This window comes from Anomalospiza imberbis, chromosome 8 (genome assembly GCF_031753505.1).
Source record: "Anomalospiza imberbis isolate Cuckoo-Finch-1a 21T00152 chromosome 8, ASM3175350v1, whole genome shotgun sequence".
In the NCBI taxonomy this organism is placed as follows: domain Eukaryota; kingdom Metazoa; phylum Chordata; class Aves; order Passeriformes; family Viduidae; genus Anomalospiza; species Anomalospiza imberbis.
The window spans coordinates 10607861-10677849 of NC_089688.1; the positions used below are offsets into that span (position 1 = coordinate 10607861).

The window sequence follows — 69989 nt, forward strand, 5'->3', positions numbered from 1 at the left end:
ACTCATTCTCAGAATTTGAGAGTTCTCAGATATATATGTATTATATATACTGAATATATATATACTGAATACATATGTATATATGTATTCAGTATTATGGGTCTTCCCTGTTAACTTGTACATCACAGAATCATTATCATTAACCAAAATAGATCAGATTTTTTGTAATCTACACTCTTTTTTATTTTAAATAAATTAGAAGATACTATGTAATGAAAAATTATGTTCATGAGAGCCTGTCTGAAGGTACTGAGTGCTCCCATTTTTTCTTTAGTTGTAGGTCATACAAAATCAATGCCCAAAAATTCAAACCATATTAATACATTAATACTGGGCATGTTTGTTTTATCACCTGAAAGTAAATGCACATTCATACTGTCAAGTAATAGAATGAGCAGAGAAGGTTGCCATTTGGTTCTTGTTTATTAATCTTTTTTGAGTTACCTATTTCAAAGGCTGTGTTGACATTTCTGTACTGCTACAGAAATACATGCTTCACTAAGAATTCCAAATTTTCCCCCATTACTTTCATCCTTCACAATTTAAAAATTCAGTGTACTTTAAATGATAATGTGAAGCACAGATTTGATTTAGAAATAAAAATTGGTATTTGGGTGTATCACACCAAAGTTATCTGAATAATCTGAGCATTTCTAAGGGCATGTAAAAGGTGTAAGAATTTTTAATGAACTCCCCAAGGGAATTCTGCCACTTTCTCCATGTAGTTACTCATGGATCTCAATAGAAGTTGATATAATAAAAGTTTGGGGGTTTTCTTCCAAAAAATCTTGGGAAAGTACTCATGAAAAATGTGACTTTAGTTTGATGCAAGAACCAACTGGTGTTTGAGTTCAGCAAGTTATTTTATTCAGTGGTTTCTCCATAGTTTAGATGTTGCCTAGCAGATGCCAGATAAAGAAATTGGCTGTTCCTGGTAGAGGAGGTAGATGTATGTTTGAACTTGATCAGTATTTTGGTTAGTCTGTTTTTCTTAATGAACTGAGTCATATTTTCAGCTCCATTATAGAGCTGATTTGTTGTTATTTTGTTTCAAAAAGAACCAAGGCAAACCCTTTTTTGGCGCAGTGAAGATGCATTCCAAGGATCTCAGTCTTGGTCTCATTGAAGTTACTTAAAAAGTTGTGGTTGAAATCGTAAGAGGATTGAGCTCTCAACTAACATGGAGTTATACCCCTGAGAAGCCATCTCCTAGTTATAAAACTTTTAATATACTTAATATTAAAAGAGGAGAGAACTGATTGTTTCAAACTGTATGCAAGGCAGATACCACAGAAATAAAAAGGGCTTAATTGTGGGGAGGGTTGGAGAGAGGAAACATTCAGATAATAAATAATTTCCATTTCAGCAGAGGGGCACTGCAGCTCTTTTGCTCTGTTTCAAGTCACATTCCTGGGAGTGTGTTAGGCTTCTCCAATCATTCTGCCTAATTTCTACTCCACCTCTTGGATGTACTTTCTTGCAGAAATGACTGGCTACATACAGACACACCTGTATTTGGTTCATTATCGTAAGCAATTGCGGTTTTGCCACTGATGTGTTTAGTAGATAAGTTAAAAAAATTCTATTTATTTAGCTGATAATTGTAACCCTGGAAACAGGATCTGTTTGTTTCATTGTAAGCCAGGCTGCACTGAAAAGTTACCCTTAGGCTCTGACAGCTGAAAATTTCTTGGGCTGGGACTGTGGTGCAGTTCTGAGACAGCTGTTCTTCAACATTTTTTCTGTGGGCATATGTATCTAAGTGGAGCCTATAGAAAAAAATGCACCAGTATTTTGGTTCTCATTTGAACTGGGGTTGTTATTGTATTTTAAACTATTGAGTAGGATTTATTGGTAAGAAGTATGAACCCTATAAAAACTACCACTGATGTTACATTAAAGCAGTGTACTGAAACACTATTCTCTTATTTCAAAAGTTTGTGTTTATAGGCACCTGCCTCTCAGTATCTTCAGGATAAATGGTTTTGCCACTGCTCACATGTAGGTTGCTGTTAACTGTACCATGTTTTCCCCTTACTCTCCTTATGTGACTTTTCTAGGTTGTTTTTTTTAGCTATCACTTAAAAGCTCAGCATAGTTAGTGTGTGAATCTGTCTGTGAATTTGCCCAAGCTATGCATGGCAAAAAAAAAAAAAAATCAGGAAATACAGCCAGACCTATATATTTGCATTTCTATACATTTGGCTTGTCTCTTGACAGAGTAAAGGCAGGCTTCTTTATTTTGATGCAGTTTCTTCACAAGTCTCTCCAGCAGCTACAACTCTTTCATTACTCTGTGACTTCAAGAAAGTCACAACTTTTGTGTGTGGTGAGCTCATGCAGCTAGCATCAATACACTGATATTCTTTTCCATACTTCTTTAAATCAGAGGACCATCTAACCTTCAGAGAAAGGTCCATTGACTTCTCTCAATTTTACTTTGTTTGGTAGGATAAGTAAATTCCTAGTTTTAAGTAAAAAAAATTACTTATAGTATTTCATTGTTATAAGCACCATAAAAATGAAACCTGCAGCTTTGATTAGGTTCACATATTTGTGAACTCAAAATCTGGAAATGAATTTCATATTTTAGTTTCTAAGGAGATCGGGTCTGTGCTTACTGAATTTGCTGGCAGGAATCCAACTTGAGTCCTAGTAAAACACTCATGCCAACTGTGTGGGAATATCTGTATGTGTCTTAAAAATAATTACACATTGAAATAACCTTGCTGACCTTGCCTCTAAAGACTTACAAATCCCAGTGACATGTTTTATGGTACTGCAGAGGGGGAGAAGGAACAAACCAGAACTGATTACCCAAAACCTCTGACTCTTGTTCTTAGGATTCTCAGCCATTGGTAGCAATTGGGAAGAATTTAACAATAAGCTGCCCAATAAAATTGCCATTAGTTTTCTCATTAGCCAAGATTTCTAAAAACACAGAAAAGAGGATACCTGAGAGGAGTTGGCTTATGCTAGGTGCTGATTTCAATACCAATTTTCAAAAGCAGAAAATGAGAGGCTTCACTTTACGGGCTAAACCTTCTAATATGTGTGACTCAAATGTTTTTCTTCTCAGAGTCAATAGGAGTAGTTGATAGGTTTTGATTGTGGCAGGTCTGCTCTGATCTCTGTTTTCTGGCTGACTTACCAAACTGTTGAGAGGCCAAAGGCAACCACTGGTGTTTAATTACAAGCAACACAGATTGTGGACATAAAAAAGAAGCAGCAGCAGGAAACTTATAAGCTGTCAACCTCCTGTCAAGAAACAGGAAAGAATCCTCTGCATAGGAATTGAATCAGTGATTGGTATGAATGTAGGAAGTTTAGGTGCTCCTTAAATTGATTAGTAGGCAAACCTGGAAGAGGGGAAAAAAGAAGAATCAAGGGGTAAGAAAATATTGGAGAAGAAACATAGAGACATACCTTAAGATCACCTCTTCCACATGTTTAGCTATGAGCTGTTACCCTTGTGGGTAGCCTGTTTACCTATGTAGGGTAGGGTTTAAGATGGTAAAGAGAATAGGTTTGTCCTTCTCTTTCCCTGCCTAGTAGAGCTGCAGGTTTCAGTTTCAACTTAAAGGACTAAAACTTCTTCTTCCTTGAGATGATCTAGTGTTGCTGATCTAGTGTTTTCTGGAGTACTGAGATTTGTGCAGAACGTGAATACTTTCCATTGCAAAAATTAAAAGGTTATTGATCTTAAACCTTAAGAATAAACTTTTGAAGTTTATAGTCTTAATTTTCATTGCAAATGCTGATCATATTCAGGAGGTTTTTTGGGGGCCTTTTTTGTTAATTTGAATAATTTTTCATATTTTAGTACAACGGGTAAGACATAACATTCCAGGTACTGATATTTCTCTTTGCTACAAGTGTTCTTGTTGCTAAGGATCAAAGCAAGATTGTAACACATCATAATTCTTGAGCTTTTTAGTTTGTTTCAGGGTGAAGGACTTGGAAGGGAAAAAAAAGAGTATCATAATGAAACTCTGAGAAGGCAACTATGTCTGTAAGCCTAAAGATCTTTTGGTGAGATCCATTTTCCATTCGATATTCTGTTAACAGGAATCTAGAAATATTGATGTGTTGTGATTGCTGTATGATTTTTTGTGTAGTACTGTTTATATACTTGTGTTAGGTGATCCTACATACCCTTCATCCATTACTTAATATCCCCTGTTTAGACAGATAGCTAATAATATTTTTTGTCTGTGTTTTAGTTCAGACCTGCTTATCTGAAATTGCTAAATGACTAACTGCAGTGAAATCTTTCAAGCACAGATAAAAGATAATAATCTTTTCTGCTTGCTAATATATTTGCCTAGGTGAAGTATGTGAAATTGCTACTTTAGTGGCAGCCTTCCCAGTCTGGATCAACTGTAGTAACAAGGTCAGGTTGGAGGATTTCTGAAAGATGTCACCAATCAGTTGATTTAGTGAAGAGTTTCCTGCAGACCTAACAGCACTAGTAGAGTATTTGAGCTGTGTAGCAGTGACAGTGGGAGTATTTCTGAAAAGGCTGTGAATAACAATAGATAGGAATCATAGCTAAAATGGATGTTGGATGCGTGCAGTATCTTTTTCTCCTGATAGCCATAGAAGCCTAATTCTTGAGCTCCCAGCATTGTGTAATTATTTTCAGTCATGCAAAATGCATGTAAAATTATGCTCTACATTATTTACTAGATTAGTACTGAGTGTTTGAATAAATGTTTGCCTGTATCAAGCAGTTCAAGTATGTAAATACCTTTGTTGCAAGCATAGAAGAGTAGGAAAACATACACTAGTAGTGTAGGAAATGTACACTACTTCCATATTTGTAGTGTATGTTTCACATACCCTACACTTAGGGAAGACTTGTAGAGGGTTTTGGTTCAGAGAAGTAACTACAGTTTTATACCAGATGAAGAAGTATATTCTGGCATTGTATCTCAAAAAAGTCAAATGTTTCTGAATTTAACCTGATGTTCCTTGTTTGGAAGCCAGAATTAACGAATTCCACAACTGTTCTTGCAGATAGGTTTCTGAAACCTGACTTCATGTACTAAAGTCAATATTTGTTTCAAAGTCCAAAGACCACCTGTACTGTAAACATCTGTGAAACACTGCTGCAAAAACTCTTGGGTAATAGCTGTTTAAATGCAGCAGTCTCTTTCCTAAGGTACTGAGGAAATCCTAATGGTTTACACTGATAATGTCACAAGACATGGGAAAGCAGAAGATTGTTCAGAGCCCAAGCTGCTGGAAGCCAAATTGAGATACAGATCTTTAGCTGTAATGGGGTTTAGTCTGGGCAGGTGATCAGACCTGTCATTCACAGCAAAGAGCTCTAACTGCTCCCACAGAAAGAAACTGTGGCTGCGTGTGGATCTCATGTGTGGTCACACCCCATGCAATTGAAGTTTAGGGTTGTGCTTTGTTACATGTCAGATGACAGTCTTTCCTAGCCAAGCAACTGATCATAGCAGCTGGAAAAAACATCCAGTAAAATACATAGATGGCTTTTCGTAAGGTTTAAAGGAGATCATTTCTAATTGAAGACTTTCTCATACCTGTCTAAGGCATAATTTTAACAATGAATGGGTCAATTTACTATGGTGGCTTATGAGTAAAATGCTAAATATGTATGTTGTACACTGCTACATTTGCAAACTGAAACTTTTAATTGTGTGAGGTGAGTATGGAACAGGGCTCTATTTTTTCCCTTCTACCCTCTCATTGTTTGTGAAGGATATAAAGAACTTGTGATTCTGTTGTAATAGGCCTTCACATAAGCATGTAATGCAAACAAAAGCTTGTGCATTGCTCTACAGAGCTTAGAACTTAAACAGGAAAACTGCCAAAGACTAAAGGCAGACCTGATTATATACCAGTGTAGTTTAGTGCTGTTTAAATGAGGCAATAGTAACCAATCAGCAAATAGAAAACTTTAAACTCTAACTAATCTAGCTATTTTTGTACTATTTCTGGTACATCAAGGGTCATTTATGAAAAATTATTAGGAAAAACTTCTTAATTTATTTTCATCTTGTGATTGAGACATGAACTGCTAGTACTTTTATCAGATGAATAAATAGAAAATTAATTTGTATTCATTTCTGCTAATTTTAAAGAAATAACGCTCCCAGTGAAATTAACACCTATAAGATATATTTTAACGAAAGCCCAATTTAGCCCCAGTGTAGCTTTAATTATTTCCTAAGAAACTAAAAGTTGCCACTTCATGTATAAAGGCTTGGCACATACTACTTTATAACATGGTCATGAACAACCTGTTCAAATTGGTCCTGCTTTCAGCAGAAGGTTGGAGAAGACTGTCCAGCTTTAAACATTATGATTGAGTGAGGTATTGGAACAGAAAATTTGAGGTTAAACAGATGCAAAAATGGCAAGCATAGGGGAGGGAAGTAAAATTAATTATTTTCTCTGATATTGGTAATAGAAGAACCTGGAAACACGTCTTAGGAAATGGCAGGCATGGCAGTTGGGAGATGCAACAGAGGACCTCTCTGAAGCTGAAGTTACTGTGGAGTGAGTTACATAGAATTCACACAAAGAAATTGCTCTGACTGGAATTGGTATTTACTCAAAAAGTCATAAAAGCCCTCCAGAATGAAAGAGCTGAATTGCTCATGGTCATGTGCAGGAGGTCCCCTAGTCCAGTCTGGAGAAGGAGGAAGGTGAGATGAAAGAAGAAATGCTGGGTGATAGACACCCATCTCAGGGCACACACAACCTTCTTTCTTTCTATAATCACAGCCATTTTTTTCTGCTCTGCAGTATTTATTTTACCCTGAATGTTTATGGGCCAGTGAAATGTACACCTGCACATTTGAGAGGCCTTGAGCCTCTCAAGTTTTTTCAGATAATACCAGATAGAGGCAAGAGTTTTGAAGCAGGTGGGAAGCGAGTTTGGATTCTCCATGTTCAAACTCTATTCCTTTGAGCAGGTTTGTCATTCTTCATGCAAAGGAAATAAATACATCTTAACAAACTTTCCTTATGTTAACTCTAAAAATAAACCAAAACCACTACCTCCCCCTAACCAAAATGTACAGGCTAAGTCAAGGCTTTTCACCAACCAACCAAAAAGCCTTAGAGGATATTCCCATGAGGCTTGCAAAATTTATTGCTCATTTCTAATAGGAAAAAAAAGATGGACTGCTGTAACTCCTTGAAAACACATTATTTATGTAATATAAACTACAATTGTAAACAGCAAAAATGAAACTAGTATTAAAGTTGTTTCTGTAAGCACCTGAAAAACTATTTTCACAGGCATTAATTAGGAGTAAATTCCTTACATGAAGTGAGAATAAAATAGCCAAGTAAGAAATTTAAACTATTAGCCTGTTAAACAGTTAACTTGGTAAAATCATATCTGAAGATAAGAGAACAAAACAGAAGCATTTAGGAAAGCACTTTGCTGCATGTTATTTGTATCCATGAAGTATTCCTGTATATTGCTACACTTAAACATGTTTTGTTTTTTTAATGAAGTGGAATTGTAATTTTAACTTGCTGTAGTAAAAAATGTGTGATCTCTACATATCAAGTCATTATCCTTAACATTTGAAAGCTGTGATAAGAGAAATTACACAGCCTAAAAAATGGTCTCCCATAACCGATTCTAGTACTGCAGAGTTTTTCCAAGCTCTTGATACAATCCTCACTCAAAAGAAGTCACCAAAAAGTTACCATGGTGGTGAAACCACAGGAGTGAAGGAACCTGTACTTGCCAGGAAAACTTGATTCTTCTGCAGCTGAAGTGAGGATGCCTAAGCCTTAGAGATACCTGCTTTCTTCTTTGCCTTTCAGCTGTCCTAATGTTTGTCTGTAATTTATAAGCTCAAACTTGTTTCTCACTTCTACAGATATCATTCACCCATGTAGGCTCCATTTTCAGTGGTTTGTAACTTGAATGGGATATCAGTAGTGACAAGAAGGGAAGATGGAAACACACAAGTTAAAGGAGAGAAACAAGAAGAAAGGGAAAATGTGTTTTAACTAAATGGATATACGCAAGACAAAATGAGGGAACAGGAGAAAGGCAAATAAATGTAAAAGAGGAGAAAATGAGCAAGTAAAAATCTGATGAGAATGAGAGGTCTAGGGTGAAGACAATTTATCATCTTTCTAGAGAATCAGCACCATCAGTAGCAATCATTCATAAAAGTTTGTCTGTGAGATCTTGTTCACTGATTTCCAGGGCTTTCCCAAAGCTGTGATAAATCTCTGCCTTCTTGTTGGTCTTTGTTATATGAACTAGAAGAGGGATGGTCTTGCAGAGCTGCTGTGAGTAAAAGCAGCAAAACTATAGGATGGTGCCAAATATGAAGACTCTTAATGTCAATAGAAAGATTTACATTGTTATTCCAATTGAAATGGTGGTTTCAATTGACATTATAGACAATACAGAGAAATAGAGGGGCAGTGTTGTTTTTACATCAAGTTTTTTCCTGTCTCTTGCCTCATTTCAAAGCACTGATTTGGAAGATTTGGAAGATTTTATCAGTAGGTATCTTCTGAGTAAAGATCATAGAATATGGACAATGATGGGCAATATATGAATTATAAAGAAATTTACAGAGAAACTTTATTAGGGCTCAGTCCAGGTGAGTATGGCAATAAAGTTAATAGAAAATTTGGAATCCTGTTATATTGAGTGATGGTCATTATTAATAAAATGGAATAAGGAAAATGCTGTTATCACTCTCTTAGTGTCATCTTTTTTTTTTTTTTTTTTTTTCATAGACAGGAGTGCTATGCCAAAAAGACATGATGGTGAAGCACTATCTTACCTTTTTACAAATATTTAAAAAGTCAAATTGTCTGGGAAGAGAAGCCAAATTAAACATTACATAATCCTACAATGCTTTAGCATTGGTCATAGATGTCCTAGAAGAGAGCATGCTGAGGTGCTTCATGGCCATAAAGCAAATGTATTGCTCTTGATAATAAAAGCACGGCTGGAAGAAGCTCATATTGGAGGTTTTACACAAGTTAATGTGAAATGCAGCTGGGCAACTTTTCTGGAGTGCTAGTAGCAGAGAGGCTTTTTAATGAAGGGTGACCCTCCAAAGGTCACAAGGACCAATGCATTTACCTAGACAGAAGCAAGTGCAAAAAGAACTATGATAGCAAAATAAACAATGGTCCTGCAAACTCATTCCTCATGTATGTCAATACTTATGCTCTTCAGCATTTTGAGAGCTTGTGATTTTTTTTTCTTTACATGTGATAAGAGAATTGTGTGAATGCCCTGCATTCTCCTGAAGTGTTATCTTAAAACCATGAATGCTGATTCCCAAACTACACTTTCTCTCCTTAAGTGGCATTGAAAACCAAGGAAAAGCAAAACCAGAAGCAAGAGAGGGTGGAACTCAAAGGCTAATGATAATCAGTCTTGTTTGCTTTTGTTGGATGATTGTTTGTAGAATCAGAAAGAAAACTTTTAATACACACAAAATAATTTTTTGCTTCATCCATTCCCATTGTGTCTTTTGGTCCTTTCTTAAGGAAGAAGAAAGCATTTGCATTTAAGAATGAGTGCTTATCAATGATGTTATTTTACTTTAAAAGTTAATAGAGTTTTTGAATGTTACAGATTAACTAGGTTAAATATGGTTAGTTACTATTTGGGTTTTTTTTTTTTTTTTTTTTTTTTTTTTTTACAAATTCTGTTTTTCTGGGTGGTGTTAATGTATAATCTATTCATGCTGGGATAGTATCTTCATGTCAGTGGGGTGACCACAGTTTACTCCAGAGAAATCTGTGCCTCATAATTTGTATCTGATGTGTAAATTTGTGGAATTTTTCAAGGGCAACCAGTGCTCATCATTCCATGAGATGAATTCTGTACAATAGAAAACCAAGGAAGAGTATTTGAAATGAACAATTCCATGTTGATGATTATTAGAGAGGGGCCAATGCTGCAGCAGATTACTGGTGAACATTCACAGGCACTGGTTATTGTTTTCAGGAATGTAGGCAGAAAGTGAAAATTCTAATGAGTTCTTACATAAAAATGTAGCAGTGAGAAATTTGAATCCAAGGAACCATGTTGGGGATTTTTTAAATAATGGTATTAATAATAATAATAGTAATAATAATGGCTAAGGGTTTGAAGTAAACTAAGTTTTTAAACTGAAGAGTGACATGGAAATAATTTTTTTCATAGACCAGTGCTTTGGTCAGAGATTGAGACTATAATGGTTTCTGTAAAGGAAATAAAATTACACCTACTTATAATGTTGCAGTAATGGTGGGCATTTTGTGGATCTGTCCCATGGGTATGTTTACTCGTTTTTTTATATACTCACTTAAAGACACAAATACTCACTAAATGCCCTCTGCCTTCATACCTGGCATACCATCAGCATATTCCAGACATGAACCATTTGACTAGAAGAAATTCTCTGCAGCAGAACTGATCACTGAGTTCTGAGATGCAGCAGTTATTGTATTTATAAGGGTTGTGGAATATAGTATGGGAATGTGATACAAAAATATAATGAAATGGACCTGGATTAATAGAAGAAAGGACAGGGGAAAAGAAAATCAGAGGCTGAAGGGCAAGCTCTGTGTAGCAGACTGAAGCAGCCGTGGTGCTAGATCTTACTGGATGTTTTGTCACTCAAACATGCACAAAAAATGAATGAAAATAGAAAAAAAAAAACCAATTCATGAGGGAATTCTAGTTTTCTAGAAATGAAAAGGCAAAAGGAAAATACAGTTATATGATACAGAGCAACCTTCTTCTAGTCCTTTGTTAGGAAAGATGTGAGTTTACACATTTTGTATCCATCCCTGCAAAACCACAACACAGAGCTGGAAGTACACCATAGATCCCAGAATCAGGGGAGAGCCAAAGAGAAAAGCAGCTGACCTGAACTGTCACTAGCACTCCTGCATTACTTCATGCTCAGTGGTGCTGCTAAGATAACCAGTCTTGCAGAGGTTGAATCCAGAGTGTTTCCAAGAACTGAGTTAATTAGTGAAGTATCCTAAAGTTAACTAACTCCCCTGCCAAGAAATGGGCTCTTCCATTTTTCTCACATGATTATCTGGGCACTTTCACTTTTCCATATATAGGAGCAGCTCAGGGACTGACAGATCAGGCTAGGTAGGGATACAGACTCCGGGCACATGCATACTCCTTGCATGCAGGCACGGATGCAAGCACATGCTGCTTTCACACACTGAATTTCAAATTAGCCACAGAGGTAATAAGTGAAGGCAGCAACAGTCCTGCTGATAAAGAGCCTTCTTAAACAGAAGGCACTGGAGGTAGAGCTCTTCAACCACCATTTATAATAATCCATCAGGAAAAGCAGCAGAACCATGAATGGGCCAGTGGATGGTTTATGTGATTACACGCTTGATGATGAAGGGGCTTTCATGTTCACATCGGAGTCTGTGGGAGAAGGACATCCAGGTAAGAAGCCAGCTCTTGTAAAAGTCTAAAAAGTATAATATTTTCATTTGAGGTGTTTTAAAAGCCTAAAGAAGAATCCTCCTGGTGTTAACCTTACTAGAGAAGTTATTTGTAACAGGGTGCTTTTCTACTTTATTTCTAATGGACTTTGTCCATACAGACTGTAGAATTGCTATAACTGCAGTGCTTCCAACAGGAGTTTATGTGCTTTTGTAGGGTGTGTGTTCAGCTGAGGAAGACAGTGAGGTTTATGGGTGCTGCTCCTTCCTTTTCATCTAAATTTCTTTCAGTATTACTGTGAAGACACTACTGTATCTCTGACAGGCTCAAGTTTCACATATGGCTAAGAATGCATCACTTGCTTCTCAAGTTCCGTATCTTTATGGGCCCTGTGAAACTGTCCTGCACATATGGAATGGTCTAAGACTGTCACCTATGACAGGAATATCCCTAAGTAGTAGCCTTAGAGCCTTTTTTTAGTGGTCCCAGCATCTGTACATGGCAAAGCAATCAATTTACCCCCCGCCTCCCACCCCTTTCCATCATCTGATGCAATATATGGAATTGCTTAAGCAAATAGTGGACAGTTATTTGCTAAACTTTATGTATGGTCAGCAGAGATTAGTTCAATTTTATTGAAAACAAATATTCATCCACCATAAACATACACCTTATGTCAACAGCAACTGTTCCCTCAAGTGAGGCCAGGGGACAATGGGCAATTTGAGGTCCTGAAAAGTGTATTTGTTTTAGAAGCTGATGTGGTGGCCTGTGCTTTTTGCTGTAATAAGGCTTTTCAGGTCTGTATTCATATTACGTGAGTGAAGCATAAATTGGTGGAATGATTTTATAGCAGAGGATAAAGTGGTCAGCAATAAGAACTTTATGTCTATAGTTTGATACTCTTCTGGATTAACTTATTACTGCAAATTAAATCCATGGCTGATGCAATTGAGTACCTCTCCATCAATGTGAAGGCATCTACATCAGGTTAAACCAGTTGGGGTTCTTTCTGATGTAACACAGTCAGAAAATGACAGCCACATTTTGTCCTTGGAACCTATGTCCCATGTCAAATTTATATTTATTTACATCCAGTGTCTGTAGTGCTATGTAATTTCATGGGGAAAATAACATAATACAGTGTGGTAATTTTATGTGGATAATGTTATTTCCAAAGATAACTGGTCACAAGTTATGCTACTCTAATCATTGTTTTCTAATCATTTTGGGGCAAAAATAGGGAAGTCTCAGAGCAGAGAGAGTTCAACTGAGTCCCCAGATTTACCTTTGTCCCTTGGTTTGTTTCCTTACCAATCCTCTCTTTATTTTGGTTCTTGTTTTAGAATTTGGCCAATTTTTTAGTTCTTATTCACATTCCTGCCTTTATTTCCAAACCCTCTATTGGGCCTTTCTTTCAAGCCCCATGAATAGTATTTTTCTCCTGTGCTGAAATACTAGGCAGGCCCTTGAGAAACACAGTTACCACTTGGATATCTCTGCAGCTTCTCTCACCTGGCAGAGCTTGCAGAGTCTCTGGGTTCTATGAGATACAAAGTACCAACCTGGGATGTTTATTTTAGAGTGAGTGGAAACCTGAAATTTACCTGGGTGTTTTCAAGGCTGTGATGCTTTCTTAAACAGTCTAGATCTTCACTTAGAGTACTGAAAACCAGAATGCCTATGCAAAAAGGAAGAGAGAGATTTTCCAGATCAAAGGAGGACAGGCTGGCAGTAACTCTGAGTTGTCCTGCAAATTCTTTTTCCTGGGAATCAGCACTGGACCTTAATCACCTCAGTGATAGCTCTGGCTCCTGACAGCAAATTGATCACCCCTAGGTCCTGGCCAAACTCCCCGTTTTCCCTCTGTGGCTTTGTACAAGAGGTGTAGACATGCCATTAGGATTTTATCACCTAGGAAAATCTTGGCTATTTCTTAAAATGAGGCTCAGTGCCTGAGGCTGTAGTTGGGCTTTTGATGTTATCTGTAGTAATAGAATTTTATTGTGAGTTCTGATTTCCTCTGTTTATACAAAATGGATAATTTGCGTGTTCTTGATTATTTCTCTTCCATATGTGATAGTATAATTTTGCTAGAGGGCATTATGTGAAGTAAAGATCCTGAACCAGATCTTTGTCTGGTGGAAATTTGAATTGTTCTGATTGTATTAGCTGAGTATTGAATGTTTTAATGGAGACTTTCTTAATGCACAAAGCAGGAGAAATTACATGCTTATTTATTTGAGTGTACAGAGAGCTGCCTTGAATCTGTGCAATGCCTAGAGCTGGGTGTCACTGAGAAGTCCAGATTCCATAGAAGCAAGTAATAGCTGTCAATAATTCACATACAGGTACCACCTGTGCTCCCCAGAGACATTATAGAAGACTGTTTATGGCATCTTCTCACTCCAGATTCTTCAAAATCCCTTGGGCATAATGTTTGGGAATTCCTTTCAGACCTTAAATCATTTAGTAGTGTAAATTCCAAACTCTCTGAAGACTTGCACATGACTTCTTCCTTTCAATATAATGATAAAAGCACACAGACAGAAGCATTAAAAAGATAACTTTTTTTTTTTTTGGTCTCTGTATTTTGTCACTGCTCCATCTTCCTTAGTCCTGTAGTGTCTGTCATGCTGCACAGGTTTCATGGTGCTTTGAAAAGCATTGTGTGTTTCTGTGCCCCACAATGTCTTACAGATGTCAAACCACCAAGGAGTAATTCCTTCCCCTAGCTGGCTTCCTTTGCAGCCTAGTGGAATTGGCTGCAAACTGCCATTCTGCCATTCAGGTTTCCAGAAAGTATCAAGGAATCTCTTTAAAAATATGAGACAAAACATCTTCTAAAAGCACCCTCAGGTTTTCAAGCATATTAAAAGCATATGTTTATCTTGTAGATATTCACAGGAAAAAAAATCATGAAGGAAAAATACCCCAGAAAATGCAGATCTGTCCAGCATGTCTTATATCTAAGATTATGTATACTTAATGATATGCATGGTACTTCGGTAAACTGTGCATTGAACAAGGAGAACAGATGTACAAGACATTTAGACACTGCTAATATTGCAGTACCAGTGCAGTTATCAACTAGCACTCCTCAAGGGTTCTTTTAAATAGGAAAAATGTACAGCACAATGCAGGTTTTTGAAGTCTTTCTAGTGAAAGTCTTTTGTAGGAAAGCTGATTTTTTGATGAAATGCTTATGATAAGTATCTACATTTCTTCCCTGTTTAATTTTTTTAGCAGAAAACTGAGAATTGCTCTGTTTGCCATATTTTGAATATAAAAATTCACATTCTAGTTTAATTTTTTTTCTGTTGATAAAAATAACATGTCATTAAAAATACTGAATTTAATGTTGATGACTACAGGTTTTGAAGAAAACCAGCCTTACCATTTCAAATGTTCAATGTTTATTACATTTACTACACCATCAAAGCCAAAGTGGCTGTGCATCTTCACTGTGCTTTGTCGAGCTTTTTTGAATAAAATTTTCAGTTTTTACTGCTGTTGATGTTTTTTTTTCTCTGTGTAGTGAGTCTGTGAAACTGAATTCCTGGGAAGATTCTGTGAACTTTTTTTAGGCTCTTACATACTCTAGATTCATGTAACAAACTTATGTCTAACTATCTGGAAAACTGTGAAGTTTCTTCTAATTATCAGAGATCACCTTTGTTGTTGAACACCTCCTTTACTTCCTAGTATTACAACTGTGATTTTGAGTAGGGTTTATCATCAGCCTCCCCAGACTCATTTTATGGCTAGCAAGAGCTGTTTCATGGCTAGTTGACATCTCTGCCATAAGACTGGGCCTGTGGGATGACTGGATTTCATGAAAAGAGTCATGGCTATGTAGTACTTTCCTGCTCAATAATTTCAGATACCCCTTTTGCAATATTCACTCTATTGGATAGTAATTCATGAAGGTATGCATGGACTGAATTCCAACCTATTAAATGAGTTTTTTAAAGATTATAGCATCTCACCAGAGGTGTTCCATTATGCTCTTCCTGTTTCTAAAAAAAGGGAAAATAAAATGGAAAATAATAATGGACAAACTTAACCTCTCACACATAGCAGATAATAAGAGAAATGGGCCAGCTGAGATGAGAAATTTAAATAACATAATGAAGAGTGCACAAAGCCTGCTAAGCATTGCTAAAAATAGAATGCCCGGTTTTATTTTACACCAGAGACCTTTAGTAATAGACATGGCTTTACTTTAATGCATTAATCAGCCAGTCATCCAGCTGGATTTCTCTTTCCTGTCTTCGTCAACATATCTGTATCTGGATTTGGATCCAGTTGCATTAGAACTGCTGGTTGTTGCACCAACAATCAGATATGACATGTATTAACAAACTGATTTGCCTCAGGCTATTTTAATGTAAAGATATGCTCCAAATATAGTAGATCAAATTACTCTAATCTGTTATTTTGGTTTATTAGGATCTCACATAGATGTTAAAGATCAGAAGGGATCTCTAAAATGTAATCTGATCTGACCTTCCATATATAGTAATATTTCATGCAAGATTTCTTCAAATAACCTAGTAAATGGCAGTTGAATTTCATTCATACCTTTTAAAAAGATATCCAATTTTCATGTAGACATTTGAAGGATAAAGAATCCTGCATGCCTCTAGATGAATGGTTTCCATGGCTCTCACTCTTTTCAGATCTTCCTTTTTGAATCTTTATCTGTCTCTTTTTAACTTACATTAATCAACTGTAGTTACATTATTTACCATCAGAAAAAAAAAAAACAAAAACAACAACAAAAAAAAAAAAAAAAAAAAAAAAAAAAAAAACACTTTTCTCTCAGCGCAGTATTTTTAGTTTTTTAGGTTTTTATGGACCAGGATCTCAATGCCTGTATGGGTTTCCTCTGGTAGGCTGCCTTTCCTTCAATCTTTCTTCTGAAATCTATATTGAGTTTGATTGATTTCATCCTGTAAGATAGACTTTTCTGATTTAGGGCATTCTTCTCATTTTGTCCTAAACCTTCCCATGGCTTCTTAACATCTTTCTTGTGTGTTTTAGCAAGAATGCATATAATATCCCTATGTGTGCCATACAGGGAACCTAGACATGGGGGACAGTGGCACCTAATGCAGGTGAGACATGCTTCAGGTGGAGCAAGGGCAGCAATAAAGGTTGTTCATTGAAACTCTGGGAGGTGAAAAAAAGGCTACAAAGCAGTCCCAGCCTCTAGAGTTTGCTGCTGGGTATTGGACCTGCACTAAGAAAGCCATTCCAGCCCCAGATGCTCTCTTGTGTCACACAGGTAATAAATTGCATATTTTATGCTTAAAAATGTGGATATATTTCCTTATAAAAATGAAAACTTTGAAGACAGCAAGCAAAGAAACATTTTAATCACTCCTGCCACCTTTGTACCCAGGTTTGCTAAACAAGGTTCAGTTGGACATCTAAATAAATTGCAAGAATGGTGTCTGATTCCTGTTTGGTAATAATTGTCCCAAATTTAGTAATCCACGTACAGTTCTTGCAAGGCTGAAAGTTCCAACGCAGCCTACATTTGCTAATTGGTTTTTGTGTCCATTTTGTGTTGAAGTGGTGAGATGGGAGTGAATATGGGAGATAAAAGTGTCAGAATCACATTAGTTCTCCAGTCCTTGATTAGCTAAATGTGCACCTTCCTCATGAAAATAAGTGTGAATTTATTTTAACTTGAGCTTAAGTGTATTAAAGCCTCTAATGACAGACTCTTACAAAACATTGCTTTCCAACAGATTGTGTTGCACACAGCAAGGCAGGAGATTAATTTATTTTGCCACACAGCTTGTTATGTCAAAATCTAAAAGCAGTACTAGGCCTTTTTTTAAAGAACAATAAAATTAAATTATGTAAGAAAATTAATCATTTTCATGTGAAAGACATTGCTATGGGTGATGCCCTTTTGTGTCCATTAGATTAGCTAGATTATTTGATTAAGATTCAATATTTGTTTTAAAGATTAGAAAATAAAGAAAGAAAAAGATAAAATATTATTGTGACAAACTTGAGCTGAAACCTTTGTATTTGGCACATAACTAAAAGTTTACCTCAGGCAAACTTCAGCTGGTAACCCCTTCTTTGCTTCTGTGTGTGTATTCTCTGTGCTGCTTTGGGTGGATTACAGGAATTAGGAGGTGACACTGCCAGATGGGTAGGAAGCAGTGACAAAAAGCAACCCAAAACCCAGCCCTCCACTGTGCATTATGTCTATTAATCTAAACACTCTCTCAGGCTTTAGCAGCAGTGTTGGTCAGGTACATTGTAACTTTCTGTTGGGGTGATGGAAGTTGGTGGTGGAACATCACCACTCCATTAGAGCACCACTGGTTTGCAGAGCTGGTGGTGCTAGAGAAGGAGAAAGCTGCGAGTAAAACCTCTTAACCTCTCAGGTTATTCTGTGCATTGCACACTTGTTTCACATCTAAGTGCAGAAAACTACAGGTAAAGTTCTGGTTGGTTGGTTTACACTGATAGGTGAATGCCCCACTGTGTCTACTGAGTTTGCTGGAAGGATGTTTATTGTGTTTTTCTATTTAGCTACATTAAATATGCCAGTAATAAGCAATAAAAGAATTCCTTTCTGAAATACCCATTGAAAGTGATGCAAACAGTCCATGTTTTGTATTGAGTGCTGTGGTTTTGAATCACAGCTTTGATGTCTTGCAGATAAAATCTGTGATCAAATCAGCGATGCTGTACTAGACGCCCATCTCAAACAGGACCCGAATGCCAAGGTTGCTTGTGGTAAGCTGTTTGCTGCTTTGCTTTAAGTCATCACACAATCACATTATTTTTTTAGGATGTTTGCAAAGACCTAGCTTTTTTTGCTCTCAAAAATGGCATAAGAATTTCAGTTTTCAAGAGGAGAGATGAGAAGAAACAGTAAAAGTTTTTGTAAAGACTGAAGAGCAAGCAGGCTGTAGAAGAGTAGAGCCATTGATTTTGTGTGTGGACTGAACTGTCCTGGAAGAAACAGGTGCATATCACTGAATCATGCTCAGTGTTATGACTTTCCCATTAGTAAATTGGACATACTAGTTTTTTCCTTGCTTTCAGACAGATGGTGAATATGAAACAAAATTTTTATAGATGGAGTTACAATGCTAAAAATATGGATAGAAAGGATTTACACTGTATACATCCAATAGATCTCTCAAAATCAGCATCATCACAAACACAGTTCTGTGTCTTAGTGGCTGGCTTATTCTGCTATTTTAATCCTGTTCTCACCTCTCTTTTCAGAGACAGTATGTAAGACAGGAATGGTGTTGCTCTGCGGGGAGATCACTTCTCGTGCTATTGTGGATTACCAGCGAGTTGTCCGAGATGCTATTAGACATATTGGCTATGATGATTCAGCTAAAGGTTGGTGGAAAAAATCATGAAATCGTGGAAGAGCAAGCAATAGGCAACTGCAAAACAGGTCTGTCACCACTTCCATACAGGTGCTTTAGCAAGCCTGATACAAAATGAATGTTCTGTGTGAAAGCTGCTTACATGGTGCTACATGATACATTTTCTGGCTTTACCCCAGTAAGTAAAAACCTTTTATTAGTTAAAACTGAATTTGGAGTAGGCAGACTATACTTTGAACTGTGGTATTTGGCCACAATAGTTAACTGCAACTTGAACCATAGGACCTGTCACTCCTCCAAACTTGCAAAAACTTGACTCTTGGTTTTTCATTTGGCAAGCTGATTGTTGCATCTTCGTGCAACAGAGAGAGAAGAAACCTAGTTAATCTCATTTGTATTTTTGTGTTTTTCCTTTGTATTTTTGTACTGCAGTAGCATTTAGAATTCCCAGGTATAAAGGTGGTTGTCACTGCAGGGTGCTTTGTTAGCTCTGAATATCTCCTTTTACACTGAGCAGTGTGTTGTCCAGACCTAGGTTGTGAGATATGCAAATGATAAAAAAGACAAAATGCTCTGTGCACCAGACACATTTCACTTTCTGATTTGCATGTATCTGTTTATACAGTAGAAATATTCCAAGTATTCTGTTAGAGTGAGGTGTATCTTTTAAGAACTTTTGGTTTACAAGTTGTTTACTGCAGTCCTTTGATTGCAATCGGATTTGCAGGAGGTTGTGATGGGAGAATATTACAGCAGCTCAGCTGCAGGTTGCCTGCACTGTCACACAACAGCAATGCTTCCAGAACACAGAAGCAAATCTAGGAGGTCATAAATCTCCTTTTTACCCAAACTGCCAATTAAGATGAGGGGAGATTTGGCGACCCAGTAAAAAACAATTTCTAGAAGTAAAAAAGAACCCTAAACCAAACAATTATGTACAGAAATATAATTTTCTTCTCTACATAGCCTACTGAAGAGAGGGTGAAGAGCATTCAAGTGGATCATATGCATATGGACGTGTATATATGTTGTACTGGCTGAACATGAGTTTGGTCAGCAGCTGTCAGTAGCTACAGTTCTAGGAAAGGTTGGATTTGGAGAGAAGCAAGTTACTATTAATATACCTAGGAACAGGTGGGAAATTTTGCCACAATCTTCTGTAAGTCTTTCAAATTTTTTTTTAAAACCTTATTTTTGGTCTTGGAAAGCCATATAAATTCCCATTTCCAGATTTGTTGTGAGACCTGAATCTGGTGTTTTTCTGTTTGTGGTTCATTCAAAGTCCCATGAGAGATTTAAGTATGGACACTGCTTTGTATGTGTTACAAATAATGTGGAGAGAGCAGAGTCTTCTGTTGCTGAAAAACTCAGCTTCTGGGAATTCCTGTAGAGGACTTCACTAGTATTCATTTGAGAGAGGCTCATAATCTGATTTGGCTTGGCACAGGGAGTCAGTGCAAGAAAAAATAACCAGTAACAAGCAAGAAAGGCAACCCTGTATGATCCACCCCATCCAAAAAAGTGTGGTATTGACAAAAAATTTACTAAAGAATAGCAGTTTGGTTTTGAGTTCTGAATGTGGCATCCTTCAGAATAAAAATTATGTCCTCTGGTTCCATGTTACTTTCCTAAATTGTGACAGAAAAAGCTAATTCACTGCTATTTTTTTTTCCAAATAGGCTTTGACTACAAGACTTGTAATGTTTTAGTGGCACTGGAACAGCAGTCACCTGATATTGCCCAAGGTGTTCATCTACACAGGAATGAAGAGGATGTTGGTGCTGGAGATCAGGTAGACATAGCTTCACATCTAAAACACCAAAGCTGTTTTAATGGAAAAAGTTTACTCCAACTTAATGCCCTATTTTTTATGTCAAAACCCGTGTCAAAGTATTTCCACACTTCTCTTTACCCCAGAATAAAACCCATAATTATACTAAAACAGTTGGAGGTTCCTTGAGGGCAGACTTTTGTCTGGTATTGTTTTAGCACTCCAGGCAAATCAGGAGAGCTCTGGCAGTTTGTAGTGGCTGAGGAGGTTCCCTTTACAACTCAGCAAAGGTTTTTTGCTTATGTATTTAATGTTTTTGTTGTGTAGTTTTAGGTTCATCAGATCATTCATCTTGCAGCCAGTCTTGCCATTTAACATGGAATAAACAAAGGATCTTTTTACATTCAAAGAGCTGTTGAGATTTTGTGCAGCAAAAAAGTAGGTGATGTTTCACCTACCCTTGGCATGAGTACAATAAATACCAGAGTACATTTAATTCTCACTTATTCCCAGAGGCAGCTCTTGTAATAGGTGTTCCATGCTATTAAGGCTGAGTTTCTCTGAGCTAAAGAAACGTGTAGGCATTTATGGTGTGATCCCAAGAGAGAGATACTAACAGAAAAACTGCATAATGTAACTGATGCTATATGAGTTAATTTAACATTTAGTAGTTATCATTAGAAGTAATATCTAATTTATACGAGTGCTGTTGAGAACTATAAATGCAAGTATCAGAGTTCAGGAGCCAAGCTAATATTGTTCAAAAAATACCTTGAGGACTAAATTAAAATGCTTTTCTGCTGTCATGGGGACATAATACTACATAAGATGAAAAGAGATTTTACTTTCTTTGACACTTTGATGGCCTCACTCCATTTGATTCAAGTGCCTTACTGTCTTTTTTCCCCTTTTTTTCCCCCCACAACATACACTAGATGAGAAGAAAGAAGAAAATGCTGCTAATTCTTTTTAGCAAATGATAATCTGATGCAGGGAACATGACAGAATTATAAAAGTAATGTATAACAGTATAAATATAATATATAACAGTATAAACTGTGACTCTAAGCATGTGGCATTGAAAAATCTGAGGCAGGTGCCTTAAACTGTTTGAAGGGTATGTCCTTCATGGAGTGCTCACACCCCATTCCACTGAAATTTCAGATGTGAGCTGCAGTAAGTATAACTATGTCTGTATTCATATATAAAAGCCTTTGGAACATTTCCAGGCTACTGAAAACATCTTTCCCATGACAGAATAGTCCTGAAATATTTTCTCCAGCAGATTTTTTTTCCTGTGAAAGAACCTATTGGTTTTTTCACAGATATGTCTTCATTTTTGTTCAGGTTTCTAGCTCAACATGTAAGCCTTCAGGCTAGTGAAAAAATTCTAGGAACATGGTCTGCTTCTCATTACACTGTAACATGCTGGGGCCTGATCTGAGTTTTGGCTTCTTGCACTGTGATGTAAAACAGTAGAAATTAAACCTGAGGATACTGCTGACTCTTTGCTTCAGATTAAATCTCATTGCTTTTGATTGTGGTGCCTTTAACAGTGATTGAAGTATGTTCTCTCCTCCTGTAGGGCTTGATGTTCGGTTATGCAACAGATGAGACAGAAGAATGCATGCCCCTAACAATTATTCTTGCTCACAAACTGAACGCCAGGTTAGCAGAGCTGAGGCGTAGTGGAGAACTCCCTTGGCTGAGGCCCGACTCTAAGACACAGGTAAATACTGCAGGGGATTGTCCAGAAAGTTGGAAACCGACACCTTTTCTTTCCAGAAATACTGAATTTTTTTTGAAGACAGCAGTTGATGTGTTTCAGCCTATCAGGATAACCTACAAGTAGCAGATCAAGCTTTTCCACTGCTTGTGACATTGTCTCCTTGGTTGTTAGAAAATGGTTAACTTGTCTCAGAGCACTTCACCACCTGCCAGTGAAGGGACATTTAACCCTTCAGAACTAAAGTGGTTTTGCTTGTTGGAAAAGTGACATCCAAAGGATTTATTTGTATTTAGGGGTTCAGGCTGACATTTTCAAGATGCACTAAGAACATAAATTTCTGAGGCTTGAGAGTTTTGAAGGAAACCCCACCTGAAAGACATATTTTGGATGATTTCACAGAGAATCAAGTTGTCCTTATTGTGTTGGGTTTTTTTCTTTTTTCTTTTCTTTTTTTTTTTTTTTTTCCTTTAGCATAGCAAAGATGCAGTGGGGAAATAGGCTTCATTTCTCATACCCTGGCATCGCTGTGAGCAGTGATCACTGTAATGTCAGTACTGACATTTTGCTACAGTTTTGCTTTTGGAATAGCCTGGGTGACAATTGATGAATACCACTAACACATTTACAGCAATTCTGTTGTTTTTTCCCGTTGTCCCTGTGCCCCTCAGGTGACAGTTCAGTACATCCAGAAGAACGGAGCAGTGATCCCCGTGCGTGTTCACACCATTGTGATCTCGGTGCAGCACGATGAGACCATTTCTCTGGAGAACATGCGCAGGACCCTGAAGGAACGTGTCATCCAAGTCGTTGTCCCTGCAAAATACTTGGATGACAAAACTGTTTATCACCTTCAGCCTAGTGGACGTTTTGTTATTGGAGGGCCTCAGGTTTGTGTTGTTGTATTATTTTGGTGGGCTTATGAGGTTGCCTTTCACTATATGTGTGTCTTCAATGGTTTTGGCATCTCTGTCCCAGGGTAAGGAGCAAGCTGCCCAGTGGAAGACTTTTCCTGCAGCTGGATGTGGGAGAAGGGCCCAGCGTTTCACATGTCATGTGCCAAAGTAACCTTTGAGGGCCTGGTGATACTGTACATGTGTGGTGACCAGGCAGGCAATCTGCATCCGATTTTCCATTGCATGTAGAGTGTAGAGCCCAGTTCTGGGTTTTCTCAAACCCTCTGGGGACCAGCACTGAGTGAGACCTGCAGTCCTTCCTCATGGGAAGCACTTACAGAGAGATGGACAAGAGAAGCTTTACTTCTCTTACAGTGAACCTGCTTTTCAGATCTGCATAGCTCTCACTGTTCTGTCTGACACCAGCAAGAGTTGAAGGTGTTCATCTGTCCTGAAAATCAGCCCCAATAAGGCTTCTTCTGCTGAGAAAATAAATGTTCCTCTTACTTGTAGGCAATGCAGGAAATGGGATTTATAATTTGATCCTATACTCACCAAAGTCAGGAAGAACTTCCACTCTCTGTAGGGTCAGCAGTTCTGAGATTTAGTTTTTGAAAACAAATTTACCATTATAAATGTTTTAATCTTCAGATGCCTTCAGAACTATCACAACAAAACTTCAAAGCTCCTTCCTGAAATTAGGTTCGGTTTTACAACAAATCCAAGTAGACAGAGTTTTCCCTTTGTTTTAAAATTCATTCACTTACCAGAATTTTCTAGAATTATTTCTAAAGCACTCTTTTTTATATTAGTGCCTTGTAACAGGTAGGAAGAAACTGAGACTTATCATTATAATTATTGATTCTACCAAAAAAAAAGTATTTTTATGCAATTGAATGGGTTGTATCACTTTAATTTTGTGTATCATTGACATCCTAGACTATGCACAAAAGGAAAGTCAAACTTGAGCTGTAACTTAGAGCAAATACAGCAATCATAGCTACATACAAAAAGAAGGCTACACAGGAAAAATTTTCTGTGTGCAGTGATATGCACCCATTAAAAATGTAAATCTTTCAGGTGTGTACTGAACTGCATCCATTAAAAAAAAGTTATTGTAGTTACAAGTGATAAGCCAGCCAGGTATTCCTTGCTACTCTTGTGCTGGAGCTGTGTTGCATGTGTTTGCACATAGAAACTGAGAAAAGTCACAGTGTCCGTTTACAGCTGTTTAAACCTGGCCTAAGTTTACTCAGTATGGGTCAATCTGCCTATGTGTCCATGACCTTCCAACTGCTATCATCACTTGTGCAATTTACAATGGCATTGCAGCAACCAGAAAATAACTATTTCTCCTCTTGACTTTAACAGCTTTAGCTTTCTGCTTATTTCTCAGAAGAGTGTTACTCAGTATTATTTTTAACGAACCTAGCTACAGGAGGCTGTCTTACGTCCAGCTCAATTCATCTAAGGAAGATACATATATTTCACTTGGGATTTTCATCTTATGTTTTTGAATGTGGTGGGACCTTGAGTTCTGGCTATGGCAAAATGACTTGGTTTCCTGCTGTCATCCTTTTCCTACCAGCAATGCCTGCTGGTGTGATTAGGACAGACATTACAGCTCATCACAACCATGACTTCTACATGCTTTACAAGTGCATTTGTACTTGTTCAGCACCTTTGAAACAAGGGATGGGGTTTTTTGCCTTTCACATGTCCATTTATTCTTCCTCTCACCCGTTCTTCAGCCAAGTCATGGTGGCACACAAGGTGTTCTCATTGCAACTGTCTGCACCATCAAAAATTGATGCTTGAGGCAAGCAGAAAAACCCAAGGACAGGATCCTTTAATACATGCTCAGCTATCTAAAATCCAGATTTATGTCTCAGTGCTTTCTTAGCAGAATTGGAAAAACAGTGCCAAAGGTTTACTTTTGTGTATATGCACAGTCTTTCCAAGAAAAACTTTAACTCCCCACATGTGTTTGCCATGCAAACATTCCAGCAGGTGAATTTTAGTGACATGATGTTCTGAGGCAAAGAATTTCAAATCTGCCTGCATAGGTGGCAGTGGAATTTAAAATTTGAACATGTTTTCTTTCGCACCAGAAAGCTTAAGGATTTAATAAATTGCAGGGGTCAGACAATTAGTCTGGTGCTGACCAACTATCTCAGATCAAATGAAAAGCACTTGTGAGGAGCAGTCAGGTTAGCTGTAGGCAACTAGAAGATTATGTGTACTTCCTTATTTAATATTTTAGAATACTCATCTATAAGTATGTGTTGTTAGAAAGAAGTAATCCTTTCTCAATTACCTATAACTGCCTAGTATTCCATACCTGTTGTGTACGGATCAAATTAGACTATAAATATTTTGGGGTTGGAAATGCAGTTTTTAATACATATATGACAGTCTCTGATACTGCACTGGAAGTGCTGGTGCCAATGTCCATGTGACCATCTATAAGGTACCACTTACATAAATAAAAATAAAAAAAGAATCTACTGTAAATAAAAAGGAATCTACTATTTAATATTCACACAATTTGTGATTTTGACTAAAAGACAGGAAAACCTGGAATTTTTTTTTTCATAATTTAAACAATGTGAAATCTCTCAAGGGTTCCTTTATGGCACATAGAATTTTAGCAGTATTCTGTAATAGGTTTGGATACTTAGTAGGTAATTTCTAAATCACAGCTTCCATATTTACAATTAAAACATGTTGCAGCTATCTGGGTGTAGGCCTGTTTGCTTGATTAATCGAACAAATTTGTGAATGGTTTATCTTGAGAATCTGGCTTTAAAGAACAATTACAGCCAGCATTGTACCTTGGTGAGACAAGTTAATTCCTTCAGCTGCCCCCCAGCAATGCCTGTGTGGTGAACTTACACATTGCTGCAGTATTCTGAGGGAATGCATAGCCTTGTTTGAGACTGAATGGATGTGAAATGGACAACTTCTGTCACTGCTTCAGGGTGACGCTGGTGTCACTGGGAGGAAGATCATTGTGGACACCTACGGCGGCTGGGGAGCGCACGGCGGCGGGGCCTTCTCTGGCAAAGACTACACCAAGGTGGACAGGTCGGCCGCCTACGCTGCCCGCTGGGTGGCCAAGTCCCTGGTGAAAGCCGGGCTCTGTCGCCGTGTTCTGGTTCAGGTATGGTTTGCTAAGGACATTGCTTCTCTCAAAACCATTTTCCCTTTTTAGATTTTCTTTGAATGCCCATTGTACGAGCCCCTGTAGTAGAAGTGGCCTTGGTGATGGTTTTCTGGAGAAAGGAAGACTTGATGCTTGGTTCAAGCCCACTGTGATGTCACTAACAGCCTGTTGGCTTCTTGAAACTGAAACTTTGCGTTTAGCTTTTTGGCTATTTTATTGGTTATTTTTCCAGATGTTTGTTCAGCCCTCAACCTTCTGACACTCACTCTCATTGAAATGAGCATGAAGTGACTGGATAATGGGGAAGAAAGTAATCCAGAGCCTTAGCATTTTCAAAGTTTTCTCTTCTTTGTTTCTACAAATACAGATTGTGCAAATATGAGAAGTGGAGGCCTTAGTTTTCATGATTCATAAATTAATGCTTTCTTCTGCTGCCCACTGCTGCCCCGAGGTGCTGTGTTTATTGTCTAAGGTACCTCTTTTCCTACAGGTTTCTTATGCCATTGGGGTTGCTCATCCACTGTCTATTTCACTGTTCACTTATGGAACTTCCCAAAAAACAGAGAAAGAGCTGCTGGACATTGTGCACAAAAACTTTGATCTTCGGCCTGGAGTCATTGTCAGGTAAAGAAACACACAGAAAGGAAAATATCCCAGTAGTTGAATCCAAGAAATGATTTCTTGCAAAAAAGAATTTCTTCTAGCTGTTACTGAAGGTTTGGCCTTCTATAGTATATGGAAGTCAAATAAAACAACTTTTGCATTCCAAGAACTTTAAGTTACTTTGCTCTGATAAAAATGTATCTTTTGGCTTACCAAAAGAATTTAAGATTATTTCATCTTTTCCATTTAGTAGTAGTTATTAAGAAGTATCTTAATATGAAAAAATTTTCCTTCTTTTTATTCTACACACAGGGATCTGGATTTAAAAAAGCCCATTTACCAGAAGACTGCGTGTTACGGTCACTTTGGAAGACAGGAATTCTCATGGGAAGTGCCTAAAAAACTCATATTTTGACATTAGTGACATGTCACCTTTTAAAACCAGAAAGGAAGACCACTAATGATGAGGATGCTTCTGAAAATCAAATTTGACAGCTTTATATTCAGCATAAGAAATTTTAGATTTTAAAAGGAAAGAAAGAAAAGGTTATTTTCTTGGAAATTGATTTTTTTTTAACCCTCAGTGTCTTTCATTATCTAAGATATAATGGACAGAGTCTGTTTTTTAAATCAGCATAAGACAACAAAATACAGTTTACTTTTAACTGCTGCTTGTTGGTTCTTTGGATAAAGACTAAGTGTGTCTCAGGTACTCAAACCAAAAGCTGAACCTCAACCTTTGATGGGCAATGGTGAAGACGACTTTCCCAACTCTGACTAAGGATCAGCAGATCTGTTGCTTCTGATCAGACAATGGGAAATTCTGGGGTCCAATTTCCTTACTGGAGTTAGCAATGCATACGGCTGGGGGCTGCTTTGATGGGAGAAGGCTGAATAGCACCTAACAGTATCTTTGCCTCTTTTATAAAAGATGTTAACATATATGTAATATTTAAATCACCTGTAGTGCATATGTGCTGTTACTGTTGTGTTTCAATTACGTGTGTTTTTGAAACATAAGTGCTCTCCTATGACACAACAATCATAGAATAAAAAGCTTTTTCCTACCATGTATGTAAAGGTGTATATTTTTCTATGCTTTTTTTAATGCTGCTGTTAAATGGTCCATCTCAACTCAGCTGCTTCTACTCTTGTAGTAATTTAGTTTACCAACATAATTTAATTTGATTTCATTTTGAAATTGTTATGGGCATTTCCCTGTTAATACGTGTATGATCACTCTTTAGTCCTTGTGATTAATGGAAATTCTTTGAAAAAGTATTAGATTTTTATTTGTAACTCTTAGGTTTGTGCTGTGCAGTATTTTTTGATAATTTTTACTCCCAAGCATCAGGTTTATTGCATGGCTTTCTATGTTGGATATAAGTTGCGAATAAAATATAGCTGAGAGAAATAACTTCAAAACTTCACCAAACACACAGAGGTTACGTGTGGAGCTGTGTCTCTCCGGAGAGCTGCTCCCGCTCGGGCGCTGCCCAGCTGTGGAGCGGGGCTCTGCCGGCGCTCGCTGCCGGGGCTGCTCCCGGTGGCTACCGGGGTGGTCCCAGTGGCTGCCGGGGCTGCTCCCGGTGGCTACCGGGGTGGTCCCAGTGGCTGCCGGGGCTGCTCCCGGTGGCTACCGGGGTGGTCCCAGTGGCTGCCGGGGCTGCTCCCGGTGGCTACCGGGGTGGTCCCAGTGGCTGCCGGGGCTGCTCCCGGTGGCTACCGGGGTGGTCCCAGTGGCTGCCAGGGCTGCTCCTGGTGGCTACCAGGGCTGCCCGCGGTGGCTGCCAGGGCTGCTCCCGGTGTCCCGTTGTTCCTGCCGGAGCCAGCGCCCGCCTCTCCTGCCCACAGGTCAGGGTCGCAGCTGCAGGTGGCCGGGACGTGGCCAAGACTGAGGACAAGGACGTCTCTGTGCCTTGAGCTGTATTGTCCTTGGCAGTGGCAAACTACTCTTCGCAAATGCCTGAGTTAGGCACAGCCTTGTTTAAACTGGAAGGGTGTGAGACCGCGTTTATCTTCTGGGCTCAGTTTTGTTTGTCAGTAGGCAGCAACTTAATCCTCCAGTGCAAGGGTTGCCTGTGTTTGGCCCCCAAGAGGGACTTCATGCTTTTAGCCGGCGTTCTGATGAATCTGCGCTGGAGAAGTGCTGCCACCCCGTGTTTATCTATCTCCTACATAAATGTCTTCATACAGCGCCTCCCGAGCAGATGTGGTGGTGGAAAGAAAGTGCCTGTGATGAACATTAAAGAAAAAGCTGCCATTTGTTCCTTTCAAGCATGTCATAAACACAATTTATATCTAGTCAAGCCAGAGGTCTCTCACTTTTATTAATTATGCTAATGTACTCTGTGTTCTGTGTGAGTCGAGATAAACAGGTTTATGTGTAGGACTTACCACATTAATCAGTGGGCCTCGTTGGGTATCCACCTCGGTACATTTTGGCAGGAAAATATCTTAAAGACCACCTGCATCTTAGAGAATGAGTTGGCAAAGATTTCCCAGGGATCATTTTCCTAGCTGCATACTGGTTGTCTTCCAAGGAATATGGAATATGTGCGTGTCAGCCTCAGAAAGGTAAGCTGTTTGGAGCCAGCTCCTATCAGTCTGCCTAGAAGCATTAACCTTGACCTTTGCTATTGAAGACTTGTTTTGCTAATGATCTTTTACCTGTCAGTGATGTATAGAAAGGCGTATTGCTAATAATAAGGAGGTCACCATTCTTGCTGACACAGAACTGTTTCATGGAAGTGTGCACTTCTACACATATCTGTTTATCAAGAGGTCCCTGAGATAGCACAAGCAGACATTTCTTTGTCAATGCCCTGGGTGCCTTCCTTTTGGCTTAACTTCTTCTGCAGCTCCAGGTCATAATGTATTACACTACAACCAGCAGAAGCAAGTGAATGAAAAATTAATAAAAATAAATTAATTTAAAAAAATTAAATAAATAAATAAATAAATAAATGTGTTTCATAACACGACATGAAGTCCGTTCTCAAGAAAAAGAAACACCTGCAGATGAAAGGAACAGTTCTGCTCAGGTGGTGGCAATAACAACCATTAAAGGTTTGTTGGTGAGCAGAGGTTTGTGTGTGTGTCCAGCTGGTTGGCAGGAAGGTGAGGCTGGCCCGAGGTCTGACAGTGTGAGGAGATGTGTGACAGGCTGTCAGGTGAAAGGCTGTGATTCTGAACCCTGCATTTCACACATGGGTCAGGCACACCCCTAGGACTATTGGATTAATCTGCTGGTAAACATGCAGGGTAGAAAAGGTTGAACTTTTGTGGCAATTTTGCTACCTATTCAGCTCTTCCCATAAAATGGATTTAACCACATGAGGTTCATGGCTTCATTAAAAAAAAAAAAAAAAAAAAAAAAAAAAAAAAAAAGAAAGAAATTAGCAAAATTCTGGATGCTACAGGATACAGACCATAACCCATTGGTTCAAATCAGTTGCCGTCTGATGTTCTGAGCTTTCCCTTTGAGTATGACATACAAATTAAGGCATTATTATGTCTTCTTTATACAAGTATATTTGTGTGTGTGTGTGTGAGTGGCAAACATAGAAGGTGGTGAAAGAGCCAGAGCATGCAAGAATGTGCATACACTAAACATGTTTACAGTAAACGAGTTAATGTGAAAATTTCCCTGTGGAGCTGGCAGCAGCAGAGCCAGCCTGCCTCAGCCAGCCTGCCCAAACGACAACATGCCCTTGCCCTCCCCAAAACTGTTCTGGCAAGCTCTCCTTGGGCTTCCCAGCAAGTGGGGCAATGTGTGCCTCCCCCTAATCCCTGATCACAGCGCTGCTGTGCAGTGAGGCACAGGGTAAACAACTAGCCACACATAGGCACACAGCTCTGTGCCTGACTCCAGGGCTTTTGCTCTTAGGCACCACAAGCAACAAATAATTACCTGTGGTCTCCTGCAGAGAGAAATGATCGGCTCCTGCCTCCTCTGGAAAACACCGTTTGTTCTAAGTTTAGCAGTTCTTCTTGCAGGTAAGATGTTCTTGAATATGACTAGCAATTATTTAAATAGGGCTGTCTTAGAGAAATGAAGGGCCTGCTTGGGAACCCAGCTCTGAGTGGCCCCGAACAGGTGCTTACATTGCTGTTTCCAACAAATCAATATTTGTTCAGATTATTCAGATTTGAGCCCTGATCACTTCAGATATACAAGCTGGTACTAGGACTGTGGGATAGGATAGAAGCAGGATAGAAGGACAGTTCCTCTGAACAAGTGGTATTTGGGGTTTGTTCCTGTTTCAGGAGGGACTATGACCTAGCTAAGTACCTGCTTCTGCTTGTCTTTTAGATTTTACTGAAATCAGAGCTTTTGACGATGGAAGTGAATGCAAAAGTGCAACTATAGATGATGTGAATGGGAGTCTCATGGTAAGAGGCTGGCTGACCCAGGGTCTGTTCTGCACCCACCTCCTGTGCTGGTGGGCTCCTGCTGTGTCTGCCTGCACTGGCTGGGCAAGCACAACTCGTGTATTGCTTTGACAATGTACAAAGTACACGCTGGGGAGGGGAGGCACGCGCAAGAGCAGAAAAACATTAGTGTCATCTGACTTACCACAGCTTTGGTCCTGCTACTGCTAGTCCAAAAATGTCCTTGTAGGTATATTTTCCAGTTTTGCCCTGCTTTAGATACATAAAGTGGCTTGAACATAAGCAGTATAGTGAGATAAATAACAGTAGTTACCTAGAAATACATGAGCTTCTTTATTTTCATGTGTTCACAGATAGGTTAATTCTAAGGCTCCAAAGTCTTTCCTTTTCAACTTTGACTTTTTCTCCCCTATCTCCACAGAAATATTCAAAATGCTTGTCTGAAATGATTGCCGAGGGTGAAAAAGCTTCAATCAATTTCCTGGCATGGACACTGCAAGAAACACTTGATCTGCTGCGCCCTGTTCAGGAGCAATGTGAGGCCCCTCCTGAACCAACGCTCCCCTTTGCTGGACCTTGAACAAAGTGGCAGAGGAGAAGCACAAAGGAAATTCTTTCTACTGCGGAATGAACCAAGTGTCTGCATTTCTTTAGGGGAGGAGGGGCATAATGTAAAAATGTCTCAGCAACAGGGAGCACTGGGATTGGGAAGGCACAGCAGCACAAACAGGGGGTCCTGCTGTCTCTGCAGCCCAGGCACTGGTGCTGAGCAGCAGCACAGTCACAGGACCAGCAGGATCTGCTCTGCCCTCCAGCCAGAGCCTCTGTGCTGTCTTGGAGCTGGCATGACAGTCACATTTTTCCAAGAAATATTTGGATAATTTTGGCCACAATAGCACTGAATGTCAGTGCTGCAAATGCCACAGTGAGGCACCTCTAAAGTGTAACTGGGGCTGACCCTGTAGTCACAGTGACAAGTGAGGGGAAAATTTGGTGTGTGTGGCCAAAAAAAAAAGTGAGGGGACGAAAAAATTTTAAACAAGCAAAAATGCTTGCTTTGATGATGTTAGCTGGTGGAGACAGGTCAATGAATTTGCTCGGGAAGGGAAAGCTTTTATACCCACTTTCACTCTGATATATTTTCTCACTCTCTTTCTTTTTATCCATCCAAAAGTTTGCAAGCAGCTACCGCCATGCCCACGCCCAGTGGCCCCAAAAAACGGGGGGCTCGTGTGTGTGACCATTGACAACACTCAGTACTGCAAACCCATGTGCAACAAGGTAACATTCCTGCCTTACTGCTGCTATATTGCTGCACCTATTGCTTCCTTAGGTAAAGCCTAATTTTGCTTGCTATACTTTTTTATATCCCTCAGGGCTGGGAGAGGTTGTAGTGTTTGTACTTACCTGCCCTGTTCTTTCCCCTTGCAGTTACCATGATGTACCCTAAGACAGTGTTTGTTTATTTTCTCCCCACCACTGTTTCCAAGGGTTATGACTTCCAGTTCCTCAGAAGGAGCAGGCTCTATGAAGTGTGTGGCAATGCCACGGGGTTTTCCTGGACCACGCAGCTTAGTGGGGGAAAGGCACTGGCTGTTTGCAACCGTGAGTGCTTCTCAGATATATCTGTTCATGAAGACACAAGGCTTCCTCTCCTTTGTTCAAAAAATAGGAGGAAATAAAAGTTTCTCTTTTCATGACAGCCTTGTCATGCGTGGCATTGTGAGAGTCAGTGCTGAGCTGGCAAACTGATGAGCACTAAAACACATTAGCTATAAGACTCTCATGAAGGCACTGTTGTTTCATCTTGGGGTACTAAATATGGCATTTAGGTAAATGTTTGTGGGAAGATGGACCTGTTTTTTAAAAAAACAGAAAATTGGTATCACCCTAAAACAAACCCCATGTTGCACAAGGGTTGTGTGCACGGGACAGACAGCAAGAGGACATAAAACTGTTTATCTTACAACAATAGTTGAAGAATCTCAGTAACTTGGCCAACACCTGTATGTACACACAATAAAGCCCAGCAGTTGGGCCCCAGCCAGCAATGCTGCCATCTTCATGGCAGCCCAAGGACTGTAAGACTGCTCCCATTTTATCCATTGCTCAATCTGTGACCCAAAGCAGGCTGTATGACTATGTTGTTATTGTCTTAATTTAAAAATAAATGTGCATATAGATACACAGAAGGACCACTCTACCACTCCTATGTTTAATGGAAAATATTTTACTGTTGACAGTGCCTAGCTGCTAGAACAGTTGCTAGTTGTTTTCCAAGGCTTACTAAAAGCAAACAATCATCTAGGCACTTTTATTCCAGGTTGGAGACTTTAGTTTAGAAAATTGGAATCCCAGCACATGTTTAAAGATCAGGACAAAGCTAAGCTAATTCAGCTGCCTATTTATTTATTTATTATCATCTTTGATCTTTTCCAGCCTCTGAGGTGGCCATCAGTGGAGCTAAATCTGCCTATTTCCCCAGCAACAGCACCTGTGTGCACACGCTTGCCTTCCCTGAGACTCAGGCAGAGCAGCTGAACATCTTCCTCCAGGAGATTGCTGAGCAGGGCATCGATGGCTCCAGCCGGGACTGGGAGGCTGATTGTGTCATCTGTGGTTACTAGCAGCAGCAGCCTGGGCACAGCCCAGCCTCTCACTGCACTTGGGCAGCAGAAGCAGAGCAGTGAAATCATGGCTAGCATGTGTAAACACACAGCTTTTATTTAGTTAGAGGTCTGGAGATCATAGTCATGACCTCAGCTTTGGGGTATGGATATATAGGCTAAATCTAATTCTGCAGCTTATGGCAGAAGAGTTTCAAAGAAAGAAGACCACTTTTATGGCTTTAATTTGTCTAGCTGGAGTTCAGTAAGAACTGCAGTTTTTAAATGGATGCCTTCCTATTGGCTTAAGTTCTTCAGGTTGTCTGCGGATAGTGACAACACTGATTGTGGTCAGAAATTGTCCTGTGTCAGGGGTCCTCTTTACTGAGAAAGGGCTGTACTTCCACTCACTTTTACAGCTGCCAGTTAATCACTACTATTGCTCTGATGACTGTTTAAGCTGTAAGTGACAACAGTTCCTGGCTGCAGGGGTATAATACTTTATTCACTTGCTTGCTTGACTGGGGCTTAAACAGCAGCAGAAAACCTGTCCATTGTCCACTTGGCACTAAGTGAAAGTGAAGAGCAAAGGCAACTTAGCACTGGTGATCCAGCTTACTTGTGGAGCTGTAGCTGTCAAACAATGTGCATGTGAATTATTGTGAAATATAAACAAGAAATTTAGTTACTGCTTGCTTGGTTTTCAGTGGAATCTGTGCTTGAGGTAATATTTTAATTTTCTTCTGTTGAGCAAACAGTGAAGCTGTAGATCTGAAGACAGACAACTCATCTGTTTGTGCTTCCTTTCCCTTTTTTATCTTTTCCCTGTTTCTGTCGATCTCTCAGACACAGACAGCATAGTTTTGTGGTACATAAAGTAAAATTGACCTTTACCTCATTAATCAGATAAATGGTTCAAATATATATATTTACATACTTATATTTCAGGCTCAGAATCGAGTCATTACAAGTAAAAAATCCCATAAATAACCCCAGCTGCTTTAGGGCCCAGAAGCGGACATATGATAATGAGTGGAACAGACAATTACACCAGAAAAGGGATGAGTTGGCTCCTTTGGCTGCTTATAAACCATGTGGCAATAAATTAAATCATTATGCTGGAGACAAAAATGCTGTATTCTTCAAGGAAAACAATGAGTTTTGAATCACTGGATTTTGGTATTTATTTATTTATTTATTTATGGCAAACAAATTATTTCCATCAAATGAAATGATAATGTTTTTAAGTCTTTCCAGTCAAATCATCATCAACCAATGCTCACATAAAATAAATGAAGTACTTTGCAGTATAATTTTTCTACTGGTGCTAAACCCCATTTTTTCTCTCAATTTTGTTAATCTATTCTAGTGACTTTCCAAACCAACCAACAAAAGAAAAGAAAAGGCACTCATATTTTATTTCATGAGGAAATCAAACCTGTAAACTAGCAGAAGAATCTGTTTAATTTGTGGGTCAGAAATCCTCATATGAGTGTCACACAATGTGGAAGAATTAGGCTGAAAAGCTTTAATTATCATCTGTCATGAACTTGATATTAAGCTGGAGATTGGGTTGCTGGGGTGTTTTTCAAAAAAACTTGCAGAGAAGTTGTTTTGTTCTATTCCCACCACCTGAGTTATTTATATATGAGACAGGGAGTTGACTCAATAAGCCCATATGACACAGTTAAAAACTAAAGTAAATTTAATCGTGTTATTTCCCAGAGTACATTTGCATAATTTCATTCATGTAAACGGTTCCTGGGTGTTTGCATTAACTTCTTGTTGGTGTCTGGCCTGTCTGAGCATTGGACCATTCCTCATGCTCCTGCTCTAGCCGCAGGATGGGGTTTGTTCTGGCACTACGGGATTGAGGAAAGAGGAAAATTCATACAGAAGGAAAGAATTTAAGAACATTTTAAACCATTAAGTTTCCAGATCAAACAACAGAAGCAGGAGAGGCTTATTTCTTGAAACATTCTCTGTAATTTTATTTTTTTTTTTTTTAGCTTTTACAATACAACCAGACTAAACTACTGCCTCCCCAGAGTATCCTGCATCCTTTGGATAAATCCAAATCCAGTGTCAGTCAGCTAAAGGCTTCAGTAGTGTTTACTGTGTAACTATAGAGAGGGAGGCTTTTCTGATATTAATTAAGGGAATACAGTGCTGCATTATCCTTACTTCTCTTTCAGTCCACAAGAGAAGAACACAGTCTAGGAACTGAGCCAACAACAGTAATTACAACCCAGCCAAAACATGGAGGGCAAAGTGCAGAGAACCACAGCTCATGGCGACAGAATCACACACACCCTCTTTTCACAGGAACTTAGCAGCAGCAGACTGGTAGACCCACTGCTTTTGGGTGGATCACAGGTAGTGAGAGTGATCCTGAGAGGTGTTATCCGTGGGAGCCATCCTCCCAGGGCACTGGTGGGAGCAGGGCTGGCTCACACGGAGCCCTGCAGCGAGATCTGCGGCACATGCTTCATCCTCCAGATCACCACCGCAGCGGGGGGCAGCAACATCAGGAAACTCATGACCAGCACTGCAGCAAAAATGACCAGCAGGATTTCCCATGGGGCCAGGATTGTTTCCACCATGATTTCCTCCATGTCAAGAGCGTGAAGCTGCAAAGCAAAAAACATGCTGCGTTATTTACTTGCAAATAGGAATTATGTCTGAATAGATGTGTTTGCTTTAGCCAGCATAGGGGTGTCAGCCTCTTTGGCCTATTCCTTTCTCAGCTTGAAGAATAAACCCATCTGGGGGCTGCAGACCCTAGAAGAGCTCCTGCTTTTTCTCTCTCTCTCTGTGCCCTGAGGAGCCTCCATACAGCATCAGCCTGCATTTCCCCCTTGGCTCAGCTGCAGTTGTTGATGCTGGTGTAAGACACCTGATCCACCCTAAAGCACTGTTCCTAACCCTTGGGTAAGCCTTTCTCTCTAAAATTTTGATTTTTAAGGCCCTTCTCTCCCACTTAGATCATCATTATACAAAATGATTACTACACTGACATGTATCAAAGCTAAAGCTGAAAATAAAAGAATGTGATGGAAAGGAGAACTGGAAATTGAACTGCCATCAGAATGCATATTTTATCTTTTTCCATGTATAATGCTTTAGAAAGAGCAGGGTGCTTAGGAAGGAGTTAAATTGTGTTGATTGTGTTAAGTGTTAACAGGTGTGTCCTAGGGAATGCAGTGGTCAATACAATTCCTGCCACAGGACCCACACACCTGAAAGTCATCAGGATGACAAGTCCCCTTCCTGGATCCACACACCTGAAAGCTGTACAGTGGGTGAATAAATGAGGTGCCAGGGGCTGAAGAGGTTTTTTTCCTCCCCAGTCCCTTATACCAGTAGTGAGGAGGTTTCCTGAGGGGCTGCAGTGCTGCCTTTGCTGTGGGAAGTGGGACAACAACTCACCAGAGGAGGTCTCAGGTTTGTCCAAGCATGTGCTTTACTGGGCTTTTATTACTAAATCCTGGCCTTTATGTAAAGGTGACGATGGAGACTGGGTTTATAGAGTATTTATGTCTAAGGAGAGTAGAAAAATTGAATAATTTCCAGCGATTGTGTACATGACAGTGTTAAAATTGCCATTAGCTCAATTTTTTTTCCCTGCGGTTTCTAAGGAGAGTGTGTGTTACCAGTGTATGTCTAGTAACAAATCTTGGTGGACTCAGGCCATGATATCCTTAATGAAACCTAGCTATCCATCAGCAGAGTCCTGATGGAGCTCTCCTTGGCTGCTGTGCCATGTTCTAGTTGGATTAATCTCAAATCTTACAAGCACAGAAAAAGTACAGAGGATGCAGCTGGAGCTCCCCTAGCCCAGGGCCTGGAGCACTCTCTCAGCTGCTCTCCTTACCAGTGAAGCCACATACCTGTGGCAGGAGGGTGGCTGGAGCTGGAATGCTGCCCACCAGGCTCATTCCCTGAAGTGGGCTGTGCTCTGTGTCTGTTGTCACCGGAGCTCCAGAACAGCTGCTTGATTTGGTGTGTGTTTATCTGCTCTGACCTCTGGCTCTGGTGGTGTGGGCTGTGCTGCAGAGCCCATCAGGCTGTGTGATATTCTGACCTTTCCTGTGGCAGCTTTTGGTGTTATTCTCTTCCCATTGCCTGGTAGGTCAAGATAGGTGTGAGCTAGAGCTGCTGCACAGGGAATGTCACAGGTTCTTGAGTGTTAATAGGGAAGTCTTAAGGAGTGTGGTGTTCAATGCAATTCCTTCCACGGGACCCACACACCTGAAAGTCATAAGACCTGCAAGTCCTTTGCCAGAACCCACACACCTGAAAGCTGTATTAGCCTCCTGTCTCCTAATTTGAATGTCTTTGTTAGTTAACTCCTTTAAATATCTATCTCAGTTTCTGACTTGCTTTGTGGTCCTTTGTTCATGTCTTTTTCTCTGCCAGGCATCTTCTCTTAAGCTCTTGCTTTTGCTACTTCTGCTTTGTTTTCTAGCTTTTGTTTCAAATCTTGTTGTCATTTCATTCCCTTTATTTTTCCCTTCTGTTTGTTGCAATTCTCTTTTTTGAAAATTCAGTCATGATTTGCATGGGAAATCCCTGTCCCCATTCTCTGCTTTATTGATTCCTCACCAGTGTCTGGATCTGGGGGTGAAAAAAATCCAGTGAGAGCACCCACTGCTCTGCCAGCAGCCAGATCTGGTGGGGTGAGAGCAGAGCATTGCCCCTTTCCTTAAATTCTGGCTGTGAGGGAAGGTCACACCAGTTAATTCTGCATAAAACAAACTTGGGGTGATTTTCAGCTGGTCTGTATCCCACTCTGTGTAAGAAATAGAGATCCCAAGAGACAGTAGATGCTGAGGGTGAAGGAAGGCTCTGTTCTTTTCCTGTGGTTTGAGGTGGGGAAGGTGAGTTGTGTTTGGGCACACATCCCTCTCCTTCATCCCTGGGTGGAGATGACATTACATATTTCTATGCTTGGATAAGGAGCTGTTCTCGTGCCAGTTGTACCCCTGGCAGTGAAACAAGGGCTGGCCCAAGCAGCCCTACATGGGGGAAGCACTGCAGGCTTTCCATCTGCCCTGGCCCTTGGTGACCATGATGCAGAAGCAGTTGGGAAGTGATGGGAAGGTCTGTGTTAGTGTTGAGGTAGCTCTGAGGATTCAAGGATGTGTAGTTCAAGGCTGTGAGAGCAGCAGATCAGTTGCCAAGGGCCTTGCTCACCTTTTGGAGCTGTTGGCTACATTGCTTTAGCTAGAAAAGCTGCTGCTGGCTGGGAAGTGATACCAAGTGTTACATAGTCCCCAAAGCGTGTACTTGTTCTGCATTAACCTATTCCAAGCTTTTCCTCTATTTATGTTCTCATGTCCTAAGGTTTTTCTTAGCTTGAGGGAGTGCTGCACAGCCTCAGGGCACAATATGCAGCGTGCTTTGGTCTTTGGGGGCTGAATACAACAACTCTGCTGATGTGACAAGGAGGTTGTGCCACAAGTCAGTGTTGCTATATACACTTTTCAGTAAGATAATCAAAAATAAGGTACGCTCATCAAAGCAGAGGTCATCCCAAAGGGAACATGGGTGTACTGCCAAGTGAAGCTGTTCAGCTGTGGTGCTGTGCAATCAGCAGAGGCTGCAGGCCATGACTCCATGCCCTTCTGAATGTTGCAGGCCTATCTCAGGCAGCCTGTTCCCTTCAGCACAGCTATAAAAGGTCTGGAGCTGCTCTGTTAACCAGGTGTTTCTCACAGGGACACAGTATTTGATTATGGGAGGGCATAAATTAATCAAAATAGCGGTCAACCAAAACATAGCTCTGGAAATACAAAGTGTTCAGAATAAATACATGCTGTCACTGGAGCTTCGAGAGTTCTTTATCTCAACCAAAATCCTCATCAGTGAATGTGTGTGTCAAATCAGGTCTCTAAGCCACAAAGTAACTTATATTGAAGTTTGTTCTAGATCTATCCCTAAATTTAAGAAGTGGGTAGATGAGTAAGGGTGTCTGCCAGAATTTGAGCTGAACATATTGAATGACATGCAATTAGAGATTTTAGAGAAGCATACAATAAAGAAGACAGTGTGGGGGAAAAAAGAGACCTATTAGAGGTGTGATTTGTGATTGCACCTTCCATTTTCAGTGTTTCATTTAAGATTTGCCTGAAGGCTATACAAATTGAGGTGGGCTTTTTTTCCTATACTATAGTTGATGAAAGACCATTCTGTCTTTCAGAAGTATAAAGTTATATAATTCTGGAAATGAAGTTAGTATCCTTCACTAACATAATATATTTAATACAAGCTAAAGTAGACTCTGTAAAAATGTATCCTAGATGGTGGATTGCTTCTCTGCTCCCCCTATCTTAGCAAAGATTCCCTTTTCAATTGCAATACTTTAAGATCATGGCGCACAGCTGTTGCAGAGGACAGTACAAGCAGGAAACAAAATACTTTCTCTTCAGTGTTTTTAGCTGATGTACTGTATGCTGGCTTACAGCCTGCTGCAATATAGTAAAGCCAGAAAATACTGTTTGATTTGAAGTCTTACCTTTTGATTATTAGGAAAAAGAGCAAAACCACATATAGGGAGACAGTCATTTACTCTGTCTTGCTGCTGTGTTGCTGCAGGATGCAGCTGAGACAGCTGCCTTGGGGGCCTCTGCCCTGCAAGGAATCCATCCCAGTCCTTCCCACCATCTGAAACTATTGAAGAGTGCTTTTCCTGCCTGCTCTATTGAATGTAATCTTTGCTAGGTTAAAAAGACAGTTATTTTTCTCTGCTAATCTTGTTTCCCCCTGCCCCTCTCCAAATTATACATGGATATCTTGATTTTAGAGAACTAACAGCAGGGAAAACCTTACAAAATCCCCAGACATTTTTATCCCATATCACATCCAGGAGGGGAGAATTGCACTTCCTCAGTGTACAATGAAGACAAATGCAGAAGGTAGCAATACTGTAAGGAAAAAAAAAACCCAACCTTATTTGCAGTCTACAGAAATGGTGTGAAGGTTCAAGACAGCCCTCTGAGTCTTGCAGGAACTTTAGTTATTGTCATTTGAGAAGTTCCCTTGAGCAAGATGCTTGTGGGAGGTGGTGGCCTCCCAGTCTGTAACTTGCTCTCACTTGAGGTTTCTTTGAAAATGTATTGCATAGGGCTCAAAGATGAACTGGTATCTGAATTAGCAAGTATTTATATAATTTATTGGCCTCCAAACTACAGAATTATTGGCTATCATATAATTTTTCTCTGTGCCTGGAAAGTCACAGAGCAAGTACTACTGGCTAAGCTCTGGGAACAGAAAAACAAGTTTTAAAACTTTGGGAGTCCAGTAAATTTGTAAATGCAGCCACCAAATGGCAGAAGGGATTGAAGTCTGCAAGGTCTGTTTTATATCAGTGAATATTTATATTTTCTTTTGTTTCTAGGAAGATATTCTGATTATGAGCTAGAGTACTTAATGTCAGTCAAAGACTTATCTTTGTGAAATCTAGTGACAATGCTCAGTTCTTACTTTGGTGGAGAAGAATACAGTCTAAATTGTCTAAAATACAAAACAATATATCTGAAATATTAAGCTCATTTTAGTGATATCTTTATACAATTTTTAGTATTTTATTAGGTCAGGAATTCCACTAGATTCTACAAATTATTTCAGATAAAACCACATGGACCGTATTGAATTTTCAGTATCTTCTACAAACAGGGCTTACAGCTGTTTATGCGTGAAGGGGTTTTATTATCTGCACCTGAGAGCTGCTCAGTCAGATACAAAGAAAGCTCCCAGTGGCTTCAGCACAACCAGAGCTGTGAAACACTTCCCACCCTGCAGGGCTGTGACCACTCTTCTTCCAGGCACACACTTATCCTAAAGGAAGAACAAGCTGAAAGGGGTAAACCAACAACAACAATGAACTTGTTCTGCTTCATTTTCCACTCAGTCGGTGATATAAATATTTGCCCTTCAAGTGGGGAAAACAAGTGCTCCTGGGTGCTTGCTCTCTAACTGAACTGCCAGCTTCCTGTTAACTCTCCAAGATAATTACCCATGGCTGGCTTTCTGAAGAGGTCACTGCTGCTGCAGCCTCCTCGGTGTGCCTGGTAACCCTGTGCAACTGCAGGAAGGGGAATTCGTTCCTCTGCCACTTCCCTGGCTGTGTGCTGCAAACAGAGGTAGCAAATGGGAGGAACTGGAGAAATTCTTAGACCTGGTTGTCTGGCACAGTGATGGACTTGAAAAGAGGGGGATGATTGAGAGATAACTACACTGCAAGTTCAAATTGTCACTTAGAACTCCTGTAAGAACCAGAAATTAAATTCATGAGTTTGGTACCTTGGAGAAAAGGCTGCATTTCAATTATGTGAAACCTTCGAAAGATCTAATAATGCTGCTTTGGTCTCTAGAAGGACAAACCTTTCAAACCAAGAGTGTATGAAAGCACTCAGAATCATCAAAATATTAACAGAAATTTCAGTGAATTTGCTTGTTATAAATATCTCCCTCTACAAGTAACTAAAGTATTAATTAAAACTCAGTATTTTGAAAAGTATTTCAGCCTTTATAAGGATGAAGCAGATTACTCTGATTATTTTAAAGTCAAATCTGTATGTATTTATCTTTCAGTGAGTAAAGACACTGCAGGATACAAATCAAGCTTAAAATCTCTTAATGTGAGCATTTGGGGCAAAAAATTAAATGTATGAAACCCGGGGGAAGACTTCTAATACAAAAATTATGATGAAGACAGACTATTTAATAAACAAAACTAGCATAGCAAACTGTTATGATTACACTGATCAAGCCCTTAGTTTCACCTCACTTCCAAAAATAATCGTAATCAGGTGACTACAATAAAAGTCAAAAATGCAAGAAGAGTTTCTCAGTTGCTATTTAAATCACACTTTTCTGGACATATGAATTCAGATTTTTGTATTTTGTCTAAGAAGATGGTTTTGTGCTCTCATAGATAACACATTGTGGCATGTGTCTGTTAGGTTTCTGATTCTTGAGTGTGTAGCAGTGAGGAGATACCTACATCTGAGTCACAGACATTTTCCGTTCTGAAATATTTAGATTTTAAATGCTTTCGAATAAACTTATACAGGCTGGAGGTTTGCTAACTGTAAAAGGAGAATAAAGGATTGCCTTATGCAGTCCACTTACAGACATAATTCTAACCATTTAGCAAACTATTTTGCCCTTAAAATTAATTATGTGACTAAGAACTCTACATTCTTCAACTCTTCCCTTCTGACAACCTTTTACCCAAATTAGAAATAATTGACTTATCCCCCCTACTTTCGCAGAAAGGCATCAAAGCAGTCGAATTTGTGTTGAATATTTTCACCTGTCTCGGCCTGACTAGCCTGCAGTCGGCATCTGGATCTTTTCGGTCCCCTCTCAGCTGCTCGGTGTCCTGCGGGCGCTGCCCCTGGGCTGGGGCGCGCATGCAGCGCCGCCGGCAGCAGAGCCGCAGAGCGCTGCTCCACCTGCGGGAGGAGAGGAGAGGAGGGGCAGGGCAGGGCAGGCTCCCCCGGCTGTGCCAGCCCCAGGTGAGCTCAGGCACCCCTGTTTGTACAGCGGTGCCTCCACCGCCTCCCACTTAAAGCGCTCTTAAAGCGGCACAAGCCTTCCCAAGGAAGCCAGGGAGCCGCTCTGCCCTGACCGCAGTTTGCTCAGGATCAGCAGAACAATGGCTGGCTCCTCACACACGCACAGGCTGCTGCAGCAGACAGCCACTTGCAGTGAAAAATGAGGGCCTCTTTTTCACCAGAAAACCACTTGGGTTTTCCTTGTAAATCATCTTTTTTACTGATGAGTGAGTAATCTGATTAAGTAACTCATTCTGACTGATTATTGTGAACAACTTGTGCAGCATTCAGAGTAAGAAGGCTGATGCCCCTAAGTTTACTGGCGATCCAAGGCGTTCATACACCCAACTCTCTTCCACCTATGTATATTCAACAACCCACTTGCTACTCAACAGCTTAGCTTTATTTCAATACTTGAAAAACCACAGCTGTGCTCAGGCTGCTGCAGTATCTGTTATATAAAGTGCATGTAAAAACCTCTTCAGAGGCTTTGCTAAGCCAGCTCTGGTTCCTCTCCATGCTGCTGTGGAGGTGGCACTACACAGTCCCAGAGAAGTGGCCCTCCTGCCTGAACACACTGCTGCATCTGGCTCTTGCCTCTCGACAAGAGAAGATGTGAAGGCCAAACTGCAGCCTGCCTTAAAAATTTAACAATGAAATCTGTGCAAATATCTGTGCTGGAGTGGATACATCCAAAGGGCTGTACAGAGCTTCAGATTGCAAGGATGTCCCTTGAGACCTCAAAGACACAACCAGCAATAGGTTTTTCAGTTTCTTACAAAGCAGAAAAAAATATTAACTAGGGTGTCTTCACAGAAAATAACAGCTGTTAATAGTTTTTCACATGATGCATATTTTTATAGATTCAAAACAATTTTCTGAACAATTCTTGGCAGGGGGATGGGTGGAATAATTTAATAGTGTTTTCCACTATACAAGGCAGAATCAATAACACTTTTCCCTGCAGAACTTGACAAGTGACCTCTCTTGATATTTGACACTAATATTTCATCTTGCTAAAATCAGATTCCTTGCTAAGTTGCCTTCTGAGAAACCTGTTTTTCCTGTTCTTTTAATATCTTTTCAGACTAATACAATTTTAACTTTACTTAATCCTAGTGGTGGTACTAGTAGTCCTACAATCAGAAGTGGAAAAGTGCATGACATTGACTGAAAATTGAACATCACAGACTTTGGCTTGTCAGCATGCTGGGTGGTCCAGAATATCCACAAGTGCTAGTAAACACACGTCAAATAGGGGCAGTTTCTAAAAGCACAACTAGTATTTAGAGTTAGGATAGCTTTTAAAGCTTTTAAAGTTCACAAAAGTTTCAGAAAACAGCTTTTGAAATAAATACTTGCTAGCCTTGAGAAATCCTGTCTTTCTACAAATCAGAGGATGCTGTACAGCCATCTCATTCAGATTTAGGAAATAAATTTGGTGCCCAAACTCTGAACCAGTCTGCCTTTCAGACCAAGACTGCTGTTTCCAGACCTGCCTGCTGTCAGCAGGGCTGTTGAAGGTGGCAGCTTCAGGTAGGGTGACAAACATTTGCTTTGAGGTTCAAGAGCCCAGTGTAGCTCTTGTACTATCAGTAGCTACAGTGTCTCAGCAGGGCACCTGCGGCTGTGGAGTAACAAAGTCCTTTACTCCTTACCCCTGGGAGCCCACAGGGGAAAAGCCCAAAGACGGGATGGTGGTGGAACATTTCTGTTCTGGTGCATATTCATTAGACTAACACTGACAGTAGCTGCTTTCTTTCATACACACCTGCAAATAGCTTTAATTTTGAGATAACTCTGTGACCCCCTGGAGATTAGCAGGATAGAATAAAAAGCTTACCATGGCTTTAAATGTTTGGTGATGGTGGGCTGTGTGTCCCACTTAATTCTCAGGCTGATGTTAATCACTGTAAATTTCTTAAACTTTCCTGGAATATAATGAGTGGAAAATTACTATATGAGATGATGCTTGTGATCCTGTTTCCTTGTGCTCGTGGCAGAGTTAATTTCACAGCAGGAGTCATGCAAGGCTGAAGACTGGGCAGGTGAGCTGATGGGTACAGGCAGATACTGGTGAGCTGTAAAGTGTTTGTGAGTAAGAATGGAGTTTGGAAGTGAAGCAGTGCCATATGGACTCCTGAGTCCTCATTTCCCCTCTAAGTACCTGTTTCCACTGGGTTAACAGTGGAAAGAGGAGTAAGGAGTCTATTTAGACCTTACATGATATGGGATTCAGTAGTTTATATTTTGGTTGTTCTTTCCAGAAATAAAGGCACTTGTTAACAGCTTGTAGATCTCCTTACATGCCAAACAGATGCATGGATAAAAAGGACTTTGCTCACAAAAGTTTTATCTTTGCATATGTTGAGATAATTTTATAGATCTTGGAAACAGGGTCCTATTTAGTATGCATTTCAATGAAGGATTTAAATACTGCTGGAGTGACTAATCAAGTCTACCTGTGGAGGTGGACCCCTGCAGGTACCAGGCTGTTCAAGCAGAAAGGTGTCTTGGTTTGACACCAACCTTGTTGCATTAATTTTCCTAATACCTAAAAGACAAGCAGCTTAATTTACAGAGAATAATAGTAAGAATGATTCACAGGCCCTGACATCAAGCAGAGGGCTGAAAGAAGGCCAGGAAGACCCATTCCTTGTCACAGAGCAGGTGGTGAGACCATGTGCCCAAAATAACCCTGTAACTGAATTTAAGCCAGTGCAGGAATGCTGTGAATGGCAAGTTGCTGCTCTGGAATTACAGTGATTTGCACAGCTACAAGGTCCCAGGCAGCCTCTTTGCTGGCCCCCAGGTTCACACGAGCTGTGAGCACACTTTCTCTCCCCTTTTACCTTCCATACTTTGGCTGTTCTGTCTCCCCGTCATGCAGAGGGTGAGGGGAGCTGGATGTGTCCTTGCTCAGGTTTCTGTGACCCAGCTGGGACTAACACAGTGTGAATGAGTGTGGCTCAGAGTCAGGAATTTGGCTTTATGGAGGCACCCCCTGATGCTCAGCTAGCCTTTGCGCCATGTCACAGAGCTGATGCAGAGCCTTCACTGCCTAAGCGATCTTGAAGTCAACTGCCCTGGAGAAAGGAAAAATCCAAATCAGACATCTCTGAGTTATACTGCACAACTGTGAATCTAAGCCTGGGGAATCCTCACCCTCAGTAGGCGAACAGACTCAAGCAAGAAAGCTGAGAAAGATTTCTCTTAATCCTTTAGTTTAGGCTGGATGGTGGAGACTGAGCAGCTTCTGCAATGAGTGCCAAGTCACTGGGCATCCACCAGCCTTGGCCCTGTGGGAATCCCAATGAGGGTCTGACAAGCACCTCTGTGGTGCCCAAAATTAGTTGTATCTGAATCTCATGACAATATAGTCTTAAAATTTGGCCATGTCATGGCTCTGCTGATTTTCCCTAAATCACATAGACCTAGTAATTTTCCTGTTGTCTCTTGTGTGTTTTCTTCCACACACATCCCATGTGACAGGGGACCTTGGTCTTCTTGTGCTCCTTGAGTCAGGAAAGGGATTAGGAATTGCTGAACAGGTGGCTTCTGGTCACCACTTTTGAGGTGCATGAAGGATAGAGACCTGCTGACTCTGAAGTTTTCCAATGGCATATGTAAGAAGGGTGGCTCTGTGCCAGCCCAGCAGCACTGCTTGGGTCTTCTTTCAGGGCATCTGTTGGGGGTGAGAGTAGCCAAAGCAACATGGGCTGAGCAACAGCAGAGAGTCTATGGGGAGTTCTGGTGAGGGAAACTTACAGAAAGGGATCAAAATACATGCAAAGCAGAGGTTCATAGGTAAAGGAGTACTGGAAGATTTTGTGGCTGCAAGTCACTTTAGATATGTAGCCAAGAACTCTAATTTTTGGTCTTGTAATAAATCAGCAAGCTAACAGCAGCAGGAGCTCATAGGTAGCAGTATTAAAACACTCAGTGGGCAGTGATTAACAAACAGAAAAAATGGCCTCTGCTTTTATTATACAATTTCCTCTTTATGGCTGGCATTTGTTTGAAAGACAAATCAGACTGGGAAAGAGTGTATTTTATTTTTTTCGTGCTGCATTATCTAAGTTTACTAGCTACAAAGGAAGACACAAGTGATAGGGAAGCATATTCCAGAGAGCAGCAAGGGAAGCACTAAAACTGGCAGACAATAAGGAGATTCTTGTTACACTTTTTGTCATTCCAAGTGCCATCAGTGTACATCTCCACACATTCCTCCTCCCCTTTGCCAGAAGGTTCATTTGAATACCAGTTAGTATAGCTCAGCTGAGCACCATTCAGGAGCTGGAATCTTCCTGGAATTAGGGATTGTTTTATCCCCAGGTAGGCGTAGGTGTTAAAATATTTCACAAAGTACAGAATGGCATCATTCTCGCCAGGGCTCTTTGGAGTGGCAATAGAGCCTCCAGCCTCTTTACATTTTTCCACTGTAGCATCAAAATCAGCTTTTTTTCCACTGGTAGCAAAGATTTTTCCTCCAGACTCTGTTATCATCTTGTTCAAGCGAAGGACTGCAAGAGGAGGGAAAAGCTGTCAAATATTTGTGCATTGTTTTCTGCTCACTTTGCTGTCAATATTAACTCTTGCTATTTTGCTCCATAACTACAGATTAAACCCAGGAAAAGGTAAAGGAAAGGAGAACCTGAAATCAAATATTTCAAAGAAATTTGAAAATGAGGCGGGGGGGGGAATAGGAAGAAACACACAGATGATGAAACAGGAGAATCACATAAGAATTTGGAGGAGGAAAGGAAATGAGGAATTATTTAAAGAAAACCATATGATTTTCTTTGAGACTCTCTATAAGGCTCTGAGGTGATTTGCAGTATACCAATGTTCTTGAGTGAGTGGGATCTTAGTGTTCTGTTTGTCTGTTGGGGGCACAAGGTGTGCATGGAGCAGCTCTGCAAAAGCAGGGATTTTAATCTGGCACATTCCTGCCTTGCTTGCTTTCATGCTTCAGAGCTGTTACCCACTAGTTATGAAAATCTAATTCCCACTCCCCCACCCCCATTTGAAAGTTTTCACTCATTGATATACCAATAAAGAAGATATAAAAGAAATGCAATAAAACTGCAGAAAATTCTGCCTTTTTCCTAAGAAGCAATTTTTGCCCACCTGATCTATCCCCACTAACCCAGTAGCAGCAGACAATAAAGGCAGATAAAATACCTCCTTCCAGTCTGGAAATCCGATATTCTAATTGATGGATAGCATCTCCACATTCATGACCAGCCAGTGGTGTGAGATCTGTGAACAAAACCAGCTATTATGCACTTTGCTTTACAATGTCAGCCTTGGCTTTCAAAAAAAGCAGAGCTCATCATATGAAATTAATATGAACTTTTGAAATGTTTGACAAGTTTTAGTTTACTTCTGTGTTTTAAGCAGGTGATATCTTCACACATTAACCATTGTAAGGAGAGGGGATCAGTTCCTGGAGGTCACCTGCAGAGCAGGGATGTTTATGGAAAACTGGAACTGGAAAATGGAGATAGTTTTCTCTCCAAGTGACTGAGCCAGTCCAGGCAAAACTCTGGCACTTGTGCAGTAGGTTTAGCTGATTTTTAACTGTGTCTAGGGACTGAATCCTTGAAAGAATCCTTCAGCTTACAGCTGTAACTTGCTTACAGCTACAGCTCAGCAACAATTTTCTTGTGCTATGGAAAATTCTAAACTTTTCTCTGTGAGTTGAACTACTGCATCATTAAATAGAGATTTGAGCATCTTACTTCATATAAGGAAATTCATATTAAGTCCTGATTATTTTACTTCAAGTAGATCACACATCAGATCATGGTAGATAGCACTGAGTTTTCAAAGCACAAAAATAGAACACAACAGATAAAAACGGAGATAACTTCATGTACCTGGTATTTGTTGTTCATCTCCATTGTTGCTCCTATCTCCAAAAAAAGGCTTGAAGGAGAACTTTGGAAGAAATCCTGCAACTTTACCTTGAGCACAGAATGGGAGCAGGAAAAAAGCTACTGCTAAGATTTTGTGCAGCTGTGGAGACAGCATCATTTAAAGCTAAAGGTAAACCAGACTGGTTTAGTCTCCAGTGTAGAGTCCTGCATTTAAAAAAGAGAGAATGTTTCAGAATTTTTCTGGGTGTGAAGTCTTACATATATTATGCTTTGCCTGCAGTGACATGAATGCCATTCATGTAGTTGCAAAGTTATTTCAGACAATTAAAATATTTTCCCAAAAGACAGTCAGCCAAGTCTACGAAAGTCTACAGAGCAAAAACCCAAAACATCCCTTCAAAGGTCTTTCCTGTACATCAGATACCATTATATGCCATTTTCCCCATGCAAAAAGTTATAATTTCATTTTACAGGAGAGCATTAGACACATGGCTGCTTTAGCAAGATAATGTTTAAGACAAAATGGGACATGCTGTCTTTGTCAATTGGTTTAAGAGCAAAACAACTGCTAATACTTATTCTTCTATTGCAGCATCCATTTTTAACATCTCTTCACCTCAGGTGACATGGTCTATAAAAGGAGGTGAAATTGTTAATAAAAATGTTGATACACACATCAAAATTGGAAAGTGATACAGTTTAATAGATTCAGCATAGTTGAAGCAGCAACCTATCTAAAGATGTTCAACTTACCTAGCAGCTCCAGCGTGAATTAAGAAAGAGTCATTAAATGATCCAATTTATAGGGCATGTAACTTGAGATTTATCTTCTTATCTACAGAGAGCACAAAGAATAGATCATGTGATATGAATTGGCATATAAATGGAAAGCTAATGAACTTGAACTTGAATTATAGGGGGAATGTTTTTTTCAAGAGGTAAACATACTTAGAACATGAGGAAAGTATTAGAAGGTACTTTTGTAACTTGTAGGAACACTTTCACAGGTTTTAAAACACCAACCCTGGAACAGAACAAATTTCTCAATTCATATTTGAAATACCTAACGTTTCCACAGAGTGGCTGTGCAAATGCCACAGAACAAGTGGCATAACAAGCCAAAACAAGTTCACCTGGAATATAATATTCACCAGGAACACCACCATCATTTTTGTTACAGACTGAGGACTTTCCAGTGATAATGACCAAAGTCTCATAACTAAACAGAATCTCACAATTGTAGCAACAAAGGGAAATGACAGTGTTGCATCTGCAGCACACGTAGAGGAGACAGCTAGAGAAACACATGCTGAAATAACTTGCAGAACACTCCAGGAGGAACTTATGTGTCAAAAAGAGCAGTTTTCTTCAGTGGAGCAAGGACCTCTCAGTAAAGGAAAAAAGCTGCTTTATGCCAGTCCTGTAAGTACAGAGGCCCAAGATGAGGAGCATCACTGAAATGGAGATGGCCTTGCCAAGTATTTTACAGCTTCTCAGCAGAGAGTTGGCTCTGTGCAGTGAAGACTTTGAGGAAATGTGTTTGAGTCTGTGTTCCAGTTCAACCAAGGCAGATGTGGCCACATCATGCTTGTGGTGTCAGGCCAGGATGCTGATGCTGCAGCAAGGCCAACAGCCAAGACAGCTGGGGAGTGAAGTGCTTTGAGACTAGATGGGGAATGTCAGCAGTATCTGTATTAGTCTAACATGCTACTGGGTCCAAGCAAGGCTAGATCACCTCCACAGGCACTGTGCACCCGTGCTCTGCACTTCCACACTCACCTCAGCCTCTGATGTGTGCCTCAACACCTTTGTCCTTGGTGGTGTGCCCGCAGATGCTGGATTAAATCCTGCTGCATTGTTTATTGAGTGCCCTTGAGTACACCAGTCCTGTGAAAAGCAAATAGGCAGTACCCAGTTTTATGCACATTGACAGAAGGGGGCTGTTTTAAATTTGCACAAGTTACCTTTGTTTCAAGTTTCTTGTCAAATTTCAAGTTTCTTAGCTTTTGAGTGTTTGATGTAATGCTTTCAACATTCTTCTGGCAGAGGTTTTTTAATAGATTTTTTTTGGGAAGAAAAGCCCCACCAAAATCAAACAGAGGACATGAGACAAGCCAGTACCTGGGTTCTAGATGAGCCCTGGAAAAGGTCACTGGCAGACCCTGGCCCTTTGCATCCATGGTGAGAGCAACTTGAACATTTAACTGCACCTGGAAGCAACCACAAGTTAGGCAAGTGCGAGAAGAGGAGGAGGTTTGGCCTGCAGTTGTGGGTTTCACATGCTGACTCAGGGCCTGGGAAACCAGGAGGTGGACAAAAGGTTTCTTGTGATAGACTCCTGATGAAAAACTGATGTAGATTTGATAAACTATAAACCCTTCTTGTCTCGATTTCCATCAGCATTTTAGTAAGATGGTGCAAGTTAAACAGATATTTAAATACACCTTCATTTCTCATATGCTTGTTTATGATTGCCTAATAGAATATTTTATATAACTACCATGGCTTGTAAACTATTTTTTGATCTTTCCTTGAATCACATATCACACAGGTCTAGCAAGATTCAAGGACACAGATCTGATAAAGAACAAACTATTTTTGAGTACTGAGGTAACTTTTCTTCAGTTTCCACATCAATCAGTAAGAGGTTTAATAGTTTCAGTGGCAGTGAAGCAAATGATGGATATTCTGAGTAAGTTGTGTTGTGCAGTGTAAGTAGGCAAAGGCAAAGCCTGCTAAGGACAAAGGTTGGCCAATGCTGCTTTCTTAGCTGCTCTGAGAAATATGGACAGAGCTGAATAGTTGAATGGCTGTGTGCTCCTTCCATAAGCCTGTTTGTTAGCCTTTCCTTGGTATACTTAGTCTCCTGAAAGTTAGGTTTTTTTCTTCCATAGTGCTATTCACAGGTAAACTTAAAAATTATTTTCTTATTCTCTGTATTTAAATGCCCCCAACCTCAGCAATATTTTCTGTTTAAGTTGATTTTGTTCTGTTCTGGTGTTGTTTCCACCCTACCTTGTTTCCACCTTGTCCTGTGTTTTCTGCATCTTTTTCTTTTCCAAATAATTGTCAGACTGTCCCCAGCAACTCTCTTATGCCTGGGAATAGCAGGAAGAGCACAAAGCATGAGAAGACACAAGGTCTCATTTCTCAGAGGCGGGCTAAGGCTATTTTTTCTGAGCACTAAAAGCAATTCAGCAAGATGTAGACACTTGGGATAGCAGACTTCAACAGGCATTTTTAAAAACTTAAATTATGAGCAGCATTTTAGAGCAGAAAGTCTTTATTTCACCTGTGATCAGTGAACAAGAATGCTACTGCCATCTTGCCCCATGGATTTAACTGCAGGATCCAAGAGGAGGGCTCTGTATGTCTCCGATATGTCACTTGGTGCAGCTCAGCTGAGAAAAAACACAGAAGCTGTATAGCCAATAGAAAGCAAGAAAATATCTAATTTCTTTAATAGTGAAATAGTTCTCACTGCCACAGCCTCCTCAAGGGTTAAGGTACCTTTGCTCTGCAGTGCTGTTCATCTCCTGAGCCACAAGGGCAGAGACGGGTGAAAGCTTCATTCCAGGTTTCACTTGGCATCACACCTGGGTTACAACCCTTGAGGGAAATTCTGCCAAACCCTGGTTTCCTAACAGGGACTTCAAAAAAACATCCCAGTCCCCTTATCATTTTTAAGGTGCTACTCTAATTTCCAATAATCCTGCTTCTATTGTGTTTTGGAATCAGCTGTGTTTGTGTAGCTGTTGGCTAATAGGATTTTATAAAAATATGCTTCAACTTCCGATAATGAAAGATCACTTGCAACCTGATACTCTGAGGTACAGCTCACAATTTATACAAGATAAGGGAGCCCTGGCAGCCTGTGTCACATCCTGCCAGTTAGGTTCACAAAAGGTTGAATTTGAACTCAGTTTTCTCAAGAACCATGGGCCATGGGGTTTTTTAATCAAGTTTCTACAAAAATCAGAAAAATTTGTTTTTGCTGGAATCAATGGTCAATTTCTTCACATGTGGTAGGGATTGATGGGGGCTGGTGGGAGGTTTTTGAATGCTCAAAATTAATAATAATACTTCTAAGCTGAAATAACTAATTGCATTACACCATTGTAAAAGAGGATATCACTCTAGACCAGAGACAATTCTCTCTGAAATAAATATCCATATTTTTTTGGCCTAAGTCTTATTGTTAAACATATCATATTAACATGATAACTTAATATTAACTATATTAAATTTCCCTTATGTGAGACAGGATCCACTTGTCTCAAAAGGGTTGGAATGTTTGCCATCTTTTTACTTGTACTAGGATCTTAGTTCTTAAAACCAGCTTCATTTGGGGAATAACTAATTTTGTGATTTAAAGATCTTACCTTTATGTTGTACTTGTGTAGCAAATTATTATAAATGAAGGAAAAAAAGATTAACCTGGATTTTTCCTGGTCTGGTCATTATACATCAGGAATTGTTGCTCACTGCACTTTTAAGTAAAGATTTTATCAAAAATATTTCTATTACCATAGTAATACCACAGAAACAATATATTTTGTTTCTTCATGTACCCAACCTCTCTGTCCATTAAAAAAATTAATACATAAATGAAGAATTCAGATCTTTCACAAAAAATGGACAGAAATGCTGGTGTTTTAAATGGCATTTGAGGGTATAAATTGATAGGGTTATACACCAACACACCAAAAAAAAAAACATATCAAAATTAAAAAAATAACAATTTCTGGATACTTTTTCTCTGTGGAACTGCAAAGAATAATCAAGCAACATTACAGATCAAGTGTGAACCATAGAGAGGAAAGTACTGTCTCACAGTTCTCTGGCTGGATCTGAGGAGGTTTTATTTTTCAGCAGCATGTATATGTTTGATTTGATTTTTTTTCTCCTTTTTTCAATAATAATGGCTGAAGCAGAAGAAATGGGGCTTTTAGACCTAGCTTAGATACTCTGCTTATTGATGTAATAAACACAAGCTTGTGACTGGAAAATAAAAATCTTATTTTTCTTAGCTGGATGAAAAACACCCCGCTGTCTTGAAGTCTAAATCTGTTTAGATATAGATGCCATATTATGTTAAAACATTTGTAAAACACTTTTAATCATTAAGGGTCTTAACAAGAGATTGCTTGTTAAGTCATTTTGCAAACCCCAATGTGGTAGAAATAAATTTTTCATTAACTAAAGGAATAGAATATCCCAAAACTATTTGGAGATATATGTATAAGTAAATATACTTTTTCTGTTCAGAGAATAAAAGAGTATGTTATTAGGGATTTTTTGGGGGAAGGCTTTGGTGACTTTTTTTGATAGGTAAACTCTTTGCTCTAACAAAGAAACTGCACAGTTAGGCTCAAAAATTGCTAATAAGGTTTGCCTATTAAAGTACTAATATTTAACAGGTAGTTTTAAGTAAAGCTTCAACCCTTTCTAGCAGATTTAGTGTAGCTGGTCAGATCTAAACCCAGGAAAATGAAGAGGTATAAATTTAGCCTTACTTTTTTCTCAGTGTAACCACAGAGTTAGAGTTGTTGTCATGGCTCTATTCCCTGCCTGTTTGAAACTTTTGGCTAAAATGGTAACATGGTCATCGGTCTCAAAACAAGCTGCTTTGCAAAGTAGGTTTGAAAGCAGGTTTCACACTTTGAAATCTATCCAGCGGGGTCCTGGGTGCACCTTTTCCATTTCAGAATCCTGCTCTGCTCTCTTATCGATTGAAGTGCTGCATGCAACTCGGAGATGAATCATCTCTTGCCAAAAACTTGACAGAGCTTGCAATGAATGGCAATAGACCCTACCTCTCTTCCTCGTGGGACATCTGGGACTGCCCAGAGTCAAGTCCAGCTTCCCGGGGCCTTCCTGCACAGAGCCAAATGTGGGGGAGGAGATTGTGTTTCATGCATGAATTTCAAAGCTAGTGCTTTCCTTTTCCCCTGCTCAGGTAGTGTATAAATGAGGATGGATGAGCCCAGGACTTGCTCACTGCAAGGTAAGAATGTGAGAGTTTGCTGCACATGGTGCTCTGCTCAGCTGCCCCTGCTCACCAGCTGCCCAGAGTAGCAGTGAAAATATTTTGTGAAAAGTTGCTTCTTGGTGCTACCAGATTTGAGTTGAAGTCTGTCTGTGCTGTTGCTTGGTATATAACATCGGCAGAGATGATGTTATATATATGTTCAGTGTTTGAACTGATTGAACGTTCACTCTTAGCTGCCTTCCCAAAATATTATCTGCTTTGCTCAGTGTTTTGGGAAAAAACAGGTGGTCTTCTAACACTGCAATCTCATGGTTTTCTGAGGGAATGTGCTGTTTTAGCAATAAAATGCAATTGTTAGCATTTTATACACTTTATCTACTTGAATTGAGTGCATATTTATCTTTGAGTTTTATAGAGAGTAGCCTCTGAAACTAGAAAAATTACTTGTAACTAGTATTATTGATATTTTTATAAAACAAAATGTGGATGCCAATGAATCAGTGAGTGGTTCAATGTGACACAGACTCTGTGATTGAAAGTGATGTCCAAAACCTGAAACTATAATTTCTCCAGTGAAGTCATCCTCTGTTCATCTCTTTTGAGGCAGAAACCATTAGGTACTTCAAAATGCTTGCAACTATGATGCCACAGGCAATTTTAACTTCAGCATTTCCAATATCCCAAGTCAAACCTTGGAATTTTCCTCTAATCTTCACAAAGGTACAGAGACAGTCTGCCATGAGAAATGAATTCTGAGTTATTTCCAACCCTCCAAAAGGGAGAAACACATCAGGCACATCAGTTCAGGCACATTTTAATCATGCTAATCACCTAGTACATTTGGCATTTTCCTAAGGCTAAAAAATATCACAATATGATTCATCTTATATTTTAGGATACAGAGAAATTGCAGAAATTTAATCAACCTGAAACACAGATACTTCATTATCTCCAGACTCTGAGGTGGCTGAAAGGCCATTCTTCAAAATTCACAGATTGTGAGACGGTACATGTTGCATTTTTTGTCATTCCAGGTGCCATCAGTGTACATCTCCACACATTTCTCATTCCCTTTGCCACTGGGCTCGTGCTGGTGCCAGTTGCTGTAACTCAGAGGCAGGCCATTCAAAGACTTAACCTGACCTGAAGTCTCCCCCTTTCTAATGCCCAAGTAAGCATATTGGTTATACTGTTTCACAATGTCCATAATAGCTTTATTCTCCTCCTCATTCTTGGGAGCTGCAAGAGTTCCTCCAACCTCTTCACAGGACTGTAGTGCAGATGCAAAGTCAGCTTTCTTCCCATTGCTAGCAAATATTTTCTCTCCTACTTTTCTTATTTTGCCATTCAAAGCAAGCACTGAAACATGAAAATAGTTAGCTTTGTAAATTTTCTATGGCATACTGATGTAAAAGCAAAGAAAGTGAAATCAAGAGATGAAAACTAAAAGTGCTAAGAGGACCAGAGGGAAAAATTGAGCTAAAGATGAAGAGAAATAAAGGTCTTTAATTTTAGCCATTCACAAACTGTTCACTAAATGTATTTTGCTGCTTGTGACCACCTGTCCTTGTCTTCAACACAAGAATGTGCCACCAACATCTGCTAAATATCAGCCCTGTTATATTTTGTGTGCTACAGATTTAGGCAAGGGAAACAGAAAAATGATAATTGTTTTGTGAATCCCTTTTCATTGCAAAACAATTTACCACCTTTAACAATCTGGTTGCTGATAGATAAAAATGGTACAAGACTGAGTTTCCATGAATCATATGGAACATGCAACATCAAGTAGCTGGAATATTTTTAAAAATAAACCCAATTTGAATAAATGTGCAATATGATTGCCAAGAGGAATCTACTTCTCTCCAGGGAAACAAGAATCCTGGCTTCCCCTGCTTTGAGTGAGAAAATGGAGTTTTGGGATGTAGCACCCTTTCCAAATGAAGTTTCTTTCCTGCAAGTCGTGATTCTGTAACTAACTTTGCCTATTGCACTTAAAATTGATTGTGAACTGAAAAAGTAACAGGGGAAGAATTACCAGCCTCAAGTTGGAAAAGTCGGTGTGTCAAATTTGCTAAAGCATCGTGGTGTTTGCTGGCCAAAGAATCAGGCAGACCTATAGAGATAAAAACAAAAGTTATACAGTTATACTAGGCTGTGCTGCTAGAAACAATCCCCTAGATAAAACCAATTACTTTCCAGAACTAACTTGCAAATGTATTTTTTTAACATTAGCAAGTGTAAAATAAATATTTTCCCTGTATTTTTTCACATTGTTGTTAATCTAAATTAAAGCAGACTAACAAAAACATCCAGTCCTCCGAAATGCTGATAATTCCCCTCTGCAGAAAATAAACTGAAGCTTTACAGGTTGAAGCTTTTTGCTAGTTAAATCTGTGAAACTGACTTTGCCAAAGATAGGTTTCATTCTACTAATTGGTAGTGAACAGGCACAAGGGATACTTTGAGGAGGAAACAGTTTCTATGGCACCGTGTGGTTTTCATTTTAAAGTGCTGGGTGCATGCTTTGTGTTTGTCTTGCTTTAATGGGAGCCATAAACAGCAGCAGTGGAAGGTTTCTGGCTAGTGTGAAATATATCCAGCACTGCTTGCTAAAGATGGGAACCCACTGTAAAGGTAGATTCTATTTTTCATACCACTTTCCACAGGTAACAGAGGTCCTACATGTAGAATAAAGTCACTAATGTACTCCCACGATCATAATCCACAATTCACAGCTGTAACAAACAGCAATGTAGGAGCACAAAAGGTTGCTGCATCCCTGAGCTATAACATTGCAGCTCTTACTGCACTTCACAATCCATTAAAAAACCCTATATTTGACCTAATACAGGGAGTCTGGGAATAATTCTGATAGTGCTTTAGCCTTGTCAGCAGACCTGGAGAAAGCATTTCTACATATATTAAAAATATTTATATGTTAGAGTGTTTCTTTCCCCAGAAGAAAGAGGAAACCTGTTTTTTAGAAAAAAATTAAACTGCCCATTTCCTCCATTCTCTTTTCCTTCCTGTGCTTAACACATCTGTTTCCTTGAGAGCACATGTCCTTCTGCTTTATCTGTTCTAGTCATGCAGCCTTTGTGATGTGGATCTCTTGCAAAAGAGGCAAGTTTGCTTACCTTTCAGACCATCCCTTCCAGGGATACCAGGTAGCCCAGAAATTCCTGGACATTTACTCAATGCATGGCAAGTCACTAACAAAGCAGCCAATGCTATGAGGATGTAGGATGAGTAAGACAACATGATTTCTCAGGCCAGCTGTAAAAAAAAAAAAAAAAACCACATATTTGTCAGGCAATAATTCTGTAAGAAATTGTAGGCATTGGTTTACACGGCCGCATGCTCCTCCCCCATCATTCCTTCTTGAAATTTACATTATTTCCTTGTTTAAATAAAGTTTATAGGTCAGGTGTAAGAGATTTCCCAGATTTATTTTGCGACCATTGTGTAGTTTATGCACAAAACTCTTTCTAGATTGATAAACTTGGAGTAGTGAAGATAAATTATCCCTTTCACTGTCACTATTTGTTGGATTAATCCTTGAGAAATGATAGGTTCAGAGGTAACAGATCACTCTTAAGCCTTTAGCTGTCTGCAAGGACTGTAATCACTCAGTGATGCACAGGATATTAATCGGAAAGGGAAGTCTGTTACAGTGGCACTGGTAATGTTTGTTAAAGCACAACACTATCTAAGCACATTTATTTAGCATAAACTGATACTGTTTTACACATGGGCAAAACTTTATAGCTCAATTGACATTCCTGTCCTGTTTTGAACAAAATTCCACAGGCTTGAAAATGTCAGTTAATCCTGTAGAAAATGCATTTTTGCTGGTTGGCAATGGGCTTATTCATCTTATTTTATCCCTACAGATAAAATAATAACTAGGGTTATAATCTTACTAAAAAGCACTAAAAAAGCATTTTAAAACTGTACATTGTGGGTTTACAGCAGAGTGAGTGGGTGTGCTGTGCTGCTGTGAAACCTGAAGGACTGTAAGATGCTATGGCATAGAAATATCCAGTTATTGACATCAATCAGTTAAACTAACAGGAGATATAAAGAAAGGTTCAAGATGCCAGGATGGGTATTTATTTCCAATGGGGTGATGCTCGTGGGTTGACTCACCCAAAACAAATAACTTACTATCCATTTTTTACTGGCACAAATCAGAGAGGATCCTGTACCTGCTCTCTCTTAAAAACTTCCATCTTTAAAAAAAAAATCTGCATTTACACATCTAAATCTAGCTCCACTTAAAATTTAAAATAAAAACTTGGTTGGCTTGAATGCTGTAAGATTAACGCCTAGGTTCATCAAGCTATAACAAGGTATTTGCTATTACATTTCAAAGTATATATTCCAAGCAGAATCAAAATATCAGTCTAGTGTCATTTACGAAGTGAGGTGAGCTTTTAAAAGAAAAAGCATTGTTTATATCTTCCATATTGACACTGTTATAGAAGATTTTTGAGATTATTTTTAATCTGCATCAACAGCAACTTGTTTTTCTAGGGGAATGTCTCATCAACCTCAATCTGATGCGACATACCTGTGAATATACAAATATTCAATTATTTCATAAATTTGCAGCAAATAGGATCTGTTTAACTAATAGCAGTATGGTCAAGAATTTGCACTTTAAAGAATGTAAAATCAAATCCACCTGAGAACACATGTGCAGTATGAAAGATGCTGTTGAGTTTGGTTTGTTGAAATTGAAGCATCTCAGTTGTTCGCCCTTTACTGAAGGCCAGCAGACACCTCTGGAAACACTGGCCAGTGACTCAGAGAGAGAAGACTATTAAAGACCCTAACAGAAACCTACCTTAGGTGGCTAGGAATACTTACATCCTTGAGATAAGGAAATGCAATTATAACATGTACCCTTTGCCTGGTGATGATCATTCAGGGAATTACATTCGAATGGACTACTGAATCCAGTTCATAATTGGATTATGATGCAGAGTCAGACTCCTGATCAGTTATACAGCAAAATTGAAAAAACACAGCACTTCAGTTTTAATCCAGTTTTAATGACCTTCATCAGTCATTACTATCTAGTGTCCTTCAGGCATCTCCTTATCTACTAAAATTGCTAGTATAAGCAAAGTAAAAAAATTACTAATAAAGGGAAATTTAATTTCAGAATGTAAATATGACCACAGAAATCAAAAGGAACAGGTTTGCCTTCTAGATTAAATTATTTGTGATTTATTAAAAGGAAATTCAACTTACCCTTCTGCTTCAAGATGAAATGAAAAAGCAGTTCACACAAATCCCCTTTATATAGTGTGGTGTTTGCTAAATGACATGGCTGAAGTGGAGACTGGATACTGAGGCCATGAATTTGCTTTTTCAGTTTTGCTCATATATTTGCTATGCAAATACTGAGGTCAGTTTTAAGGGTTGAGAAATTTCTTTCTTCTTGGGTTTTTTAACAAAATAAAGCCAAAGTTGTAGAAAATACAATACAGAACTAACAGATAACCCCAGATTTGTAGACACAAAAGTTATAAAAATGTAAGGTAACTTTCAGCAATTCTAGGTCATATTTTAAAATTGTTTGTTGCTTTATAAAAGCAAAAAATGGCAGATGACTACCAGTGGCTCTTTTAAAAGGAAAGATACTCTTGTGATTCATTTTAGGGAAGCCTGGTACGTTCCAGATAGTCTGACCCAGTAATCAGAATTCTAAACTTTCCTCCCCTCTCTGTATCTGATGTACTTACCTTAATACAATTTTCTAGCTATGTGCTAGAATGCTCATTCTGGTCTCGCTTGCACAAGACAGCTGATCCTCTCTTGGTCAGAGATCTTGGAAAAAATCTGTATATATGCACAAAATTGGACATCATTTTCAAGAAAAAAAAAAAAAGAAGAAACAAGAGGTTTTGCTCCTCTTGTTTCCTAGAAAGAAATATTGAGATTTTCTAACTTCCTTCAAGTTCTGATGCATTCTACTCTAGAATGTTTGACCCTAGATGGGGTTTGTTTTGTAAACCTTAGCAAGCCAATACATCAATGCCTCACCTGAGAGACAGAAATACCTCAGCTTCACAGATTTTCTGTCTTTTGTCAGTTTATACTGTGGTCTCTTAAAGATAGGATGTTTTCTATTTTTCATTTGCATTTTACATAAAGTATTAAGTCATCATCCCTAATAATAGTGTTATTCTCTCTGAATAATTCCAGCAGGATTCACAGCTGCAAGCTAACATCTTTAGCCTCCCTGCTTAGCAATTAGAGATGTTTAATATCAACTGGCTGACCAAACCAAGATAAAATACCAAAGCAGAAGATACATTTAGAATTCCCCTTAGACACGGTGCAGGCACTTAAATCCACTTCCATTCTCAACTGTGAGCCTTGTCCTCCAGTTAAAAGTGGCCAGCATGGCCTGTTCTCCATCTCAAAATCCCCACAAATAGCAAACTGAAGATGTAGCAGGTTTCCTGTTTAGCAAATGATCAGTTAGCACTCACAAATGTATGGTCTAGACAATCTATCTTCAAAGTCCTTCCTCTACCAGCTGGGCAGCAGAACTCTGAATGCAGATTAGTCCTTTTACACCACCAATGGAAAATATTTCCCTCTGTAGTCCAGATGAGGTAGATGTAAAAAACTGGTGTTGAGTGCATAAAATATAGATTAGACCGTACCCAACAGATAATTTTTTTTTCTGATTCCTGATGTAGTTTGGAAATAGCACAGATACCAGACAACTGAGCACAGTCAAAGACAGATGTAATTCTGTATCTGGATGGCAGACCCATAGGTCTATAGGGTACATAGGAAATTTCTTCAATTACAGAGTAAGATGGAACTTAATGGATCCAGATATTGAGAAGCAAAATTTTAGATTACTAGGTGTCCAAGTTCTTGGGAATGTTACCAGAACAAATCTCAACAGATCCAGTTTCTAGGCAACTCTGCAACAGTTGTAAGGGCTGGTTTTTCTGCTGCATCATTGCATATACATGCAGCTCTAATACATGAACATAAGTCTCTGGAGATTTGTAGTGTTTCATCCACCTAACACAGTTTATATTATAAGAAAATTAAAGAATTGAAAACATTAAACAGGGAGATCAGTAAAGCTCCATTGGCTTATCTCTATCCATTTCTGAAAGTCTGGCATGAGCAAAACATTGCTTATGATCTAGGAAAACCTTATCAATTATTATCTTTTGGTAAAACTTTTGAAGAAAGATACATTTGATAATAGTTGTTCTGCCATGAGTCAGATCATACTAACACAATGGAATCTGATAAGAAATCTAAAACATATTCCAGTGTGAGAGATTACTTAGTCATTAGATTTACTTTCCTTAGTTATGCAGCAGAGAATGAGGGAGAACAAACAAACTCAAACAAGGAAGGAAGAAAGTAATTTTTTTTTTTTCTGCAACCTAGCATCCCTGTAGAATAGCTGGGATGGGAATTCTGAAATTTTCAGGTGAACCTGTGTGGTAATGGCTGAAGGCCTTTAGCTGAAAAACACCCACAAAACTCAGCCAGGGAACTTTAATAGTTTCAGTGGACCCCAGGTACTGCATGCCTCTTTCTATCATTAGGAAGAACCATAAGAATGTTAAAAATTATGTGCTGCAGTGGATTAAACACAAACCCTGCTCAACTCTCAGCAAAGGAGAACTTGGGGGGAAGATGGAATCTGATTTTCAAGACGTAGCCAAAAGGACTGCTTCTTTCTATAACAGCTCTGCATGCTACCCTCAAAAAACTAACTGCCAAGGGGGTTTCAGAACCAGAATGAATTTTATACAGCTTTCAAGCCTCTCATTTTCAGAACACAAGGTAAACTCATTTTGCTCTTTTGAAGTGAGCTGATTATGGTAACTTAGCATATCCTGATCTGCATAAAGTTATGTTTTGCTCTTTCACATAAAATAGAGATGTACAGCCTTGCTAGTTTATATTAGCAATTTGTGAGACAATAATTTAAAGTGTGTCACTGTGCTGCAAGTTCCTGGTATCGACTCTCTGAGTGAGTCCTTGGTACAGCATCTGTGTGGTAAGCAGGTGCGCTCAATTCTCCATGTTTACCTCTTTCAAAACAACAGTCATTTTTTTATATTTGTATTCTAGTATTTCCACTCTAAATTATTTGCTGAGCTTTAAATCATATAGAGTTAAGTGTCTATAGTTAGTTTTAAGAGGGCTCATTGGCATCAGCTTAAGACTTTATCAGAAATACAGGGCACTAAGCGTATGTCACCTCTTATGTCAAGAAACAATCCAGTAAGTGAAGTGCTACCTCCTCCCCTCCTACAATTCAATTTTATTGACACAAAACCAAACAAAAATATGGGAAATTCAACAGTCCCCCATTAGAAACACTGATAAAATAGTTTGTATGCTAATTTACAGAGCACCGAGGCAGGAATGGGAGGGAAAAATGTAGACAGTGTGGCACTTAACCACAGAAAGAAAATTCTGTCTGTGCCCTACACCTTAACTTGAGGATAAGCATCTTACTGGAAGAATGTGATTGCTGATGAGACCTGTTTATATTTATGAAAAAAACATGGCATCAGAGAAATGCTACCAGCTCAATAATACAATGTTATTTTGTGGAGTGGATCCCAGGGAGATTTTTACATCTAAGTGTACACAGGTGGATGGAGAAAAAGAAGGAATACTGAATATAGATTATGACTTTCCAAGCAGACATGAAAAATAGAGCTTGGAGCATTGGATTTTAAAGAGCTGGCTTCATCAGACTGAACTGAAACTTAACCCTAACCCAAATCCTGTTTAATCTATCAATTTTCTATTCTAGGAAAAACAATTGGAAAAACTTTGCTATCAAGAAAAGAGGTGACCAGATTTCCATTTTTTTTTTAAACTCATGGTTCTCTCCTGATAAAGAACCTGCAAGTTAAGCTTATGTTAACAGAACTACTTGGCCTATGCTTTCAGATTATATTAGATTCCTTCTCTCTCATATACTTGAAATAATTGATTTAAACTACAGATATGTAGTTGTCTCTTGGTGGTCTCTTGGGTTTTATGAAAATTGTAGGCAAGTTGCTAGAGTCAAGTCATTTGACTGAACTACTGTTTCTATGCCTTGAATTAAAAAAGGAGAAAATCAAATAGAGCACATTAAAACAGAGGCATCAAGCAGCTCTTGTTTTGACAATAACAGATTTTTAGACATTGCCTTATTCCTTCCTTTTGGCAGGACCAGTGCTCTTCCTTTCTCCCTTCCCGTATTTTTTATCCAGGTTTTGCAAAATGTGGACCATACTATAATCAGCTTCTGTCTTGTCCTTTCATAAACAAACAGAAACCAGAAATATTTAACTCTTAATTCATAACCTAGTAATGTTTTCAAGTGTGTTTCTTACCTATTTCAAAGCTAGAATAACTACAGTTTAGAGAGATGTTATTCCTAGGATCACTGAGAAATTCAGGTTTTCCCCCTCAGATCAACAATTCACCTTTTTCTTATCCTGTAGGACACATTACCAACTCTAATTCTCCTTGCATCTTCTGCACCAAGCAGCCATCTTACAGGAATGCTACATAACAGTATGGGGCATGATTCCTAATCTTTGTTCAACAGCACAAGGAAATTACGCACTGCAATGTCAGTGAGGTGTGTCACAGTGGAGTAAACATTGCCTTCTTTCACTGGAAACAGTGCAAAGAGTAATGCTGGAGGTGTCCTGCCACTTTGTGTTCCCATAGCAATGAACTGGACCATTTACCTCCCATCAAAAGTGGTAATAGGAAGCAATTTATGCTGGAACAGCCACTGGCCAACATTGCCTTGGAAACGTGTGCTTGCAATTCATATCTTGCCCTTATGAATAGCCACCTGGCTCTTGTTATTGATTTAAAATAATCTAGCCTGCTGATAGAAAAAAAAATTTGCCAAGCTCTTATTATGTTGTTATTGCTGGGAAATGGCTGTGTAATGTCTCTCTGATAAGTGTTAGAACATATGCATCCAAAAGCATTGTCAACGTTTTATCTGCAATTGAAATTCAAAGTTCTTGGGAGAAACTTGTTGTTGAAAACACATGGCAGAAAATGCAGAGTAGCAAAGGAAAATAATGAACTCACCAAGTGCTGTTAAGGTCTGATGATCACAGTGAAATGAAGCTGCTTTGTATTTTACTGAAGGGACACAACCATTAATGAATTCTCAGCAAACACCACTTATTGTGGCTTTTATTGCTGTTATGAGCTGAAAATTAAGATAACAGGTATTACAGAATTCCATTTTCCATAGATTTTTTCAGGAGAGTAAACACAAAATTCTCTCCATTTTAGCTGATCATGTTGTTGGAAGCACATAGAGCTTAAAATACCAAATCTGCTTCTTTTGCACATGTTTAGATTCTAATATGTGCAAAAGCAGAGGAGCATATTATAGCAGACAGCTAGTAAGGTACTTCATCATTTCAGTTCCCCTGAAAAGCTGATATCCTGAGCACCTGGTGGGTTGGTGAGGCCCAGCCCTGGGTCCACCCAGCTCCTGCTATTGCACATGGTGGTTCTGTGCTGCACCCCCAGGGAGCAGCTCTCAGTCCTCAGGGCTGGGGGCTCAGGCTGCAGGAGCCATGGGTGCTGCTCTGAGCTGCAGTGCTGACATGCAAAGGAAAGGCTGTAAGTGCCCAAGGAAGCAGATTAATCTCCTTACCTTTGATTGATATATCTCAGCTGACTTGAAACTACGTAAGGTGCAGTTATTGCAGAGGCTTTGGTGCAGAAATATTCTTGGAAGGTTTCTGCAAGGGTAAACAAGAAAAGCTCTATTTAAAGCCCCTTGAAGTTCAGCTAATAGATAAAAACAAGGAACAGATGAAGACTCAAAGAAATAGAAATAAAACAAACAGGAATGAACAGAGTTCTACACCCTCAGAATCTCTTACAAGAGATGGGAAGATCTTGAATGTTGCTTGGGGCCAAAATGATTCAAACTGAAATCGTTTAGTAGGTTATTAAAACACAGCAGACTTAACTTGAATGACAAATCAAAGAGAATGTTTAATAACTCTGAAAAATGTAATAACCATGAATGTCAACTACTTAACTAATAAAATATCATTTTGTTATTCCATGGAGGTCACCCCTTACAGCCTTTATTGTAGCTTTATGCATAGTTTTGAAGATTAAGCTATGTCTTACTATTTTTGTTAGTAAGACAAGAGAAACTCTACACAATTATTAAGAATAATTTCAGCCACCTATTCAAGTATAAAATATCCCTTTTATAGTATATGAAAGTATTAATTATATTTATTTGTAAATTAGTTTTGTCACTCTTACTTGGATTTGAGGACTTATTCTAGGCAGACAGGAACATGCTTGTTTCCCAGGAGTGGGAATCTACACAAGAACTCTTCAAACATGCTCATTTTTTTCAAGTAGTCTCATTATTTGTCTGCCTTACCAGACAGAACATCTCAGGGGCCCAAGCTAGAGAGCAGGTTTTCCCCAGCTGTGTCTGTGTTCAGCCCTGTGCACAGCCCAGCCTGCTGGGTACAATAGAGTGCCTCATTCACAGGCTCAGGCCATTGCCATTGTTCCCGTGGACAATCCTCTAAAGCTGAAGTGGTTTTAAGTATTAGCTTATAAAATTTAGTTTTCAAAACCTGGAGAACAACTGTACTCCTGTTTTGGTACCAGTGTCACCATGCCAGCAGTACATTGCATTTCTCTAGCATCTATTTTCCCACACAAATGGGGCCCAACTGTTTAATCACTGACATATTTTATATTTTTTTACCTTTCCTGAGGAGCACACTTTGTGACTGTTACCTAAATAAATGATGTAAATGATTATTTTTTCGACAGTTTGCCAGAATAAAGACCAAATTCAGAACTATTTTGAGAGTATTTACCAAAAATAAACCTTAGGACTGTAGCATTCAAAAACACTGGAGAGCTCCCAGTAACTTGAGACAAAGAGTAATATACAATTTTCAGTGAAGTGATATACATAATACACTTCAACACTGCAGATACATTTGAAATTTGTCTTAAATAGCTTTTATAACTGCTATTGTGTGAGGAGCTGCAAACTTTTCTTGTCATCCAGTCCTGCCATATTGTTGCCAACACTTAATGCCCACTTATTAAAAGTACAGGTTTTGCTTTAAGATACAATTTAAAACATGATGTTACAAAGAAATTAATATTTTCACTTTGCTTGTAGAACTTTTCCATTGAAAGGATTTAACTTTTTTCCACCATTAGTCATGAAAGCTAGAAATGCACTTCACTCATAAAAATGAGATGAGAGTCCCCAGAGGGTGGCAATTGCAGATTGAAGCTAAATACCATGTAGTAGAAAATAACAGCCCATAGAGGACAATCAGAGGCTTCAAGATAATACTTGCTCCACTAGTTTTTGATGCATAAATAAAAGCTCCACTTAACAGGCTTGGTAAGTACTATAAATACTCCCCTTTTTCCATTTTAGCTGCAGCTCTAGAATAAAAGTAAAGAGGTAAAAGGACTTAAAAAGTACTTAATTTCGGCGGAGAGGGTGTAAGGGGCTAGAGAAGTTAATAGCTTGTGATCTGTAGGCAGTGTAGTGCTGGTCAAACCACTTCTGAACGGGACACCTTCACAGAGGTGTCATTGGGTATGTAAAGTGCAAGATAGGAGCTAATCAAGAGAGTAACTAATGTAGACAAGAAGATTTTGTTGAAGAGGTTTCAGGATTTCCAACTAAATTTGGTGAAACACTGTGTCCACCTCAGCTAAAGAAGCTTGCATGGTTTAGCTTCTCTTACATCAAAAGAAAACTATGAATTATAAATGTGCTTGGGTATAATTCTTGGGGCAGGGTGGAAATTTGCATAGAACTATTTTTTTCTACATAGCTGAAGCACAAGGTGAAGGTGGCCAAGTGTTGTAGCACAACCGTGCAAGTGGGAAGAAAGGGAAAAGATTCTGTTCAGGATCCTTCCAAGTAAGCCCAGAAAGCCTGATGAGGAAAGGTACAATGAAACACTGAAATTCAGGCTGCTGCACTGCTGATCAGGTGCAGGTCTGTTTGCATGAAGCCCAAAGTAGCAATCTCAGACTGAAATCAGACACCTAAACGTGGGTCAACTGCTGCTCTCACATTCTCTGTGTTTAGTCCAGCTGCTTGAAATTTTATCTGAATTTAAACACCCTGGAAGAGGATACCATCCAGCTGCACACCGTAGACTCTTCCTCCCATTGCAAATATGCCAGAAGTTTCTTGCAGGATGAACACACCAGCTCAGCTCTGAGGGACAAACTGTGCCACTAGCTGAAGTCATAAACAAACCAGAGCTCACAGAAAGCCAGGAAAGAGCTCTTACAACTGTCTACCCTGAAGCACTGATCTAAACAGCTCAAGCTACTGATGTCTGAATCTTCACTGGGGTCACAGGCCATGAAAAGAGATTTTAACTGTAGGTGCCTCGGGAAAAAGTAATTTGTGCTAGAGAGAGCACAGAGTATCTGGTCACGCTGCTAGTGTTGAGAGGTTCAGCAGAGCTTAAAAGAGACATGAGGCTGTGCCTAGGTTTCCAGGCAATCTTGCATTATTTATTCCCCTGAGCATTTTTGGCCAAACTGCAACCCAGGAATCATTTCTTACTCCTTAGGTCTCCTGCTGTCAAGCAACAGAGCAGAGCCATTTGGTAGTGCTAAAGTCACAGAGCCTGCATAAAGCTTCTCCTCTGCATGTTTAAACTGAAGAGTTTGATGCCTTCACAACAGGGAATGGGCCACAGCAAAGAATACACTTCTCCACTGCTCTAACTATCCATTAAACTCCTGCTCCCCCATATTTATGTGCTTTAAGTTAAAAATAAACCAGTAAGTATGAGTTGCTACTGATTGAATGGCTTCCTGTTTGCACCTTGTAGTTTCCACTAAAAATTGCCACTTGAAAATTAAAAAGAATGAAAAGAGCCTTTCAATGATTGTGTTTTTTCACATGTGACAGGATAGCTCCTCCTGAGCATGTACTTAACCTGAAATTGTGTTTTAGAAAGATAAACCCAGCAGCTGATTAACAAATGGTGCTTTCATCCTGAATTACTTATAAGCTCTGTGGAGGTCATATTAGCACCATATGAGTTGGTTCTAATCAGGGATATAACAGCAAATACAGATTAGTTTATAATTAATGCAAAATTAAGTGGTCATTAGGAACGCTGCTTTAAGCCTCCCGGAAGACAACAGACCACAATTTCAAACTCTTCCCTTTTAGCACCTACTGAAGAAAGGTGTTCCTCAAGGAAGAAAAGGTGTCCCTAACATAAATGATGAAAAAGGTCAGAACTTAGGGCACATCTGATAACACCTTGCTGAATTTTAAAGTTTTGAGTAATATCACTTAGTAAGAGCTCATTTTCTATCTCTAGGTGTGGTTTCTGCCCTGTGGACTTTTGTCCAGCCTGAGATCAGCCTCCTCCTACATAATGGCCTTCCAGGCTGTCAGAGTCCAGCATCACTGCTCTGCACCTCTGAGCACTGCTTCAGGACAGGAGAGTTGACCAGGTAAGCCCAGACTCATCGAGCTA

At 39.4% G+C, this 69989-nt stretch overlaps 4 protein-coding genes and 2 long non-coding RNA genes across 12 annotated transcripts in view; 2 read left to right on the forward strand and 4 right to left on the reverse strand.

Annotated features, from left to right (window-relative positions):
- Positions 1-4008: 4008 nt before the first annotated feature.
- Positions 4009-28055, forward strand: MAT1A (methionine adenosyltransferase 1A). 2 transcript variants are annotated; one of them, XM_068197304.1, is made up of 9 exons: positions 4009-4032; positions 18131-18208; positions 18707-18829; positions 20499-20611; positions 22176-22319; positions 22988-23206; positions 26193-26375; positions 26869-27002; positions 27294-28055. In XM_068197304.1, exons 3-9 carry the CDS (start codon positions 18727-18729, stop codon positions 27394-27396), a joined length of 999 nt encoding a protein of 332 aa, XP_068053405.1. In that variant the 5' UTR covers positions 4009-4032; positions 18131-18208; positions 18707-18726; the 3' UTR covers positions 27397-28055. The 2 variants fall into 2 exon arrangements, with proteins under 2 accessions (XP_068053405.1, XP_068053404.1); XM_068197303.1 differs by lacking the exon at positions 4009-4032 and adding an exon at positions 10906-11440.
- A 2764-nt stretch (positions 28056-30819) lies between these two features.
- On the forward strand, positions 30820-34217 carry LOC137477913 (uncharacterized). Its single transcript, XM_068197306.1, has 6 exons — positions 30820-30980; positions 31297-31376; positions 31798-31912; positions 32551-32657; positions 32867-32981; positions 33816-34217. The coding sequence occupies exons 1-6, from the start codon at positions 30917-30919 to the stop codon at positions 34001-34003; spliced, it is 669 nt and encodes a 222-aa protein (XP_068053407.1). The 5' UTR covers positions 30820-30916; the 3' UTR covers positions 34004-34217.
- A 1409-nt stretch (positions 34218-35626) lies between these two features.
- Positions 35627-45731, reverse strand: LOC137477920 (uncharacterized). Of its 2 annotated transcripts, none has more exons than XR_011001269.1 (2): positions 45389-45731; positions 35627-36612 (listed from the first exon to the last, which is right to left on the reverse strand). It is a non-coding gene; the product is annotated as an uncharacterized lncRNA (long non-coding RNA). The 2 variants fall into 2 exon arrangements; XR_011001268.1 differs by lacking the exon at positions 45389-45731 and adding an exon at positions 40554-41502.
- Positions 45732-47578: 1847 nt separating this feature from the next.
- LOC137477917 (pulmonary surfactant-associated protein A-like) lies at positions 47579-50203 on the reverse strand. Its single transcript, XM_068197312.1, has 4 exons — positions 50181-50203; positions 49428-49631; positions 48730-48807; positions 47579-48068 (listed from the first exon to the last, which is right to left on the reverse strand). Exons 2-4 carry the CDS (start codon positions 49582-49584, stop codon positions 47692-47694), a joined length of 612 nt encoding a protein of 203 aa, XP_068053413.1. The 5' UTR covers positions 49585-49631; positions 50181-50203; the 3' UTR covers positions 47579-47691.
- A 6014-nt stretch (positions 50204-56217) lies between these two features.
- Positions 56218-60290, reverse strand: LOC137477921 (pulmonary surfactant-associated protein A-like). 3 transcript variants are annotated; one of them, XM_068197315.1, is made up of 4 exons: positions 60272-60290; positions 58560-58698; positions 57458-57535; positions 56218-56778 (listed from the first exon to the last, which is right to left on the reverse strand). In XM_068197315.1, the coding sequence occupies exons 2-4, from the start codon at positions 58681-58683 to the stop codon at positions 56402-56404; spliced, it is 579 nt and encodes a 192-aa protein (XP_068053416.1). In that variant the 5' UTR covers positions 58684-58698; positions 60272-60290; the 3' UTR covers positions 56218-56401. The 3 variants fall into 3 exon arrangements, with proteins under 3 accessions (XP_068053416.1, XP_068053415.1, XP_068053417.1); XM_068197314.1 differs by lacking the exon at positions 60272-60290 and having other exon boundaries at positions 58560-58727; XM_068197316.1 differs by lacking the exon at positions 60272-60290 and having other exon boundaries at positions 58569-58723.
- Positions 60291-61331: 1041 nt separating this feature from the next.
- The window catches only part of LOC137477922 (uncharacterized), an 11460-nt gene continuing 2802 nt past the window's right edge, over positions 61332-69989 (reverse strand). The window contains exons 3-4 of one of the 3 annotated variants that reach the window (XR_011001272.1): positions 66119-66206; positions 61332-62038 (exon numbers count right to left, since the gene is read on the reverse strand). This is a non-coding gene — a long non-coding RNA (uncharacterized lncRNA). Of the gene's footprint in view, positions 62069-64340; positions 65663-66118; positions 66207-69989 lie in introns of those variants that run through there. The other 2 variants (XR_011001271.1, XR_011001270.1) reach the window with 2 other exon arrangements.

Coding starts and splice junctions, on each gene's coding strand:
- MAT1A (XM_068197303.1), top strand. CDS start 11,347: ATGAATGGGCCAGTGGATGGTTTATGTGATTACACGCTTGATGATGAA. Junction 20,612..22,175: donor ATGTTGGTGCTGGAGATCAG/GTAGACATAGCT, acceptor CTCCTCCTGTAG/GGCTTGATGTTCGGTTATGC. Junction 27,003..27,293: donor CGGCCTGGAGTCATTGTCAG/GTAAAGAAACAC, acceptor TTCTACACACAG/GGATCTGGATTTAAAAAAGC.
- LOC137477913 (XM_068197306.1), top strand. CDS start 30,917: ATGATCGGCTCCTGCCTCCTCTGGAAAACACCGTTTGTTCTAAGTTTA. Junction 30,981..31,296: donor TTTAGCAGTTCTTCTTGCAG/GTAAGATGTTCT, acceptor CTTGTCTTTTAG/ATTTTACTGAAATCAGAGCT. Junction 31,913..32,550: donor GCGCCCTGTTCAGGAGCAAT/GTGAGGCCCCTC, acceptor TCCATCCAAAAG/TTTGCAAGCAGCTACCGCCA.
- LOC137477917 (XM_068197312.1), bottom strand. CDS start 49,584: ATGATGCTGTCTCCACAGCTGCACAAAATCTTAGCAGTAGCTTTTTTC. Junction 48,808..49,427: donor AGATGAACAACAAATACCAG/GTACATGAAGTT, acceptor TTTTGTTCACAG/ATCTCACACCACTGGCTGGT. Junction 48,069..48,729: donor GATTTCCAGACTGGAAGGAG/GTATTTTATCTG, acceptor CTCCTCTTGCAG/TCCTTCGCTTGAACAAGATG.
- LOC137477921 (XM_068197315.1), bottom strand. CDS start 58,683: ATGTTGTCTTACTCATCCTACATCCTCATAGCATTGGCTGCTTTGTTA. Junction 57,536..58,559: donor TGGAAGGGATGGTCTGAAAG/GTAAGCAAACTT, acceptor TTATCTCTATAG/GTCTGCCTGATTCTTTGGCC. Junction 56,779..57,457: donor ACTTTTCCAACTTGAGGCTG/GTAATTCTTCCC, acceptor TTCATGTTTCAG/TGCTTGCTTTGAATGGCAAA.